Genomic DNA, 72,089 nt, shown 5'->3' with positions numbered 1-72,089 from the left:
TGTAAGGCCATATCAACAAAGGAGTAGCAGATTCATATCTATCACATAAAGGTGATTAGTACTTCAAAGAATCTCTATCAAAAAATCAGTTGTAAGTTAGAGATCTATTATTTCATTTTAACAGGTGAACTAGTCCAAATCCTCTAACAAGATAGAGTTAACAGTCTTTTGTCAAATCTCTTTACCAAGTGCATACTTCATTATATGTTTGTAAAACCTCTAACAAGGTGGACCTAGCAGTCGTAATTGCTCCTAATAGGGTAGATCATTAGAAGTGATCATTGTAAGCCTTAATAGGCCAACTTTATGTTGCAGTATTGAAGTTTTGTGGGTATCATCCCCACCCCAGTTTTACTTTCTATTTGGAAGGTTTTTGGGTCACCAAATTATTGTGTTCATGTGCCATGAATGTTTATGTTTTCAATTTCTCATGCATACAGTTAGATCTAATTTAATGAATTAAATGGTTATTTGATTATTACAGTTAGATGTGAATTTGATAAAGTTTTTGAGGTTACTGATTCACCCCTCCCCTCTTAGTAACCTAGCATAGTCTTGAATATTCCCAACAATACATAATTGGAAAAAAAGTTTTTTAAAGTGCAAAAATTACTTTACTTTCTAACAATTAGTATCAGAGCATAGTTACTCAAAAGGAGCCTAACATCTTGAGGGAGATCACTATGGATTTAGAAGATTTGCAAAAGAACCTTGAAGAAACTCTTGAGGGATTAGATCAAACTAATGATGAAATAAACAAATAAGAAATTAAGCTTATATATGCACAACATTATATTCAAAAGTTGAAAGATTAAATTGAAAATTCAAGATTCAAAAAAAGGAATCACCTAAGAAGATCAAGGATTGTGAGTCAACTACAAAACTAAAGAAGAATGAAATCCTAAAACATGTGCTTGAAATGACACCATTAAAAATGAGCATGATTGCAGATGATAAAATGATACAAATAGATTTGAAGAATGAGAATGTGGATTTGAGATCACAACTTACCAAGATAACATCAAGACTTGAAGAATCTAAATCAAAGTATGTGGAACTTGAGAAGTATAATAATATTATGAAAGTAGAGAAAATACAAACTAGGCAACATCTTGAGAAATTGTACACAAGAATAGAGAAAATTGATGGAGTAACCATGAAACAAAGACTTGTAGGAGATATGATATGAATTGGCTGTATTGAAGGTGAATCATGATGCAAAATTATGGAAGAATAACAAGTTGTACAACAACCTAGTTAGTAAGTAGATCAGAATAATCAAGCACCTAACCATTCTAAAAAATCTAAAGAATTGATGAGATAATTTAATAGAAGATGCTTTCAATGCAACCAATCTCAACACATAAAAAAATATTGCATAGGTAAGTATTCTAAACCTTTTTCTAGTTATTGTTTTAATTACTCTATTTATGAATGTACATCTAGTGAATGTTGAAAACCTAATAAAAAATCAAAGGTAATAATGCATGAAAGGACTAACAATGTAACTAGTAGACATTTGGGAATGAATAACATATTTACCAATGGATTTATGTGTTATAAGTGAAAATAATTTTGACATATTGTAAGAGATTGTAGACTTTAGATTAATCAATTTGGACTAAGATATGGAAATATAGTTATGGCATGTCACATTTCTAACAATTTAGGTCACAAAAAAAGATTTTATAGATTTAATGGTTTTAGTAGAAACATAAGAACACCTAACATGAGAGCATCAACTTTGAGGACTCCTAATACAAGACACAACATGAACAATGTGAGAAAATATTTCAATGTGAATATGAAGAAAATACAAAGAATTGATAGAACATTTTTGAAAGAAGGAACTCTAGAAAATACTAAAGTGTGGGTAGAAAAGTCAAAAGAATCATTTGAGAACAAGATGGAAATAATTCCTAGTACTAAACCCCATGCATCAAGATGAATTATTTCTTCATAAGAATAAATAAGGGATATTTCACCTAGAAATCTATCAAACCTGTGAATTGTAGAATCAAATTATGCACAATTTATAATAGCATGGAATGATAATATGGAATATATATCTAAGTCTAAAGAATTTAATATGCATATATTAGAGAGCATTGAAAACTTGAAGAGTACAGGTATTGTAAACAATTTTTTGAGAAATATCTTGTACACATTAATTCTAGATCTGATTTTGTCAAGAATTAAGGGTTATAAATTGATTGATTTTCATCACCATTAGAACATTGAAGAAGAGCAAAGTGGTAGTAGAATGAACTGGAAGCAAAATCAAAGAGTTTGAAGTGAATATAATTGGAATGCCTAACCACAAATGAAAATACATTTATCTAATATGCAAGTTCATGTTAAGATTTGCATTTGAACTTAATTTGAAGCTATGGAAACTCTAGTAGTGTGTGATATAAGGGAGAGACCAAGGTATAAATTTTAAGAATCATCCCTTCATATATTTGGAGATGATCTGGTAGGAGCTTTGTCATAAATTCCTGATAGATTATGGAACATAAAGGGTATTTGTGCCTATATGCATTGAAAGTTTGTAACTTTAGGGGATATAGACATCTTCTTAGACCTAGATAAGGTATACAACAATGATAAGACATATAAGAAAATGTTTAAGCACTTAGATCAGTTGAACATTACACAATATATGTTTTATGAAGAGTTTGAGAATGAATAATGGACTAGAATCTTTCTTAGTAGATTTCATGAAAACATGTTTTGGATTGAAGATCAACTAGTAATGATTACACATGACCTTATTCATAAATTAAATTGTTTGAGAAACACAAGAACTATCCCTATTATAGAGAAGTGGGTAAAAGGATATAGATCTATGTCACCATTTGTGATACCAAAACCTGTTTTGGTCAAATCTCATTTCTTTATCAAAACTCAATTTTTTTCAAAAACTAAAAATACCCTTTTATAGATCTCAGATTCAATATCATCATTATATAAATTTTTGAGTGTTTTGATTAGTTATAATATGTTATAATCTCAAAGTATTATAAGTCGATATTTCAACATTTCAGAAGATGCTCCCTCAAAAAAGGGAAAAAAATATTAAATCATATTAAAAAAATTAAAAAATTAAGTTTATCTCTAGAGGAGAGAATCCTATTTATGAATATGTAGTTTTCTTTCAAGAAGGTATAGATTTGATAGGAAAGTTTTGACGGGAGGAAAAAACTGTTGGAATCTGATAAGGTTGAACTTGAATACTTATAACAAAGAAAATATACATAAAAAATAATTATTTCTTTTTTTGTGCTCTAGCTATACATGTCATCTATAAGATATTTTCAAATTAGAACAAAAAAAAGATGATTTGCATATACTTGTTTGACGAGAACTGCACCCTATATTTTTTATAGTTAAAAAAGGGACTTCAAAATAAAATAAAATGAATAAATTCCTACTCAAAAAAATTATAAAAATTATAGGCATAAAATTAATCCAATTCTACACATTTCATCAGTTTACATCATCTTCATATTTTAAACACAAATACCATTTTTTTTGTCACTAATATTGAACTGTCACATTTTGATATCATGTTTCTTTATTAAAGGTGACACAGGTTTGTGCTTTTACCCAAGTAGGTTAAGAAATGGGTTGAGATAAACCAAGGAGCAATTAGGAATAAAAGAGGAATGAAGGTTGATGTAATTAGGAAAATGAATGTTAGATTAATTGGTAAGCTTATAGGCTATAAAATGAATTATTTCTCTAGGCCAAACTTAATATGAACTAGATTCATCTATGTTGCATACAAGATGATAGAAGGTAAAGAGTAAGTCAACATGTGTGAAATTATGAGATTAAAATTGATTGATAATGTGAAAAGAATTAAATTTACATAAGTACCCTTTTCTTGTTTGAGTCACTACTCATTCACTTATTCTTTCAAGTAATTATTATATTCTAAAATATGCCAAACTATGTGTGGAATACTAGAATATGTACTGTTGGTGTTTTAAAACTACGAAGCAACAAAATTCTCAATACCAAGATGACATTACACACACAACCTAAAGAATAGCCAATTCTTACTAACAATTGTATGTGCAAACCATTTCGGCCCAACTTCAACAAAACCAAGGGTGGTTTTCTACTCTTTTGGCTCTGCAAAACCAAGGTGGGTATACCCAGGGATGATTCAAGACTAGGAGACACTGTATGAGGATTATTTTAGTTTCATTTTGATTCTCATCTCAAATCCTCAAATATATGTACAATTATTGATAATTTGATAAACACATCCCATATAACAGATATGGCCAAAAATCTTCTATAGGTCTGCAGATGTTCTCAGCAATAGTGGCTAACTGAAGCTAAAACATTTCATGCATACAAGTACAGGCCAAATTTGAAAATCTTCAAGAAATAAAAGTAAAATTGATTATAATTCTACATTTTTGATAACCATTTGTGACACATTTCTCTTTCAGCTGGATCAAATCTGATCAGTGCCTAATCCATTGGGGTTCAGAGTCTACAACAAATTCTTAGATCTAATTTGTTGCCTTACAACAAAGTTTATCAGCAATTCTTATCAGAATTCATCATTCAAAATCCTTTCCACTACAACAGCAACCTTATCACATTCATCAAAGCTTTTAATTAATCCATTGAATTAATAGCAGTGATAAACAGATATACAACCTAATTGGATTGCATTCAATTGCACAAGCCTTTACTTATACAACATACAGATAACCAAGTAATCAAAAGAAGACAAAGTTTAGAAAGAACTGATATGGGGAAAATTCATAATTTGTATTTATTTTTGTTTGAAAATTGTATGCAATTTACAATAGACGCAGAATGACCTTCAGAAGAAACATAGATCATTCTATATTAATGTATTCTCAAGATTTGACAGAGAAAATACATCACAAACTTGCTTAAAATGATGGACCAAAAATAGACTAAGTATCACTAAGAAAAATAGAATTTGGACCCTTTCTCTAGCCCTAGAATCTCACTTGTATAGTGTGAGATGCAACAAGCTTCAGGCTAAAAGAAAAAGACAGGTGTCTCTTACAAGGAATATTTACATACACCTATCACAAAATGACAAAAATGTGGGTAACAGAAGATATCCAAATCAAAACATTCTTTTTGGTGGGTCAACTTTTGTCACATGTTCTAATGCTACTAAGTTGGCTACTATTCTGATCCTCCTTTGTATGCAACAACCAAATTAGCCAATAATGAAGTTGGTTCTGATGATGGCACATTAACCTCCACCTGTGGGTCTTCATCGCCTTTATCCTGTATGGTGGAAGTGACTTCTACCTTTTTCTCTTCTTCAATCATATCAACATCTTATGGGCCCGAGCCTGCAACTAAAGGTGACTATTTTTTTATTATTCTTCTTCTAGTTGGGCTTGTGTAGTGACAGTGTCAATGATTTGGACTTCTTCACCTTGCACCTCATCACTGCCAGTTTCATCTTCATTAAATTGTTCACCAGGATCCATTTCTGCCATCCACTTGTCAAATAATGTATCATCTGGCCAATTGAATTGCAAAATATCCCTCTATCTTTCTAGCACATATTCAACTTCATTATTAATGGCAACGAATTCTTGTTTTAAAGAATCAAAGAATATTTGGGCCTTCACCATTTCTTCTATTGTGGTAGTCCATCATGCATGCCCTGTTTCATTAATGACTTGATTCATTCTTAAACATAATAAATCATCAAGTTAATTTGCCCATTCATCTTTGATTTTCAAATTATTCTTTTTATCTAGGGCACGAGGAAACAAATTGAATTTCTAGCTCTTGTACTTGTTCAAGTAGCCTGCTACTATTTTTTGTAAATGAATCCTTTTATTATAAAATTAGCAAGATCAAAAACAATATCAAATGTTTTTTCAATTCGATCAAAAGAATCATCTATAATAGAGAAACACAAAAATTTTATTTCTTTCTCCCTTCTTACCCATTTATTCACAATAGGCATAAGAGCCTCATCATTAGCTTTCAAATCCTCCCTGATATTGATCACCCTGGCCAGTTGATCATAAATTAGCGACCATTCAACTTTGTCCCCCAAATATGTGAGAGCTTTTCTTAGTTTATCTTCATATTTGGATTCCAATTCTACATGTAAGGCCCACAATTTACCTTTTTCTTCTTCAAAATCCTCAGCAGTGTAGTATTGTGGCCTTTGAGGTGTATCTGGTATTTTTATGAGGGGGGTGGATTTGAAGGGTTCAACTGGGGGGTGAGGATATGTTATTCTTGACCTAGTGGATTTTCCCAATAGCTTGTTCTCAAGCTCAATTCTCTTTTTTACCTCTTTATTGTAGGCATCCACCACTATTTCATACTTGCTCTATAGCTCAGTAATTTCCTTTTCTTCCCTTTCTACAGTAGCCAAGGAAAATTGAGAATAATCCACATTCATGTGGGCTGCTTGTACATGTGAAGTATTAGCAACTTTCCTCACAATGATACTCCCTGTTAGTCCTGAATCATCAGGCTATGATGGAGTAGCCCTGGATCCTCTTCTTAATGACCACATAACAAGAGCAGCTTGGTTATTACTGAATGCAATTCCCAAGAACTTCCTTCTATCTGGATCTTGCAATCCCAAATTATTTGACATAGAATTAAAAATCAAGGCATCAACAATGTCCCAATTGGGCAATAATAAAATATTTGTAGCCTTTACCATCTATCTCCCCTCAGGGGTTATAATCTTAGAACTCTTGTATCATTTTTTCCTTTATTTGATCTTGAATGGAGGCTTCATCCATTTTTGGATGCTTTGCTTTCATATTTTTACATCTTTCCTCAAAATTGTGCATGTTTTCCCTACAAGAAAACTGATGGAAAGCCCTAGACCTTACAAAACTATCATCAGACAAAAATTGATGACTGGTTTGTGTTTCCATTTTTGCCTCCCCACCAAATTCAAATTTGAATATCTAGCCCATCTAACGGCTACCCACCAAATTTAATGATATTTTAATGCCCAGGGTAATTTTAATATTTTACCCTGGCGGCCCATAACTTTCCCCTCCGTAAGATCCTACTAGATCTATAGTGAGTGCTTCCCTACAAGATATAGATGCAAGTGTTTTAAGTATTGCAGGAAAGCCCCTTTTGCGCTGCATGGCAAGTGGGTCTATCTTCCTTTGGCCAGCCATAGAGATGCAATTTTTTTTACCTGCTGACTAGATCTTGCTAGATCTATGATCATCATAGGCCTACAGGATGAAGATTTAGGGGAGTTAAATCATGTGGGAATGCCCCTTTCTGACATGTGGATAGCATGATGTCACACAAGGTCTTTGTCAAGTTTCAACGTGCAAGTTACGAGCACTGCCAGATCTCCCTAGATCAAGGGATGTCACTTTCTTGCTTGATGGAGATGCAAGGGCTTTAATTATTGTGAGTATGCACCCTGTTGATACTTGTCCCAAATGACATCATGGGCCTGCTCTTCTCACAAGGTAATGCTTGAAGGATTCTCGTTGTTCGATGCAAGCAGATCTATGATCGAGGCTTTCCCACAATGTCAAGATGTAGGGAAGATAGATAATGTGGGGAAGTGCTTTGCCACCACATGTCTCTATAGGACTAGTTTCTCCGTGGGTCACCAGTTGGATGCCATCTGTTGCCAGGTGTGGTACAGATAATGCTAGATGTGTGCCAAGTGTTATGGGCTCGGGGCAAGAACAAAGTGTAGTACATGAAGGATTTTCTCGATCGTTGATCTCATGGAGATCAATGATCAACGCTTTCCCATAAGATGAAGTTACAGAGGAGTTAAGTAATACGGGAAGGTGGGTAGAGGACACATGTCCCGGTGGCTCAAGTAACATTGATAGTTAATGACAACAATTAAAATAATTGCCACGGTTAGGGTTTTAGCAAGGCTGCCATTGTCAAGATTAAGGTGATATGGTTAGTCCATAAGGCATGGTCAAATTCAAGAGGACCCACAGGGTAGAAAAACAAAATAAGCTCGTTGGTCCATGTGGCTCATCTTGCTTGCATTTTTAGTTTGACTCATTGACTTGCCGATTCACAAGCCAAAATGATGGAAAACTAGGGTTATCTTACGAATTTGATCTTTGTAATCAATCCCAACCAACCCAAAATGAATGCAGAACAAGAGGGACACTCCACTACCCATTTTTTGATCCATCTACCTAGTCAGAATGGCTTAATGGCATTATTTATGCCCTCTCAAGGCATTATTTGACATAGAAGATCAAATATCATTGCATCTAGATCTGTATCCAGATTAGATTTTCTCCATGATTTTTCTCTACAGGACTTAATGGTAGGTTGTTGTGAAGTAATTACAGTTGGAGGACATCTTAGTTGTGCCTGAACTATAAAGGCAAATTTTGTAGATTTTGTAAGGGTCAACCTTTCTCTATTTTTTGTCTACTGTTGCTCTACAATTTTAGTGTGAAATTCCCTTTGCCTCTGAATTGAACGATATTCTCCCTTATCTCCTTCAGCCATTGATGTGAAAGGGCAAGAACTCTTTGCCTCCATTAGTGTTTTGTGGAAATCAATAATCTACATGACTGTATCTCCTATTGGCCAATGAATGATAATATAAGTAAATCTCTCCTTCCTTGTGTCATTCATTTTGGTCTTCTGATCTGCATGTGATTATTAGATTAAAGAAAGTCTGAATGTGTATATCCTTAGTTTCATTTTGACTCAATAGTGCATATATGGGCAAAGATTGGTTTGAACACTCTATTTTGCTGCATCACCTCCCTAGATTAGAATAGGTAGATTTTCTTTCTTGCATCGCCTTCTCCATTTTCCCTTCCAAGAGTAGTTAGGTGCATCTGGATAGTAAGAGGAAGCCGACCTTCTCTGGAGACTCAACCTCATAGTTCAAGTCCCATAGCTTGGAGGTTGTTTCCATGTTTCACTAGGTTGTCCTTATGCATAGGCTTTGGAAAAGGGTGCAAACCTTAGTGACAACAATATTTGGCATGCCTGGTGGGACCAATATTAGAATATTTTAAGTCTACTAGTGTTAGAAGGAAGATTTCAAGATTAAAACTAAAGAGATAGTACTAGCTTTGGTGTTTAGGCCTTCAAGAAGTTCATTCTTCAAGTACTTGGTGACTCTGAGCCTCAAGCACATTTGGTTCCAGACCAAAGCTATAGTAATTTATGCCCAAAGCTAAAACAAGGGCATCTTCTAGAGGTAAATTTCGGTACCAAGAACTTTCACTTTTGAACCCTAGAAGAAGAAGGACTATAGTATCTTTATCACCAGTTGGGAGTGTAATAGTAACAAGTACACCTTCAAGATCTATCTCTACTCCTCCTACCGTTAGATCTTAGCCTAGATTTCCATTAGCACATATCAATAGATCACTTGTTTACATGGCGTTGCCTAGAGTTCATGCTTTTGCCACCTTTAATGGTGGCAGTCCTCTTTTATTGGCCTAAAGACATGACATACCAATAGCTGCACTTAAAAGTATACCAGAGTTTACTGGTGAAACCTCCATTTCCCCCTTAGAACACATTCAAGAGGTTGCAAATTTTTGTAATATCCATGGTATTATAGAAGATGATGTTGCAGTTAGGCTTCTAGCCTCATCTCTAAAATGAAAAGCACTAAAATGGTATAGAGGTTTGGCTCATGGTTCTATAACAGATTGGGATGGATTAGGAGCAGGACTATGTAAACATTTTGAGGACAAAAGTGACCATTTGTCACTTTTAGAGTAGTTGACTACCATAAAAAGAGCCCCCCATGAATGTATGACTGATTTCAACTATAGATTTCAAAAGACATGGGATAGAATACCAATTTCAGTAAAGCCTACCCCTAGTAATGCCTTCTTGCATTACCTTAGAGCCTTTAATAGTGACATTGCTACTACAATCCAAACCATGGGAGGGGATACTTTACCTAACACTTATGAAATAGAAATAAGGGCAAAAAATATATTGATACAAGGAGGTAAGTTAGCTCCAAGGCCTTGTATGCCCCTTTTCCCTGATGTCCCAAACCATCAACCAGCAATGGCTCCTCTTTCCACAACTTCCACATCACAATCCCTTACCCCAGTCCCTCAATCCTCCACATCTTCAAATGGAATAGATGAGATTAAGGAGATGATGCAATCTATGATGCTGAATATGGATAAGAGATTTTAGGGCCAAGAGAAGAAGCTAGAGGATAGCTTCTCTGTGATGCAAAAAATGAGCAATAAGGTGGTGACTTTAGAATGACAAGCTCAAGGTAATAAAGCTCATTAGTTGCAAGGCCAAACTCCAAATAGTGGTAGGCCTCCAAATCAAAATTATGGGAACAATTCTTTTGATCAAAATAGACAAAATAGTCATGCTTCAACTTCAAATGCAAGTGAAAGTAGGGTCATAGTCCCTCAAAACAACATGGTTCAAGATCAAGATTTTTGTCCCTCCTACAATTACTCCTATGCTTGTTGCATGTGTCAAAAGGTTGAATCTTATTTGGATTTGACCATCCAGGAGCCTACAATACAACCATCATACCAAGAAGGACAATTTAAGGACACCTCATATGTGTAAGGGCAAGGTGATTATTCTTTTATGAACCATCAGATGGAGGAACATTGCAATGTAAACAAAGATTTTGTTGCTCACAACACCAGGAACAAGAGAAGAGCTATTGAAGATGCTACCCCTCCTCCTAATCAAGCCTCAACTTTGAGTGCAGTACCTCATGAACAAGTAGCCAATAAGAAATCAAATGTTTCTTGGTAGCAAAAGAAAAATAATGCAAGTGATCCTCTAGTTGTTTCACCTCAACCTCCTACAAGGATAGCTCCCAAGGCTTCTACCAAAGTGCCCACTACACCATTTAGTGTGGTAGAGAAAATGAAGAAGACAAATGTGAATATCTCTATGTGGGATGCTATTGCTACTATACCCATGCAAAAGAGGTTGCTACATCAAGAATTGGAAAGTATTGAACCAAAGGATCAGTCACCAAACATGGAGAGTGCCACAAGTCTAGTGCAACCATTAGATAAGGTAGAAGAAAAATAAAAAGGTTAGGCCCCCCCATTTTATGTTTCTCTAATTATAGGGGATAAACTAGTCCACAATTGCATGATTGATTCAGGAGCTAGTAGTTCAGTGATGCCTAGGTGTGTTGCTGATGCTCTGGAGATGAAATATGAGCCCATTGTTAAGGATGTATTATAGTTGGATGGTCATACTGTCAAGACTATAGGGATCCTTAAGAATGTAGAAATAGCCCTACATACATGCCCTAGTTTTACTATAAATCAAGATATATCAGTGGCTGAAGTCAAGTCGCATTTTGCCATTTTTTGTCAAGGGACTTCATTGCCCAAATAGGTGGTTACATATCTTCTGATTGGCCATATATGTTTTTTAGAACAAGATATGGAGCCAAAGCTTCAATTAGAGTAGAGCCTCTAGCTCTCCATCATACCAAGCCCTACACCCCAAACCTCATCAGCATAAATTGCACTATCCTAGAAGTGGATGAGAATGACATCGTAAGTGAGCCTACCATACCACTAACAAAGATACCTAATTTTCTCTTAGATGAATGGGTTGATGCATATCAATTTGATTCTACATCAGAAACTCTTGAGATAGGCCTCAGTAGATATTGTATATTAGAGAATAATTCTTTAGTTCCCAATCTTGTGGCGACTGAAGAAGATGTAAGTGGGTTATGGAGTATGTACTTTGATGGATCAAGAAATAAGAATGGATCAGGGGCTAGTGTGATGTTGATTTCTCCTACACATATAAGGTACTACTTCTCCTTTAGGCTCCAATTTAGTTGCACTAATAATGTGATCGAGTATGAATCCTTGATTCAAGGTCTCCTACTTGCTCAAAAAAGAGGAATCAGAGCTTTAAGTGTATATGGAACTAGTGAGTTGGTGGTGAATCAAGTGAGAAATCAGAATATCACTAAAAATAGTTTGCTCAAATCTTATAAACATAGGGTATTCGATTTGCTTGAAGATTTCAATGCATTTAACATCCAAAGCATCCCTAGAAAAGAAAATAGACATGTTGATAGACTCACAAAAATAGGTGCATCTTATGATGTGCTAGAGAATCTTGAAGAGAAGAAAGAGCAACAAATCAGAGTGGTAGTACGACCTGCCATCCCTAACAATACCACTCATTGGCAAGTGTTTGAATTTGACAAGAAAATTGTAAGCTTCTTGCATAATTAAGTAGAATTTTCAAAGAAAAATCAATCAAGACTGCAGAATCAGTATGATGACCAAATCATTAATCTCAGCTCCAACAAGCTGCGTAAAGGTTTCATTATTCTAGAGAGTGTTTTTAATCCTCATGATCAAGCAAGAGGCAGAGTCATGAACCTAGCTACTGATGAAGATGACTACACTCTAGTCATGGTTGCTGATGGAAAGTCCTTAAACATGGGTAAGTTATGTTCTAAAATTGAACAAGAAAATTTTATTCATCTATGTCAAGAATTTAATGATATATTTGCTTGTGACATATGATGATTTAAAGGGTTTTGACCCAAGCTTGTTTTAGCATACCATAGATTTAATTAATGATGTAAAAATAGTAAGAAAAAAATAGAAACTAGTGAATCCTAAAATTGAACCCTTAATGAGAAAGGAGCTATCCAAATTGATTGAAGCCCACATAATTTTCCCTATCAAGCACTCATCATGGGTAGCAAACCTTGTCCCTATTAGGAAAAAGAATGGGGAAATTAGATTGCGTGTGGACTTTAGGGACCTTAACCAAGCTTCCCTTAAAGATCACCACCCTCTTCCTTCCATGGAGTAGATTTTATCCAAGGTCAGTGGTTCAGAGAGATTTTCATTTCTTGATGGGTTCTCTGGTTATAATCAAGTGCTGGTCAAAGAGTCTGATAGATACAAGACTACATTCACTACCAAGTGGGGTACCTATTCTTATTGTAAAATTCCATTTGGACTAACTAATGCAGGTGCTACATTTTAGAAGGCAATGGAGATGGCCTTCAAGAATATGATTGAAAGGGTTGTGTTGGTTTACCTTGATGATATCATAGTGTATTCAAAGAATGTAGATGATCACTTTGATCATCTCAAGTAGGTATTCTTTAGGTGTAGAGAGTTTGGGGTATCTCTTAACCCAAGAAAGTGTGTCTTTGCTACCAACCAAGTAAAATTATTAGGACACATTGTATCTAAGGATGGTTTAACCATTGATCTAGAGAGAACAAAAGAAATACTTTCTCTTCCTCTTCCTAAACACAAGAAAGGGCTGCAAAGTTTCCTTGGTAGGATAAATTTTGTGAGAAGATTTATCCCTAATCTTTCTACCATGGTGAAACCCCTTACAACTATGCTCAAGAAAAGTATGGTCTTTGTATGGACCAAGGAAGGGAAGGAAAGTTTTGAAGAGATTAAAGTAGCCATAGCCTCAGCCCCTACTCTCATCAACCCAAACTTTGAGAAGGATTTCATTCTCTATACCCTAGGTGGTGAGTCAAGTATTTTTACTGTCTTGACTCAAACAAATGCTAAAAATGAGGAGCAACCCATAGCCTTCTTTAGTGAAGGGCTCAAGGAGTATGAAGACAAGTACAACTACATACAGAAGCAAGCCCTTGCAGTCATCAGAGCTTTGAAAAAATTTAGACACCTCCTATCCCATAATAAGATTCATTTGTTAATACCTCATGCCAGTGCGAAGGATTTCCTTTTGAGCAAAGATGTCAGTGAGAAAAGAGCTGGTTGGATTACAAGGGTAATAGAATATGATGTTGACATCTAGGTCACCAAGTTGGTGAGAGGGAAAGGATTGTGTAAAAAAATGTTATCATCTCAAGAATCAGATGAGGAAGTTTCCATGGTATTAACAGAAGAACAAGAAGCAAGAAATGAGGTCCCAAGGAATTGGGTGGATGAGATGAAGAATTTCTTGCTAGGAAATGGATACGCTCAAGGAATAGATAAAGCTAAAAGGAGATAGTATAGATTGCATTCAGTCCCTTATGTTATAGTTGATGGTATCCTTTTTAGGAGAGATTTTAATGGAGCCTTATTGAGATGTATTGATATAGATCAAGCTGAAAGAATAATCAAAGAGCTTCATGATGGTCCTGATGGTGGTCACTTCTTAGCTAGAACAACTGCAATGAAGATCATGAGGGCTGGTTATTATTGGCCATCCTTGTTCCATGATTGTCATAGGTATGTAAGGAAGTGTGAAGAATGTGCCTTTTTCTCTAGCAAGCAAAGGCTTGCAGCTCTTCCCCTTCATCCTATCCAGGTGGATCAACCTTTTTCTTAGTGGGGATTGGATTTCATAGGCCCTATCAATCCTCCTTCTAGTTCTAGTCACAAGTGGATTTTAGCTGCTACAGATTACTTCACTAGATGGATAGAGGTAGTTGCATCGAAGGATGCCACATAATCTTTAGTTGTTGAGTTATTTGATGGAATTGTGCCCAGGTTTGGTGCCTCTTCAACTATTATTTTAGATAATGCAAAGTCTTTTGTAGGAGCTTAGATTTGTGCATGGGCAGTTGACCACAACATTTACTTGAGCACATCATAAAACTACTACCCTTAGGGTAATGGACTTGCAAAGTCATCCAAGAAGAACCTAATCAGGATCATTAAAAGGACAATAGAGGATAACTAGAGGTGTTGGCATAAAAAGTTAAGGACAACTTTGTGGGCTGATAAGATAACACCTAAGAGATCAATAGGGAATTCTCCACTTGTATTAGTATATGGTAGAGAGGCAAGGCTTTCAATTTCATTGGAGGTCCTAGCCCTAGAGTTAGCTCATCAGTTGGAACTAATTGAAGATGATGCCATGATAGTGAGAATGGTAGAACTGATGGAGCTGGAAGAGAAAAGAAATCAAGCCATGTAGACCGTAGAGACACATCAACGAAAGGTGAAGAGGAGTTTTGACAAAAAGGCTAGGGTCAAGACTTTCAGAGAAGGTGATTTAGTTTTGAAATGGGATGCAGATAGGGTGAAACTAGGGAGGGATTCAAAATTTGACATACTGTGGAGTGGTCCTTATTTGATTGGAAGCCGTAAACAGGCAAATGCCTTCTAGGTAAGCAAGCCTGATGGTGAGATTCTGCCTATCGCAGTCAATGGGATCTATCTTAAGCCATGTTTTTGAGGGTTTGAGATTTCATGTACATAGTTAACTTATTTTCATTCCTAGCTTGTTCCCTGCTTTTCCAAGAAGTGCACGAGCACATGATTGTCTCCATGAGATAGCAAGTTTTGAAATTTTAAAGGTTGCAAAAGAAGTTTTGGTCCCTAGTTCTGGTTGCAAAGGTAGAGATGTCCAGTTTTTTATGCCTTTAGAGGAAGGCTTAGGGTTTTATGGCATAGTGATTCACATTTTCCATGACTTTGTAGCCCAATGGATGTGTAGGGCCACTGATCAGATGCGTAGCAAGCTCACACCCCCTATGAGTCCCCAGATTATTGCCATTTTTGCCTCTCTGCCAAATTAAAATTTGAATATCCAGCCCATCTAATGGCTACCCACCAAATTTAATGATATTTTAATGTCTAGGGTATTTTTAATATTTTGCCCCACCAGCCCACAACTTTCCCCTCCATCAGATCCTACTAGATCTATAGCAAGTGCTTCCCCACAAGGTACAGATGCAAGTGTTTTAAGTATTACGGGCAAGCCCCTTTTGTGTTGTGTGGTAGGTGGGTCCATCTTCCTTTGGCCAGTTGCAGAGATGTAATTTTTTTTACCTACCGACTAGATCTTGCTAGATCTACTATCATTGCATGCCTGTAGGATGAAGATGTAGGGGAGTTAAATCATGCTAGAATGCCCCTTTCTGACACATGGACATCATGACATCACATGGGGTCTTCGTCAAGTTTCAACGTGCAAGTTACGGGCACCACCGGATCTCCCTAGATCAAGGGCTAGTGCTTTCCTACTTGATGGAGATGCAAGGGCTTTAATTATTGAGGGCATGCACCCTGTCGACACCTATCCCAAATGACATCATGGGCCCACTCTTCTCATAGGGTGATGCTTGAAGAATTCTCACCATTCGATATGAGTAGATCTATGGCTGAGGGTTTCCTGCAATGTCAAGATGCAAGCAAGATAGATAATGCGGGGAAGCACTTTGCCGCCACGTGTCTCTAAAGGACTAGTTTCTCTATGGGTCACCAGTTAGATGCCATGTGTTACCAGGCATGGTATGGATAATGCTAGATGTGTGCCAAGTGTTATGGGCCCAAGGTAAGAACAAAGTGCAGTACATGAAGGATTTTCTCGATCATTGATCTCGTGGAGATCAACGATCAGCGCTTTCCCACAAGATGAAGTTGCGGAGGAGTTAAGTAATGTGGGAAGGTGGGTGGAGGACACATGTCCTGGTGGCTCAAGTAATGTTGATAGTTAGTGACAATGGTTAAAACAATTTCCATGGTCAAGGTTTTATCAAGGCCGCTATAGTCAGGGTTAAGGTGGCACAGTTAGTCCATAAGGCATGGTCAAATTCAAGAGGACCCATGGGGTGGAAAAAAAAAATAAGCTCGTTGGTCCATGTGGCTTGTCCTACTTGTGTTTTTAGTTTGACTCATTGACTTGCTGATTCACAAGCCAAAATGATGGAAAACCAAGGTTATCTTGTGAATCTAATCTCTGTAATCAATCCCAACCAACCTAGAATGAATGCAGAAAGAGATGGACACTCCACTACCCATTTTTTGATAGATCTACCTAGTCATAATAGCTTAATGGAACTGTTTCTATCCTCTCAAGGCATTATTTGACATAGAAGAACAGATATAATTGCATCTGGATTCGTATCCAGATCAAATTTTCTCCATGATTATTCTCTACAAGACTTAATGGTAGGTTGTTATGAAGTAATTAGAGTTGGAGGACATCTCAGTTATGCCTGAACTATAAAGGAAAATTTTGTAGATTTTGTAAGGGTCGACCTTTCTCTATTTTTTCTCTACTGTTGCTCTACAATTTCAGTGTGAAATTCCCTTTGCTTCTGAACTGAATGATATTCTACCTTATCTCCTTTAGCCATTGATGTGAAAGGGCAAGAACTCTTTGTCTCCATTAGTGTTTTGTGGAAATCTATAATTTGCATGACTATATCTCCTATTGGCCAATGAATGATAATATAAGTGAATCTCTCCTTCCTTGTGTCATTCATTTTGGTCTTCTGATCTGCATGTGATTATTAGATTAAAGAAAGTCTAAATGTGTATATCCTTAGTTTCATTCTAACTTAATAGTACATATATGGGTAGAGATTGGTCTGAACACTCTATTTTAGTACATCACCTCCCTAGATTAGAATAGGTAGATTTTCTTTCTTGCATCTCCTTCTCCCTTTTCCCTTCCAAGAGTAGTTAGGTGCATCCGAATAGTAAGAGGAAGCTGGCCTTCTCCGGAGACTCAACCTCATAGTTCAAGTCCCAGAGCTTGCAGGTTGTTTCCATTTTTCACTAGGTTGTCCTCATGCATAGGCTTTGGACAAGGGTGCAAACCTCAGTGACAAAAACTTGTTCTAAAATAGGGTCTAATTCCCTTCCCCTAAAATTTTCTATAGTTAACTCAAAACTTGGCATAGGAGGCTCCTAGGGGTTCCCTTCATCAATCTCTGCCTGGGTAACAAAGACTCCCCCTTGTGATCCAATTTGTTCAATTTTCTCATCAGTGAGATGATCCTCCCCAATTCTCATAGGGGTTTGGGAAGGTGAATAACTTTCGTCATGTGATTTCTCTTCCCTTATTATCCTTCTCTTAGGAGAGGGTTCAGGTGGCCTTTCTTAAAAAACAACACTAGTAGATTCAATTATCTATTTTCCTTTATTCACAATGGGCCTTTGATCTCGAATGATAGTATATTCTAACCTCCTTTTCACAATTAATGAGCCTGCCCCTATATTGGGAGTGAAACCCAATCTTCTCATCATTTCCCAAGCTTTATCTGGAAAAGAATCAATGAAATGTTGCTTCTTCTCATTCATTACCTCCATTTTTTTGGGGAATGTACTCATAAGCTTATTTATTCTATTTGCAGTAGTCACAACATTACTAAAAGGGTTGTAATCTTTATCAAAACAATTAATGAAATCAAATTTTTTTGAATAGAGTCTCCATTTTTCTTTCTTTGTTTCTTGCTCTTGCAGAGAGTACTCATTCCTTATTACATCTTCAGGGAAATAAAATTCATGCTAAACTGTACGAAGCTTGATTCTATGCCTAAGAGCAAAATTAAAGAAATCTTTTGCATCACAAACATGAGAGTGAGATACTACCATTTTATACTAATCAAAAAATTTGTAGAGGAAGACCCACCCTTCCTTGGTTATTACAAACAAGTGGGCTACTGTGCAAGTGGGAAAAAATGATCTTGTTCCCCTTTTGTGCAAAAAGGCTTCTTCCACTCCTCCCAACTACCACAAAATATCAGCCACTCCTACCTTTAAGGGCACTTGGTAAGGTAATACATGGGGTGTCCCTTTGAATCTATAAACTTTGATGACAGTTGAAACTAAATATGGGATGATATCTCCCCAATTATGTGAAACTTTTAGACTATGGGGTTTGTCCATAGGCCTAACAAGGTGCATTAGTGCCTTAGGAATTCTGGGATTGTCACTCAATATGAGGCATCTTAGTTTGGAGGCAAAGTGCCTGTCAAATCTAACAAAACTAGCATTTTTTGCCTCCTCGGTCATATTTGCACTCCATAATTTAACTGGCAGTGCTTCTCCCTCTTGTTCTCTATTCAAAACCATTTCTTTACCAAAGTATGTAACACCCTTAAATAGAAACATATGCATTAACAGGGAGTATTGGCCCCAAACCTTCTCCACCTTGCCCTTTGCAATCTCCACCAATCCATTATGAATCTCATTAGCCAGGTAGGAAGCAAAATCAAAAATTATTTCTACACTGAATGAAGAGATTTGAGTGATCATATACATAAAACTCATAGGGATAAAGTCTTCTTCATCCTCTCCAAAAACTCTGTACAGGGTCCTATATTTTTCTACTACCTTAGCATTGAAGCATGATTTCTTGAAAGGTTCTCTAGAGGATGATGTTATTGCTGGTAAGGTTCCATTTTTGCCAATGTGGGCCTTCAATGCAGCTTGTCTAACTACATCCTTCTTTGACATATTTTCTTTTTCTAATTCTATCAAATCAATGGCCACATGATACCTAGTGAGAGGTCCCAAATGGAAAACTTCCCTAATCTCTTCTAGACTGATGGTGATTAAAACTTCATCGTCTACTCTTCTCACTACCCTAGTCGCTTGATCATAACTCTTTGCCATGGCTTGAAGGAGATCATAATCCATAAACACACTGGGAACAACTAGCTTTCCAAGGTTGAAATTCCATATATTGGCATGTGGGGCATACAATTTCCTTTCTGCAAACCACTTCTTGAACAAATTTAAACTAGTTTGCGAGGTTTGAGCATCCTGGACCCAATTACCCTTTTCATACAATCCATCAGCTATTCTCAACTTAGGGTTTAATGAGGTCAACCTTTTAACTTGCACTATTTCTATAGTAGACTCAGGCATCAACTCAAGCAAGTCATCATGTACATTTCTATCCAAATAATTTACTTGACCTGAAAATTCCTTCTTTGGAGGCATCTTTGATTATGCTTTATAGAACTGAAACACCTACAGAGATTACAGAAAATTTACTTACTTGAAATCCATCCTCATTTTCCTCTGTATTCTTGCAAATTTTTTTCGCAAACAAACCGCTTCATAAGCTTTCCAAATTTCAGCACAAATTTCTTCAATAATTGCTTCTGCTTAGGAATAGCTCAAAATATTTTCTCGTGTAAGGTGAAACTAATGAAATCTTCTGTATTATACTCTATTTTTTCCTCACATGTGAAGCTTTCATGTCTAATTAATACACAAAGTGGTACCATATTTTGCATTTAAATCTGCACCATCGATCTTTAAAAATCCTATGATCATGGGATATGGAGAAAGACAACTAGGCATTGCACTTGACAAGTTGATCAATTGATCCAATGAAAATTACCCACATACACAACTCTTTCCTTGATGGCACTTCTATTTAGATCCATTGGCGAATAAGGACATGTGTCAGTAGGTCACTACTTTTCTATACATAAAGAACGAGCACCTTTCCATAACAAAGCAGTGATAGCCATCAATCTGATCTTGATCTTGCAGATGATATGTTACTATACTGCTTAGAAAGATAGTGGTGGGCCCTCATTTACTACCTCGCTATACATATCATTCAAGCAACTCTTTATGTTGAGATAGTGACAACCATTGATCTGAGATCAAATCAAAGGTGGAGAAACTGTACGAAGTTTCCTAAAAGGTGGTGGGCCCCATACTCACTATGTCGCATAGCTTAAACAACTTGTAACTTTCCAAAGTGAGATAGCGAGGATTGTTGATTTCACTTTGTTCTAATGATTATGATCTCCTGTACACTTGATCAATGGGGCATGGGTCCAGAGTATTGATGAAATAGGAGATTCTGCACTGCTGACACCCAAAAAGACTTTACTTTAGTCCTAGTCATCATCCACATTACTAGAGGTCCCACCAGCTATTGATTTTACGGTGCCTCGCTACTTCGCTAACAATGAGATGCTAGAATTTTTTGATAGCAAGGTAGCAAGCTCTGGAAACTTTAATAAATCTCAGTGTCATGAAATACAAGGACCCATAAAATCATTATTGCTCCTACCAACTGCTTCTGACAATGGACAAATCATGGTTACCAATAAATTTTAAGGCCACTGTGTCTTGTATTTTACGATGCCTCACTACTTTGCTAATGGTGAGATGACCAAATTTTTTGATAGCGAGGTAGCAAGACATTGAAAGAATCATTCATTCTAGCATCAATTTTTTACTGCTTTCATTGGGTCCCTTTTTCCATTCTGACAATACTTGCCAGGTGTCTGTGACTAAATAATCAACTAGAAAACAAATCTCCAATTGCTGTGTCTCCATTTCACAGTCATATTTTATAACTTTCTAGCACTCACTACCTCGCTATACATAAAGAGTGCCCATGTTTTCATAGTGAGGAAATGACTATGGCTGATCTACTTAGATCGAACGACTGGGGAATTTGAGAGGAAAAGTAGCTCGGGGGTGCGGAGGATAAAAAGACAATAGAATATTTGCCCTATTTGAAATTCAAATATTTCACGCCTGACCACTTAAGAATGGAGTGAAACATAGGGTTCTCACAAAAAATTTCAAAGGCTAACAAAAGGATGACTTAGCTAGAAACCCTATTATCCGTTTATCGACACAATCTAAAATTTCTACTCCTGGACAAAGGACTTTTATCATATGAAAATTCAGACCAACATGTACTATGAATCTGATTACTAAATATTATATGAAATAGCCTAAAAAAAGAAGCACAAATGATTTATCAAAGATGATTAAGTCTTTTCAAACTAAAATGAAACAAATAATTAAAATCTCTAAATTTGTTGTTGAGAAATATAAGGATGACATTTGCTTCATGATAGAAACTAATTTTACATGCATGGAAGTTTTTGAACCAAGATAAACATTTATTGATCTTATGGGATATGAAGCTACTAAAGGTGATGCAAGCGCATCTTGCATCACAAAATAAAATGGGGCATAATTAAAAATAAAAATAAAAATAAAAATGATGGAGGAGAGAGAAAGTAACAAAAATTAGAGGAAAACAATGGAGAAAAAAGGGAAAGAGGTATTTTGTTTACCAAGGTGCATAGGTGGCATTTTAGAAGTTAGTGAAATGTTTCTTATTTCATGTATATAATGTTTGCTACCAAAATGACTTGTGGCTTGAAGGTGTATTTAATGAGAGTGTTTATTTAATGTCTTTTATTCTAGGCTGACTTGTGGCTTGGATTAGTATAAGTAGAGGGTCTTTTGGAGTCCAGAGTCATTATTTAGTTCAACATGGAGTAGCTATGGCATGGGAAATAAGAAGGTTTCATGGTGGCTTTAAAACACAAGTTTAGATTCTTCTTGGGGTTTTTCGTCAAATTGTGGATCTTGACTAGCTAGGATTCTTGTTAGATCTTGAGGGATCTTGTAGAACTATTACTATCTTTATATTTGACCATAACCAAGAAGGCCTTACAGTCCACTACATTGCATGTGATCAGTTTTTTTATGAATAAATAATCGTGTTTGGTATCATTTCTTGTATCTTGTATTGTGTTTGCACTATGGTTATTTGTTGGGGGCTAGGACATATCCTTTGGGGATTCTCTTTCCTTTCCCTACATCAAGTTGTAGTAGAGAAAAGAGCTTAATCTTGTGATGGATTATTCCTTATAAAGTCCTAAATATCTTTTTTGTGAGGTGGTAGATCATGGTTCTCACTCACAATTGTAGATAATGTTGGATAATGTTGTCCTTAATGTCACACAAATGTCATATCAGTTATTAGCTCAGTCAACCGAGCCCACTCGGTCATCAAAGAAAATGAAGTAGTCAGTATCAACTGAGCTCACTCAGTCATCGAAGAAAATAAGGCAGATAGTGTCAACCGAGCCCACTCGATCATCGAAGAAAATGAATCAGTTAGTATTAACTGAGCTTACTCGGTCATCAAAGAAAATAAGGCAAACAAGTGTTAATTGAGCTTACTCGGTCATCAAAGAAAATAAGGTAGACAAGTGTTAATCGAGCTCACTCGGTTATCGAAGAAAATGAGGCAGACAATGTTAACTGAGATCACTCGGTCAACAAAGGAATTTGGCAAAGACAGTTTCCACTGAGCTCACTCGGTCATCAATGGAAACTCAGTACTTACCGAGTTCTCCCGGCAATTAAAGGGTTGTCACAGAGTTTGCTATATTAATCGAGCTCAGTCTGTTAAGACAAGAATTATTTTCTGAACAGGATTAACCGAGCAAGGTCGGCCAGTAAAGGGATTTGTTAGTTTGTAATTTTAATTATTTCTAGCCAACTATTGTATTTGTTTGATTATTGGTTAGTGATTTGAGCCGACTAAGATAATCTGAAAGGTATATATGGTCACTCAAGTTGTAAATCAATGGTGAAGTTAGATAAAGTTATGAAGGTACATTATAGTGTTAAATGAAAAGGCAAATGTTGAGAAAAGTCTAATGAAGGATCAGATGCGTTGAAGGAGCTGAAAAGTTGTATTTGATCAGTAAGGATTCAATCAAGAATAACAGAGATCTGTAATCAGCAAAGATAAGTTGCATATTGTTTTAGATCACTTCATTGTTGCTTTCTAACCATTGTAACAATGAATTCAAAATCTCTTAATAGAGTTGGTTTAATAGCCATTCTATAAATCCTCTAACAAGGTGATAGTTTAGTTGAATTGTTCTAAAGACCTCTAGCAAGGCCACTCCTAATAGGGTGATTAAATCCTCTAACAGGGTCACACCTAACAGTGTGTTTTGTAACCTTTAATAGGGTTGGCTCCTAACAAGGCTCACTTCATAAGAGTGAAAAACAGAAACTAGTTACATTGGTGGTTTTTCCCATATTGGGTTTCCACATTAAATCTGGTGTCTCTAGTCTTCATGATTGCTGAATTGTTTTTGGTTATCAGTTCTTAATAATAATAATTATTTGCTGCATTATCAAGTTTCAGTAATTTGTAACTAAGATCAAGCTTTTAGACATCTAAGGGACTGTGAAATGTTTTTGTGGTAACTAATTCACCCCCTCCACCTCTCAGTTACTCCATTGTCATTTCCAACAATTGGTATCAGAGCTTTTGGTGCTTGCAAGAAAAGATTTCAAGGATCTAAGCCAAAGATCAAGATGTCTTACAAAAGAGAAATTTCAAAACTCAACAGAGATAACTTCTTAGCATGGCAAGGATTGATGAAACTTCATCTGACTACTGTTGGTGATACTGGAATGAAATACCTTGAAGAAGAATATGAAGAACCTTTTGAAACATTGTCAGTTAATGATATTGCTAAAAAGAAGACTCACAACAATATGATAATAGACATAGCATCTGCTCTCATCTATGAAGAATTTGATGACATTAAGGACTACAAAACTGCCTTTGACATGTGGAACAAGCTAAAAGAGATCTATGGAGGGGATGATAATGTGAGAAGAGCAAAAGCAGAAAGTCTAAGAGGACAATTTGATCAAATGAGGATGAGAGAGGATGAAAACATTGCAAAGTATGTTGAAAGAGTTAAAGCATGTGTAAGTGAAATCAGGGCAGCTAGAGGTGACATCAAAGGAGAAACAGTTATAAGAAAAGTTCTCAGAACCTTGCTTCCCATTTATGCAATCAGAGTCTCTGCAATACAGGAAAGAAGGTGTGAAGCAAATCATAAGATAAATCTTGAGGCCATAGTTGGAAGACTAACTGCATTTGAACTAGATAACTTTGACAACTATGTTCCAGCCTCCAAAAAAATTGAATTAGCATTTCAAGCCAAGCTCTCACTCAAAGAGAAAAGGTAAAATAAGATAGAATCACAGTCAGAAAGTGAAAATGAATCAAGCCAAAGTTCAGACAGTGATCTCGAAGTGATTGAAGCTCTACTAGCCAGGAAATATTTTAGAGGCAGAGGAAAATACAAAGGTAAAGTTTCTCTAATCTATTTTTCTTGTGATGAAATTGGTCATATTGCAGCAAGGTGCCCAAACAAGAAAAACAATGATGAAAAGAAAGATCAAAAATGGAATGGCAAGAAAGACTTTAAATCATCCAAGAACAAAGGTAAGAAATCATGTTTCATGGCTAAAAATTCTAAGGTTTCTGATAATAGTGAGGATGAAATTGTTTATATTGTTGTTAAAGATGACTCTGACAGTGATGAAAAAGATAAAATGGCTCTTATCTCTCATGTAAGTAAGAATGATACATGGATTATAGACAGCAGTTGCTCACATCATATGATTGGTGATAAAACTAAGTTTGATAAGTTTGAAGACTATGATGGTGGCAGTGTAAGGTTTGGTAATAATGAACCTCATTTCATAAAAGGAAGAGGAAGAATCTGTCTATCCAATGAACTTATATGTAATAATGCTTACTGGGTTGAAGGTCTCAAACATAATTTGCTAAGTGTTGCACAGTTACTAAATATTGGATTCAAGGTGGAATTCATGCATGGAAAGGCGAGACTGTTGAATGAGCAAGGAAAATTGATAGGATCTGGCACCCAAACTAAAGGTAACTTGTTCTATCTAGAACTTGGTGAATGTTCATGTTTTATTGCTCAAATTGAAGAGAGTTGGTTATGGCATAAAAGGTTGTGTCATGTCAATTTTGATAATTTGGTAAAAATAAGCAAATTCAAGAAAGTAAGAGGCATTCCTAACATTAAGAAACCTAAGGTGGGTCTATGCAAGAATTGTCAGATTGGTAAAATGGGAAAAAATAGTTTTAAAGGTAAAAACTATAAATCTGAAGATATATTAGAAATTGTGCATACTGATTTATGTGGACCCATTGGAATAGAAAGCTATACTGGAGAAAAGTTTTTCATTCTTTTTGTTGATGACTATTCAAGAATGATGATTGTCATGTATCTAAGGAATAAATTAGAAGCATTTGAGAAATTCAAATGGTTTTTGGCAATAGTGGAAAAAGAAACAGGAAAAAAGCTAAAATGTTTAAGGTCAGACAGAGGTGGTGAATTCATTTCACATGAATTCAATAACTTTTGCATTGAAAGAGGTATTAAAAGATAGGTTTCAGCACCAGGAACTCCAGAACAAAATGGAATAGCTGAAAGAAGAAACATATCCATTATGGATTGTGCAAGAACCCTGATGATAGAAAAAAACATTGCTATCAAATACTGGAAGGAAGCCATCAGCATTGCAGTTCATACCTTAAATCGAGTACAGTTGAAGAAGGACTCATTCCAGACTCCCTATGAATTATGGTATGGCTACAAACCCAATATAAGTTATCTGAAAGTATTTGGAAGAAAATGTTATATTTTGAAAGAATCTAGAAAAGGAAAATTTGATGTTAAAGGTGATGAAGGAATATTTTTGGAATATTCTTGCAAAAGCAAAGCATATAGATGTTTAAATCTATCCACTTACAAAGTCATAGAAAGTGCACATGTGAAAGTTGATGAATTTGCAGACAAATTAGAAGAAGAAAGCAAAAAGATACTTGAAGACTACAAGAGATTTGTTTACATTGAACCTAATACTATACCAAGTATACCATTCACTCAAAAATCCTCAAATCCTAAGTCTTCAGTAACCAAGTTGCAAATAGATCAAACCGAGCCACAACAACATTCAGACACTACCGAGCAAGTCTCTACCGAGTCTGAAGCAACCAAGCCAGAACAACCTGAATATGAAATTGAAGCACAAACAAATATCAATGGAACTCATTCAAGAGGTAAAGAACCTATATTAGTTAAATATGTTAGAAGACATCATACACTAGATCAGATCATTGGAGACAAATATGAAGGAACCTTGACAAGAAGTAAGTTGAAAAATACTTGTTTACTTGCTGATTTTGAACCTAGAAGTATTAAAGACGCATTGGCAAATGATAGTTGGATTGAGGCAATGAATGAGGAAATAGAATAGATAGAGAAGAACAAGACATGGACTCTTGTACCCAGGCCTAAAGATAAGAATATAATTGGAACCAAGTGGGTATTCAGAAATAAGTTGACTGAAGATGGTAAGGTATCCAGAAACAAAGCTAGATTGGTATGCAAAGGATACTCTCAAGAAGAAAGCATAGATTATGGGGCAACTTTTTCTCTTGTTGCAAGATTGGAAAGAGTCAGAACCTTACTTGCATATGCTACTCACAAAGGATTCAAAGTTTATCAGATGGATGTCAAGTCAGCATTCCTCAATGGAATACTAGATGAAGAGGTTTACATTGAACAACCTAAAGGTTTTGTTGATCCAGATAAAAGGAACATGGTCTACAAATTACACAAGGCACTGTATGGTCTGAAACAAGCCCCTAGAGCACAGTATGAAAGATTGCATAACTATCTTATTCAGATTGGTTTTCAAAGAACTAATGATAATAGTAGCTTGTATATAGAGGAAGGACCAGATAATAAGATTGTCTTGGCAGAAATATTTGTAGATGATACTGTTTTCATAGGGAATGATGATCTTTGCAAAGAATTTTCAGAACAAATGAGCAAGGAATTTGAAATGTCTATGTTTGGTGAAATAAAATTCTTTGTTGGTCTTCAAATTCAACAAAATAAGAATGGCATCTTCATTACTCAATCAAAATACATCAAGGAGATATTGAAAAAGTTTGGTATGGAGGACTGCAAACCTGTTGGAACTCCTATGTGTAATGGATTGAAACTTACCAAAGATGATGAATCCAAAGAAGTAGATCAAACATTGTATAGATCTATGATTGGAAAGTTGCAGTATGTAGTTCATACCAGGTCAGATATTGCTCTTGCAGTTGGTATTGTTGCAAGATTTTCAGCAAAACCAAGAGAAACTCACCTAATGGCAATCAAAAGAATAATGAGATATTTGAAAGGAACTAAAGATTATGGACTATGGTACAAATTTGGAGGTAATTTGGATTTGAAAGTTTTTACTGATGTTGATTGGGCAGGGAATCTTGATGACAAAAAAAGCACAAGTGGAGGAGCATTCTTTCTTGGACAAGCAAAAAGAAAAATTGTACATCCCATTCTACAGTAGAGGCAGAGTATGTTGCTGCAGCAGTAAACTGTTCCAACATTGTTTGGTTTAAGCAGTTATTACAAGGAATGAAGATGGAAATCAAAGAACCAGTTGTTATGTTCTATGACAATACTAGTGCAATCAACATATCCAAGAATCCAGTGATGCATTCCAAGACCAAGCATATTGCAATCAAATTTTATTTTGTCAGAGAATTGGTGCAAGATAAGGAGATCAGATTGGAATATGTTCACACAAAGGAAAAAATTGCTGATATATTCACAAAGCCCTTATCTAAGGATGCATTTTTGAATCTTAGAAGTAAGTTAGGGGTCATTCCCCTATCTGAAGTTCACTAAAATAAGTTTTAGTGATGCATCAATGCATATAAGATTGAAGATCTATCTGTTGATGCAGTTTAATCAAAAATCATTGCATATGAATAAGTACTAAAGGTACATTGCAATTCACTTTACCTCTGTTATCTTTGGAATGTGTTGTCAAAGAGGGAGAGATCTACTGTCATATCCTTCTGAACATTGTGAAATTTGAAAAATTTTCTATAAAGTTCCTTAAAAGAGTGAGACTATTAAAAGAGGGAGAAGTCTGGACTTATTTCAAAATTTCATTCTGTTATGACATGTTGTATTGCCATCAATGCCAAAGAGGGAGATTGTTGGATAATGTTGTCCTTAATATCACAAAAATTTCATATCAGTTATTAGTCTCAGTCAACCGAGCCCACTCGGTCATTAATGAAAATGAAGCAGTCAGTATCAACCGAGCTCACTCGATCATCGAAGAAAATAAGGCAAATAGTGTCAACCGAGCCCACTCGGTCATCAAAGAAAATGAAGCAGTCAATATTAACCGAGCTTACTCGATCATCAAAGAAAATAAGGTAGACAAGTGTTAACCGAGCTTACTTGGTCATCAAATAAAATAAGGCAAACAAGTGTTAACTAAGCTCACTCGGTTATCGAAGAAAATGAGGCAAACAATGTTAACCGAGATCACTTGGTCAATAAAGGAATTTGGCAAAGACAGTTTCCACCGAGCTCACTGTTAGATTGTGGTGACTGATCAAGAAAGTACTGTACATGTTATAACCCTAAAGCGGTTTAATACTTGTATAAAAGGGCTTAGGGTTGGGTATTTTTCATAATGTTGTGATACGAAATTGGTTCTTGCGGCGGTATTGAGCTGTAAGGGATTATAGATTGTAATTAGGTTGTAATCACTGGATTGTAATAAGATTGGACTTGCTATTTGGTGGACGTAGCCCAGGGATTGGGTGAACCACGTTAAATATTGGTGCCTTGTGTTCATTTCTATGTGTTCTATTATTTTTTGTTATTGGTTATATTTGCATGTAGTTTTTTATTTTTGTCCATGGTTTATCCTAACAATTGGTATCAGAGCTAGGTTGTCTTTCAGTTATCCTCTGCAGGAACATCTCACGATTAAGTGGGAGTCTCACAACTGAGTGGGAGTGATGGCAGATGAGGGTAAGTTGAGGGCTGGCAGGTTTAATGGGTAGAACTTCCAGTTATGGTAGATGAAAATGGAAGAATATTTATATCAGAAGGATTTATGGAAGCCGTTGGAAGGAAAAGCCAAGAATCAAGGAACTATGTCAGAGAATGGGATCTTTTGGATAGAAAGGCACTTGGAAGCATTCGGTTATGCTTGGCACCATCAGTGGCATTTAATATTACAAAAGCAAAGGTGATAAAAGATTTGATGAAAACCCTAGCGACACTGTATGAAAAGCCCTCCGCTTCAAATAAGGTATTTCTCATGAAGCATTTATTTAATATGAAAATGGAAAAAGGTGGATCTTTTGCAGATCATTTAAATGAGTTTAATACTATTACTAGTCAATTATCTTTTGTGGGTATCAATTTTGATGAAGAAATTAGGGCTCTCTTGATTTTGTATTCTTTACCTGAAAGCTAGAATGGTTGGTAATGGCGGTGAGTAATTCTGTTCCTGGATCTAGTACCCTAAAATATGATGATGTGATCGGTCTTATTTTAAGTGAGGAAACTCGTAGAAAATCCTCAGGTGGATCTACATTAGGAAGTGCTTTAAATGCACAAAGTAGGGGCAGAACAACTGAAAGAGGAACTAACTCTAGAAATCATGGAAAATCAAGAGGAAAGTCAAAGGGGAGGAGGTCTCAATCGAGAGGACCAAATGATTGCCGGTACTATGGAAAACCAGGGCACAAAAATAAAGATTGCTGGAATCGAAAGAAAAATGAAGGAGATAAATTAGATGGAGACAAGGAGGAAAATGTGGTAAGTAACAAATCTGAAGAGGATGCTTTGCTTCTATCTTTAGAGAGTGTTGATGATTCATGGGTTTTAGATTTTGGTGCTTCATTTCATGCTACACCTCATAGAGGTTATTTCATTGATTATGTCCAAGGGGATTTTGGGCTTGTTTATTTGGGGGATAATGAACCCTATCAGATTGTTGGAAAGAGAAAAATTAAGATTAAGTTGCAGAATGGGAATCATTGGCTACTACATGAGGTAAGACATGTTCCACAACTAAGTAGGAATTTAATTTCAGCAGGGCAACTCGGTGATGAGGGTTGTGTAGTTACTTTTAATGATAAAAATTGGAAGGTTTCAAAAGGTTCCCTTGTAGTAGCAAAAGGTGTGAAACTAGGCACCTTATATCTTTGTACGGGTCATATTATTCCTTCTACTTTGATTGTTTCAGAGAAAAATGAATATTCAGGAACAATTACTACAATTGAGCAGTGAGAACAAATAGCTGCTGTAGATTCTGATACAACACTGTGGCATAATAGACTTGGGCACATGAGTGAGAAAGGTATGAAAGTACTTCATTTAAGGAAAGTTTTACCAGGTCTAAAATGTGTGAATATGGATTTCTGTGAAGTTGTGTGTATGGAAAACAAAAGAGAGTGAGTTTTGTAAAGACAGGGAAGGAAAACAAAATGGAGAAATTAGAGCTTGTGCATACAGATGTATGGGGACCAGCTCAGGTATCTTCCCTTGGTGGCTCTCATTATTATGTTACATTTATTGATGATGCAACTAGAAAAGTATGGGTTTATTTCCTTAGGCAAAAATTTGATGTATTTCAAACTTTTAAGAAATGGAAATGCTTGGTTGAAAATGAGACTAGTAAGAAATTAAAATGTCTCAGATCTGATAATGGTGGTGAGTATTGCAGTCATGAATTTGAAGATTATTGCTCCACTAATGGTATTCATAGAAAAAAAACTATTCCAAGGACTCCATAGGAAAATGGAGTGGCTGAACGCATGAACAGGACTATAATGGAGCGCGCAAGGAGCATGCGGTTGCATGTTGGGTTGCCCTTACACATGTGGGCAGAGGCTGTCAATAATGCAGTATATTTGATTAATAGAGGTCCCTCTACTCCTTTGGGATGTGGTTTTCTAGAGGAAGCATGGACTGGTAAGAAGGTGAGTTATTCTTTTCTCAAGACCTTCGGTTGTGAAGCTTTTGCTCATATAGACTCTTAAAATAGAACCAAGCTAGAAGCTAAATCAAAGAAATGTGTCTTTGTTGGATATGGCATTAATGAATTTGGTTATAGGCTTTGGGATTTTGAAAATCTTAAAATTATTAGAAGTCGAGATGTCATATTCAATGAGAAAGTGTTGTACAAAGATCTGTTGCAGCAACATGAGAAGAAAGAAGATGATTATGTAGTGCTGGATGATACTCCAAAAGCTGATGTTCTAGCCATTCCTCATGATGTGCAACAACTGCAACAGCAAATACCACACACACCAGTGAATGTTAGATGGTCAACAAGGCAAATTAGACCTCCACAAAGGTCTTCTCCCTCTTTGTATTCTATTTTACTTACTAATGTTGGTGAACCTAAAAGTTATGATGAAGCTGTGCAGGTGGATACTAAGATTCAGTGGGAGTCTGCAATGAAAGATGAAATGGACTCTTTGCTGAAAAATAAGACATGGGATTTGTGCAAGTTGCCTGCAGGTAAAAAGGCTTTATAGAATAAATGGGTTTACAGGTTGAAAGAAGAGGAAGGAGGTAAGAAAAGATTTAAGGCCAGGTTAGTTGTAAAAGGATTTGCACAAAAAAAGGGAATTGATTTTGATGAGATATTTTCTCTTGTTGTTAAAATGACTTCTATTCATACTGTTTTAAGTCTTGTGGCTACTGAAGATTTGCATTTAGAGCAGATGGATGTTAAAACAAACTTTCTTCATGGTGATTTGGATGAAGAAATATATATGGCTCAGCCATAGGGTTTTGAGGTCAAAGGTAAGGAGAACTTAGTGTGCAAATTGAAGAAAAGTTTATATGGCTTGAAGCAAGCACCTCGGCAATGGTATCTGAAATTTGACAGTTTTATGCATGAGCATGGATATAATAGGTTTCATTCAGATTACTGTGTTTATTTTAAGAGGTTGGATGATGATAGCTACATTATTTAATGTTTATATGTTGATGATATGCTTGTAGCTGGGTCTAACATGGATCATATTAAGGGGCTAAAATGCCAATTAGCACATGCATTTGCTATGAAGGATTTGGGGGCAGAAAAAAAAAATCCTTGGTATGAAGATTTGCAGAGATAGGAAGAATAGAACATTGATGCTATCTCAAGCTGATTATGTTGAGAAGGTGTTGCAACGTTTCTCTATGGAGAATGCTAAAGCTGTCAGCACACCTTTACCTGGTAATCTAAAATTGACTAAGGAGATGTCTCCCAAGACACATGAAGAGGAGGATAAGATGTCCATGGTACCCTATGCTTCAGCTGTAGAAAGTTTGATGTATGCTATAGTATGGACTAGGCCAGATATTGCACATGCAGTGGGAGTCGTTAGCAGGTATATGAGTCATCCAGGATTTCAGCATTGGAATGCTGTCAAGTGGATTCTCAGATATTTGAGAGGAACATCCAATAAGTGTTTACACTTTGGGGGCTCTACTACTGATTTACAAGGCTATGTTGACTCAGATTTGGCTGGGGATATTGATACCAGGCGAAATACTACAGGTTATGTCTTTACTGTTGGTGGGGCAGCTGTGAGCTGGGTTTCTAGGTTACAAAAGATTAATGCTTTATCCACTACAGAGGCAGAGTATGTTGCTGCTACAGAGGTAGCCAAAGAGATGATATGGCTTTATTTCTTCTTGGAAGAATTGGGACAGCCTCAGAAGGATAATTATTTGTTCACAGATAGTCAGAGTGCCATTCATCTTGCTAAGAATTCAGCTCTGCATTCTAAGACCAAACACATACAGTTGCGGTACCATTTCATTTGGTCAGTTTTGGAGGATGGACAGTTAAAGCTGGAGAAGATACATACCAATGAAAATCCAGCAGATATGTTGACAAAGGTTGTAACAAGGGAGAATCTGAACTTCTCTTCAGCTTCAGTTGGTCTTTTAGACTGAACATGAATAAAAGAATAGTAGAGTCCAAGATGGTTTGATCCAGTGGGAGCCCCATGTGGTAGTGGTATTGCTACAGGATCAATCTCCAAGTGGGAGATTGTTGTTTAGTGTGGAGCCTGATCAATCCCCAAGTGGGAATTGTTAGATTGTGGTGACTGATCAGGAAAGTACTGTACATACTTCATAAATTTTTTTTGGGCAGTAGCTAACATGGTAGCCGACATATTATAGGCGACATATGGATGACATGTTATAACCCTAAAGCGGTTTAATATTTGTATAAAAGGGCTTAGGGTTGGGTATTTTTCATAATGTTGTGATACAAAATTGGTTCTTGCGGTGGTATTGAGCTGTAAGGGATTACAGATTGTAATTAGGTTGTAATCACTGGATTGTAATAAGATTGGACTTGCTGTTTGGTGGACATAGCCTAGGGATTGGGTGAACCATGTTAAATATTGGTGCCTTGTGTTCATTTCTGTGTGTTATATTATTTTCTGTTATTGGTTATATTTGCATGTAGTTTTTTATTTCTGTCCGTGGTTTATCCTAACACTCATTCAGTCATCAATGGAAACTCAATTTTTACCGAGTTCTCCCAACGATTTAAGGGTTGTCACGGAGTTCACTATATTAACCGAGCTCAGTCGGTTAAGACAGGAATTATTTTTTGAACAGGATTAATTGAGCAGGGTCGGCTAGTAAAGGGATTTGTTGGTTTGTAATTTTCATTATTTTTAGCCGACTATTGTATTTGTTTGATTATTGGTCAGTGATTTGAGCTGACTAAGATAATTTGAAAGGTATATATGGTCACTCAAGTTGTAAATCAATGGTGAAGTGTGATAAAGTTATGAAGGTACATTATAGTGTGAAATGAAAAGGCAAATGTTGAGAAAAGTTTGATGAAGGATCAGATGTGTTGAAGGAGCTAAAAAGTTGTACTTGATCATTAAGGATTCGATCAAGAATAATAGAGATTTGTAATCAACAAAGATAAGTTGCATATTGTTTTAGATCACTTCATTGTTTCTTTCTAACCATTGTAACAATGAATTCAAAATCTCTTAATAGAGTCTTCGAGAAAATTAGACCCTAGAATGATTAGAAGTCTTCGAGATGTGGTGGAGAAGAAGATTTTAGAGATGTCTACTTGGTTAATCGAGTTTAGGAAGGGATTATTAAGTTTCACAGACATTTATGGAGCTAGAGTCTACTAATCCAAAAGAGAGTGGTCTAGCTAATTAAGAAGATTGTGCAAAGGAGAATATACTTTGCTATTCAGGAAGAGGTAAAGGATGACTTCACTAAAGATAAAGAGGATATTTATTTTCATGATCAATTAGATGACATGAAAATTGTAGTGCATTTTATTGTGGATGATGAGATTTTTGATTTTGAGAATTCACATATGGATGTTTCTACCAATGTGGAGTTTACTGATGTGGTTGAGGATCTACATGATATTGTGGATCTGTGTGTTCTTGATTTTTGTATGGTTCACATGACTGAGGATACATGTTGCTCTTTTTGTAGATTTGATCTTACATGTTGCTGAGTTGTCTTTGGATGTTTCTAACATGAATTTCATGTCTGTAAATATTGTTGTTGGTGGTCAAGATTAGTTACAATTTTTTTTGGTGAAGCAGTATGTTTAGTTTGTTCCTAGGAGTAAGCTTGTTTATTGGGTTGCTAAGATTCATTCGATTATGATGTTTAAGTAGATGAATAATAGATGGCTGATTTTTAGATTTTTTATTATGTTAGGGATGGATTGGAAACCTTTGGCGAAGATGATGTTGTGTATAGATATTTCTTTTGGCATCAAAGTATGGGATATACTTTTTCTATCTACCTGGGGAGTTTGATGCAGGAGCATATTGCATCACAAAATAAAATGGGGCATAATTTAAATTTAAATTATTTTTTTGTGGAGGAGAGAGAAAGTGACGAAAATTAGAGACAAATTATTTTTAAAAAAAAAAATGGAGAAAAAAGGGAAAGAAGCATTTTATTTTTTACCAAGGTGCATAGGTGGCATTTTTAGAAGTTAGTGGAAAGTTCTTTATATCATGTATTTAATATTTTCTACCAAGTCGATTTGTGCCTTGAAGGTGTATTTAATGAGAGTATTTATTTAATATCTTTTATGCTAGATCAACATGTGGCTTCATTTAGTATAAGTAGAGGTTCTTGTGGTTTCTAGATTCATTATGGGACTAGCTGAGAGGGGCAAAGTTTATGAACATAGCTAGTAGTTGTGGCTTGTGAAACAACAAGGTTACATGGTGGCTTGGGAGCACATGTTTAGATTTTTTCTTGGGGTTTTCTATTAGATTTTAGATCTACGCTAGCTAGGGTTTGGGTTAGATCTTGAGGGATCTTGCATAACTATTACTTACTTTACATTTGGCCATAACTGGGAAGACCTTATAGCCTGAAACATTGCATGTGATCAGTTGTTTTATGAATAAAGAATTGAGTTTGGTATAAGATGTTGTATCTTGTGTCGTGTTTCCATTATGGTTATTTTTTGGGGGATAGTACATCTCCTTTACAGATTCTCCTGTCTTGCACTTCCTCAAGTGATATTAAAGTAAAGCTCAATCTTGTGGTGGATTATTCCTTCTAAAGTCCTAGATATCTTTTTTGTGAGGTGCAAGATCATGGTTCTAACTTAAAATTGGAGAGGGCTCATAGATGGATCATGACATGAAGTGATGGTTGTGAAGATGGAAGGTTGATCTTGTTGAGTGAAGGTTGGATATGGTTGAAGATTTTTTGTAGAGGGTCCAACAAGATTAGACTCTAGGATGAGCGTAGATCTCTGTGATGTGGTGGAGAAGAAGATTTTAGAGATGTCTACTCGATTCAAAGCTAGTTTGACAAATCAAGTTAAGGAAGGGATAATTGAGTTTCACAAAGATTTTTGGAGTTGGAGTCTACTGATCTGAAAGAGAGTGCTCTAGCCAATTAAGAATATTGCGTAGAGGAGAAGATATTTTACTATTAAGAAAGAGGTAAAGGACAAATTCACTAAAGATAAAGAGGATGTTTATTTTCATGAGTAGTTAGATGACATTAAAATTTTTAGAGCATCTTATTGTGGATAAAGAGATTGCTAATCATGAGAATTCACATATGGATATTTCTACCGATGTGGAGTTAGATGTTGCTAGTGTGGATTCGTGAGTTGCTGATGTGGTTGAGGATCTACATGATATTGTGGATCTCTGTGTTCTTGATTTTATAGTGGTTGACATGGCTGAAGATTTACATGTTTCTTTTATTGTGGATTTGAGATTACATGTTGCTGAGTTGGTTTTGGATGTTGCTGACATGGATTTCATGTTTGAGGATATTGTTGTTAGTGGTTGTGATCAGTTGTAGAGATTGTTGGTGAAGTATTATATTTAGTTTGTTCCTCGGAGTAAGCTTGTCAAGATTCGATTATTGAGATTCATTCAATTATGATGTTTGAGTGGATAAAGCATAAATGGTTTATTTTCAAATTTGTTCTTTTATCTGGGATGAAATGGAAAACTTTGGTGAAGATGATGTTATGTACATATATTTCTTTTGGCATCAAAGTACGGGACATACTTTTCTATCTACATGGGGAGTTTGATGAACGAAAATCTTGCATTAAAAAATAAAATGGGTCATAATTAAAATTTAAAAAAAAAATGTGGAGGAGAGAGAAAGTGATGAAAAATTAGTGAAAATAAAAAAATTTAAAAAATGGAGAAAAAAGGGAAAGAGGCATTTCATTTATAGAGGTGCATAGGTGGAATTTTAGAAGTTAGTGGAAAGTTCCTTCTTTCATGTATTCAGTGTTTGCTACCAAGCCAACTTGTGGGTTGAAAGTGTATTTAATGAGAGTGTTTATTTAATATCTTTTATGCTAGGCCAACTTTTGGCTTGCTTTATTATAAGTAGAGGGTCTTGTGGAGTCCAGAGTCATTATTGAGTTTAGTATGGAGTAGTTGACAGGAGTGAAGTTTATGAACAAAGCTAGTACTTGTGGCTTGGGAACAATAAGGTTGTCTGGTAGCTTGTGAGCACAATTTTAGATTCTTCTTGGGTTTTTCAATCATATTGTGGATCTGGGCTATCTAGGGTTTAGGTTGTATCTTGAGGGATCTTGCAAAACTATTAGTTGCTATGTACTTGGTCGTAATTGGGAAGGCCTTACATTTCAACACATTTCATGTGATTAGTTATTTCATGAATAAAGAATTGAGTTTGGTATCAGAACTTGTATCTTGTGTTGTGTTTCCACTATGGTTATTTGTTTGGGGCTAGGAAATCTCCTTTCAGGATTCTCCTTCCTTGCCCTACATTAGAAGGAATATTGGAAGTCTATGCCAAGGCTATTAGAATCAAAGAGAGATGAAGAATATCCTAGATGGAGTACCTATGAAGATAAAATTGGTGAAGTTAGAGATAAATTATATATCAGAGTAGTGAAGAAGAAATTTGCTAAGAAGATAGAGTAGATGATTATAGATTCAGGAATGAAAAAATAAAAGTGGAAGAGAGCAATGTATATTACCATAGAAATGCATAGTAGTTGAAAATCTAGTGTGCTTATGGTTAAGAAACTTTAAGGCTACAACAATTTCATTAGCAATAGAAACAACATCAATAGTAGTAGAGGAAGCATCAAGAGATAAAGAATTTGAAATCATTCATGTTCAAGAAACTTCACCACCTATATCTATAGGGAGATCATCAAAGACTTCTCTTGTAGCGAAAGAGAGTAAACTTAAAGTAGTTAAAATAGAGACTATGGAAGAGAATAAGAAGGAAAATCCTAAGAGAATTAAAATGCCAAAGGAAATGGCACAAGGCCTTGGACCTAAAAAGGAAAATATTATAGCTAAGAGAAAAGGAAAGAAGAGTGAGGAAAAAGAAGAAAGTGTAACAAAAGAAATAGAAGAACATACTATAGTTTAGTAAGATGAAGGAAGACAACTTGGTGATTAGCATTTGGGAAGAAGTAGTGAAACCTAGATGTTGGCAAGCTAAACATCAAAATATTAAAAGAAGGTAACTTGGATCAGTTAAACAAATTCAATGATAAATATTATATGAATCAACAAAGGCACTTAGAAATCACTATGGCAAGATATCTTTTGAAATTTAAAAGATTAGTTCTTGAATTAAAAGGTATCATACCTTATGACCTTTACATGAAATTAGAGGAGAGAATGCTAAGGGTAGTAGCAAAAGACAAGAAGATAAGTGAAGATACTATAAGCAATATTTGTCCAATAATTAGTCAAGAACATCTAAAGACTTTCCTAAAGAATATGGAGTCACCATTGAGGAGAAAATAAAGGACAATTCAAATCATGGTAGGTGCGTACATTGAAGTCATTGAGGAAATAGAAAAAGTAGCACACCAAGTCCTAAAGGACCCTAAATTAATGTAGATTAAACTATATAGAATCCATATTAGTGGGTGTACCATTTTGAAAAATGATGATAAGGGCATTCAATGATTTGTGAGAACTATGAATCAAATTGATGTATTCATAGGAGGAATGCACATTTCATTAGACACATTAGTTGAAGACCCCATGAAAGATCAAATTTTTTTTTGGCAATTTGGATACTAAGGTAATAATAAATGATGATATAAGTAATGATGAGGATTAGGAAGAATGGGATACATATTAGATAGATGTGCATGACCAAGTTAGCCAGAGGTAACATATGAGCAAGGAAAAGATGACCAATCTATTCTGTAAGGTGAGGCTATAGTTAAGGATACACTATTAACTATATATAATGTTGATCCAACCATGTTAAAATCAACATTTGACTCCTCTAAACAAGTAATGATAGAACATAAGGTAGAAGTAGAGATAAAATAAACAATAGAGCAAAGGCTTGATGAAGACAAAAGGTTAGAGGAAGTAAGACAAGAGACTCAAACTAAGGTAATCTAAAAACCTACTGAATTAGTTATTAAAGGAAAATAAATTTCAAGAACTTAAGTACCTTCTTTATAAACTTAATTTGAAGGAGACATTTAAAATTTGATGAAAAGAGAAATGGATTCTAAAAGATACATGCAATTGAAATTTTTTATATTTTTTAAAGTTGTTGAGGAATCATAAACGAAGGCAGAGATCACACAAAAAGTATTCCACCTTGCACTTGAAAGACTTCAAAACACTTTAACATTTCAGACTCAATTTGTAAAGTAAGATAAGGAGAGAAAATTAGAGAATATTGTTGAAGATTTTGATGCACATCTCACCACTTTAGAGGAGACAGAAAAGGTAAAAGTTCAAATAGACCATGAGGCTAAGTTATTTAATCAAATATTTGAAAATCTAAAGAATGATTTAATTATTTTTGATACTTGCATTAAAGAATTTAGGAAGTGTATTTCAAAAGGAAAGTGTAAGAATTTTCCTTAGGGAAAAATTTACCCAAGAACTAAGACTTCAAACACAAGCACAACTATAGACCAAAAAAGAATATGATCAAAATAAAAATGTATTCAATTCAATATGCCCATAAGAGTACACTAGGAGTGCTTGTATATAAAGGCCTTTGAGATGAATCTAGAATGCCTAAGAATGAACTACATGATAAGTCATACAACTAGGCACATGTCCACCAGATATGGGTTATCCTCCATTAAGAACAAAAGTAAGTGTGATAATGAGAGGATAAGCCTACAAGGCTGTAACATATAAATCAATGTTGTAGACAACATGCGCTAAAAAGGGAGTGCAAATAACTATGTTGTCTACATGATAACTTAGTGAATGATGCAAACTCCAGTGTTGTAGACACCATGTGCTGAAATGGAGTTGCATAGTTCTATATTGTCAACATGAAAACTCAAAAAGGTACACAAACTCCTAATTGTCTCACAAAATGAAATAATAAAATAATGCATTAACCTAAGTAAACTTAAGTAAGTGTAAATAATATATACATATTTACACCAACACCCCCCCTTAAGTGCAACTTAGGGGAATGCCCTTAAGCTTACGAAAACTAGGATGCAAATGCAAGATGGGTCTCAACTACTAGGCCATGTTAGGTACCTGTGTACATAATGAAATGCAAGCTCTCATAAAGTGGAGAAAAAGGGAAAACCTCTTGGGAAACCCCCTCACCCCCCCCAAAAAGAGAGATGAAAAGGGATGCATGGATGGATGGAGTAATCAAGATCCCCCCCCCCCCCACCAATAGAACATACATCCAGTATATACATAAGTGAAGAATGAGAAGAACAAGACCTCATAAGAGGAAAAAGTCACCCCCATAAGAAATAAGAGGAAGAGAGACAAGGTAGTCCCCTCCCCCACACCCGAATGAAGAATGTCAACTAGTGATTGCTACTCCAAGGAAGAAGTTGGTCCATAAGTGCAGAATGATGTTCCTCCCCTTTGGAAGAAATAATGGCAAAGGTACAATCTTGAAGATGTATGGTGGCCCTGAAACCTGCTCAAGTATCCCTATGTCGATGTTGATGTTTTCCCCTTCCAACACTACTAAATGAAATGAATGTAGATCTGGCAAGGATTTCTATTGAACTTGTCCCGATGAGCCAAATGTCTCCTCAATTGATAAAGAGACCTCCAAAAATTGATGTTCATAAGGATACACAATCATACCAACCTATTAAAATTGATCGTGTAGAGAATGGACATGAGGGGAAGAGTGAGCCCTCACAACAATTGTAGAAGGATCATCTTTATCAAAGAGAAGATGTAAATCATCAAGGCTATCTTCCAAATCTATAGTGTGTGACTCCACAAACAAACCTAAAATGTCTATCATGTAGTCATCAACTAAAGCTGGAGCTAGAAGATAACATGTACCCTATTGTGCTAGACCTTTCATTGTGGCAATATAAGCATGTAGATTGGACTAGTGTTGTGACCTCTCACTACAACTATGGATAGAACCCCATGTATTTGAATATGTTGAAGTACTATTGCTGGTGTTACTATTAGTTTCCACAATGTATGAAGTGCAGAGAGGATTAGAGGGTAAGTTGGGAAAATTTTCCTCAAAGTGTACATCCTTCTCCACAAAAATCTCATGAGTCTCGAGATCCATAAATTTTTAAGCCTTAACACTGTCTTCATAACTGATGAAAGTACAAGGCCTAGGTTTTGGTGGCTTGCATTCCCTAGAAAATAGGTTTGCCCATGTTGGACAACTAAAGACTTTAAAATGACTCACAACTAGTTTTCTACTGCACCATGCCTCAAAAGGAGTGTTTCCAGCTAAGGCATTATTAGGAGACTTGTTAAGTATGTGAGTAGCACTGCTAATGGCTCCAACTTTAAGTGTTGGATCAAGAAACTTGGCATTTATCATACAACTTGCCATGGATTTGAGAGTCCTAATCCTCAGTGCTGCAACATCTATCTTGTGTGGATTGAATGTTTGTGGATTTTGAAGATCAATTCCCTCAAGTTTGCAAAAGTCTTTAAGTCTTCTATCCACATATTTTTTCTCATTGTCCACCCATAGAACCTTGATGACTTTCCTTGAGGTGTGTTCAACATGAGTCTTAAAGGCTTGAAGCTTATGAACCACTTCACTCTTATGATGAAGGAAGTAGACCCATGTGAATCGTGAAAAGTCATCAACAAAAGTAAGGATGTAGTGACCTTGGCTAACTGATGTCATTGCAAAAGGTCCTACTAAAACTATATGAACCAACTAGAGAACAACTAGAGCTCTTGAAGACTTCCATTTTTCATGCTTCTCCTCAAGATGTATATCCATTAAACATGATGAAGACTCTCCATTAGAAAATTTGATTTTAGGTAGACTTTTGACCATGTGTTTGAAGAAAAGTTGCTAAAGATAGTGGAAGTCAAGATGACCAAACCACTCATGCCAAAGTTTGTTTTGTGAATTAGAGTGAGTCAAAAAGGTTGAGAAGGAGGCTTAGGCACAAAGTGGGAGAAGGAATAAAGCCTTTTTTTCAGGATTGATTTTTCCCACTACAACCAATAAATCATCTTTTAGACTTCATACCATCATTGAATCTAGAAGGAACTAAACTTTGTGTCATCTTCGAGGTGAGTGATTTGGTAAACTAAGAGGAGATTGGGGGTAAGATTTGGAATGTAGAGAAAATCTTTGAATTCCCCATTTTCCATTTCCACATGTCCTTTCCCTTCAACTTCCATTTTAGTATCATCTCCCATGAAGATGTGTGGTACCTTTGATTGCTTCAATGAAGAAAAGTCCCCCTTTGAAGAATCCATATGATAAGAGGTACCTGATTCAAGTATTCATTCTAAAGAACTTGTATTTTCCATAAGTGCTTTCCCTTTTCCCTTTGAAGAGGTTAGAGTTGAATCCTTGGAAGTACCTGGCACTTGAATTTTTTTCTTCTTGAGTAGGTTTTCCAACTCATCAATTCTTTAACTCTTGCAATGATGCTCGTCATGACTTGGCTTTTTGCAGTATACACAAAAAAATTTGTCCTCCTTTTCATTACTTCCCTTCTTGTTAGAAGAAGAATTGCCTTACTATGAGGAGGATTGTTGTGTCTTAGATTGTGATTTTTTCTTCCACTTCTTGTTGTTGTTGTTGTTTTTCCCTCCTTGACTTGATTGGTTCTCATCACTAGCCACCAAGGCTTTGGTCTTTGATGTCGTGAGAAGTCTCAAATCCATCAAATGAGATTATTCAACAATCACCATCTTTGCAAAAGCATCAAATGTAGGCTTTTGGAAAGTAGTTCCCATGGTTACCTTGTGAAAATTATAACTCAAAAAAAATGAAGCATACTCTGAAGGTAGCCTCTTTAGGATGTGATGAATCAACTTGTCATCCTTCATGGGATTTTCACAATCTTTAAGTAGTGCCCTATACTCATTGGCTTTATTGATGTAATCTTGAATCATGTCAAAGTTCTTTGGATCCAAGAGAAGTAGATCATCCTTAATCTAAAATACCTTTTCCTCATCCACCTTACCATACAATGCTACAAGTTTATCCCAAGCTAGTTTGGATTCCATACAACTAACAATGTCAAAGAAGAAATCTCTATGTACACAATTCCTAATAGCTCCTACAGCCTATTTTTCTTGTTGTTTCCAATTAATGAGTTATTTAGCATCAGTGGGTTTAGGTATTATACCATCAACATAAAGATTGTAACCTTTCTCTATTAATCCACTCCATGCAATATCTTTACATAAAGTTAGATGTGGACATTTAGGTGAATCCATGATGCATAAAAGTAAAAGAGCACAAAAGAGAGATTTTTAAAAGTGAGATTTTTGTCCACATAACAATGTAGAAAAAGCCTTAATTTTGAAAGTAAAATTTTTGTCCACATAACCCTAGAATCTAATTGTAGATCTAGAAAGTAGATGAAAAATAATGCACTTTCAAAAAAATGAAACCTGAAAAAGTGACCAAATGTGCCCATATGGAGCATTTGAAATTGCAAAATGTAGGATTAAATAAGTACAATCGCCAAAAAATGTAATTTTTGAAAAATCTTTGCACTAAAGAACACCACCACTAGAAATTTTAGGAAATTCTACCAAAAAAAAAAATTGCACCTAAATTGGAGTCTAGATGTCTGAGTTATGGGCTCGCAAAGTCAGGCTACCAAATCAAAAAGCAATCTAGAGAGGGGTCTAGAAGGAAAACTACTATCTTAAGTTTAATGATCAAGTGCCTATCAATTTTAATCTCAAGAAATGATGATGTTAGCATGATATAATGATGACATCAATAAGGTACAAAGTTTTATGACCATACTATACAGACTATATGGACAAATAGAAAAAAAAATGGCATGTCTAGGTGACTACTAGTATGGATCCACATTAGCACTAACATGTCACCAATTGTCATGGCTGGACAAATAAAATAATATCGTGTGGGTAGGTCAGCCCTGCTATTCTTGTTGATTGTGTTGTTTTGTTGGATGTTGACATGTCATAGGTAGGTAGCTGAGTCAGATAATGTACTACTAGTTTTATCTATAGAGGGTTCTCCATGCGGCAACTTGTCATAGGCTACTGGGTCAGTAGAGCAGAGGTTACTATCACAACTACCAGAAAAGTTTGGCAGTGGGCCAGAGAAAAAAAACATTGCCAAAATCTTTGCACAGGCTGTTGGAGAAGGTATTCCAACTCAAAAACCTATTGCGATGGTTGGAAATGTATAAACATGGGCTAAAAACTTTATGCAGGCACCAAAAAGATGTGTACTAATATCAGGGCTGGATTAGCACAAAAAATCCTGGAGTGCAAGAAGATGGTCATCAGATGGTGCGGTGTAGTAGCCACTGGTGGGGATTATTTATCCCACATCATTGATGAATACACCCTGCACAATGTTTAAAAGTGCAAGTTTGCAGACTCTAACCCAAAGCCAAGTTGGTCTGACGGATGTTGTGTTCGTTGGTAGGAGGGACTCAGCCAGTTGGAGAGCTCACTAGTATAATTGATGGCAAATTTTCTTGCTGCCTAGTGCTTGAATTACCACTAAATTTAATATGAAGTGTCAATGAATATGCCATGCTGTAGAGCCGAGGTGTGATTGCCCAGTTTTGCAAAAAAAAAATCTCTACTAGCTTGACTGGGCTAAATTTTTTTATTTAGATTATAGATCCAAAAATTAATCAAATAGATATTCAAATGACCATATCCGAGTTGCATTAACCTAAGTAAACTTAAGTAACTGTAAATAGTAAATTGGTATTTACACCAATAGAAAACAAGTATATGTTGAATGTGTTAGGGTACATATTCACACTTCTAAGATCACTAAGGCAATTAAGAATAAGGAGACTAAGATAGAAAAGATAGCAGGACAAATTAAGTCTAAGGATGTAAATATTGCTGAATTTGATCAGAGATTAAGAAAGGCTTATGATGAGTTGAAACTTTTGGAACATGACAGAGATAAGATAATGGGGAAATTTAGTCTATTAAGAGACCATTTATCTCCAAGAATTGACTTATTGCAAAAATAATTGGACAGTCTCCTAGAAGCAAATAAATCTGATGAGAAATTTTCTTTCATGGGCCTCAATGAAGTAGAAATTGAATCTTATGGACTGCATGTAGCAAAAAATATTAGAGAAATTATCCAATCTACTTGGGACATGGAGTTTACATATTTGAAGATTAGTTTTTTAGGTCGTATAATACTTTTAGATAATAATCAAGCTTGACCAAGAAGGATCAGAACACCATTTTGACGTGTACATATTAGTTTTGCCTCACTTTATGTTTGATTTCAAAGGGGGAGAGGGTAAGGAAAAATTATTAAATTAAGATATGCATATATAACAAAGGGAGAGATAAATATGAAAGGTATGTACAAATTACTAAGTATATAGTAAAGTGGAGCATTTACATAAATAGTGAGCATAATCATAGGGGGTATAGTAGATAAAAGAATGATTATAATAATGATTCACAAATTTTTTTTAAAAAATTGGCTATAATTTTTGAAGTTTTTGGAGAAGTACATTCTACTTAGCCAATTTTTCCCAAGTTACAATCAATGCCAAAGGGGGATATTGTTTGCAAATTTGGCTAAGGTAGTGTATTTAGAGTTTTCATTAGTGGGAACATAATATATTATTAAGATAGAAAAACTTAAAGATTAAGTTTGGTATAAGGATACTTAGAGAATTGTCTAAGGCATAATTGTAGTGTACAAAGATGTAGTTTCATTTATAGAGCTTTATTGAGAAAAGTTATGGTTTAGTGAGATTGAAAAAAGATAGTATGGACATCATAGAAAACATGCGTAAGGCTGCTAAAGGTTTTTGCTATGTTTTGCATATGTTTTGGTAATTTTTCTAGTAATAGGTGAGTATGTGCAGGATTATGGTCAACCAAACTATGCCCTTAAGTGGCAGTGAAAAACCAACAAATCAGGGTTATGTCAACTTGACATGTAATTTTAAAGTAATTATGGACTTTATCTCAAAAATTTGTAAGAAAATAATCTATAGGGAATTGAATATAGTTTCCAAACTACTAGGCCTTATCTAAAGAAAAATAAAATTTTTGGTCAAAATTTTGGATTTTAATGCAATAGTACAAAAGTTTCAAGACAAAAATAAGAAGTAGGTGTATGTCTAACCACAATAATCAAAATCAAATGATAATATTGTTAATAAGATTCTAGATATCAAAAGTACACTCATGCCCATATGTGACACATATTTTTGGGTATTTTTATTCCAAATACTAATTAATTATAAATTTTCTACTATAGCATTTTTAGAATAAAAAACTTTGTGTTTGACCACCTTAATTAATTCAAAATTATTGTTTTCTTGTTTTTCCCTTATAGTAGTCGAAGTGTAGAATGTGATACATCTTTTGGATTTCAAAAATCTTATATGGTTTAAAAGTTATAGCTATTTTATAATCAGTGTGCCAATCAACACTTTGTAGCTAACTCCATGAGAAAATAAGTAATAATTACTTACTGAACTCATAATTTACTAAACATTATATTGATGGAAAGATGAGAACATTATTAAGAAACCCTTTTTGTTTCATCAAATTTGGATGCAAAAAATGTCGTCAGCTACATGGTCGAAGTAAAACACACACAATAATAGCCCAAAAACATGTTTTTGGTGTTGACCATGGAGGGTTGCCATCTAAAGCAAAACCAAGCCTAATTAGGTACCTGTTTCCAAATTAGATACCTGTTCTCAAATCGAATACCCAATTCTCCCCAATTTTTTATTTTAAAAAAAATATTTTCAATTTTTAAAAATAATAGTATGACTCCTTTTTAAGATCCTTATTATGTTTTTTAAAGGCTCTAGGATCCTTAACCATACATATAATGGTTCCAAAAAATCAAAAGGGATCACAGGGTACCCTTCAACGCATTCAATCACAATATGTGTCCTTATGGGTGCTAGGATGCCTACCCCTAACCACATAAATAATGTGATCTAATGGCTCAAATGGGATCCTAGAATACCCTATGACCCCTTTTGACCCATTCAATGGCATGAAGTATCTTTAGGGGTCATAGGTTACTCTATTACCCCTATCAACTCATTTGAACACATGTTATATGTTTGTAGGACCACTAAGAATGTATTTTCTTGTTTAATAAGTCAAAAGGGGTCATAGGGAACTTTGTGACCCCATCGAATCCATTCAAACACATAATGTATGTCCCTAGGGGTCTTAGGACCTCTAAAAACATATTTTATCATATAATGCATTGAAAGGGGTCATAAGGTACTCTATGATCCCTTTCAACTCATTAAAACACTCATTCAAACACATGAAATATCTTCCTAGGGGGAACATATGTTCTTATTTAATGGATCAAAAGGGGTCATAGGGTTCAACCCATTAAAACACATGATGTATCTTCCTAGGAGTCCTAGGACCCCTAGGAAGATACATCATGTGTTTTAATGGGTCGAATGGGGTCATAGGACCCCTAGGAAGATACATCATGTGTTTTAATGGGTCAAATGGGGTCATAGGGTTCCCTATGACCCCCTCTTGACCCATTAAATGAAAAATATGTTGTCATATAATGGGTCGAGATGGGTCAAGGCATACCATATGACCCCTTTGGATCCATTCCAACACATTATGTATGTCCCTAGGGGTCCTAGTACCCCTAGGAACATGTGTTTCATATAATGGGTCGAAAGGGGTCCTAGGGTACTTTATGACCCTCAACTCATTTGAACACATGATATGTATTCCTACAGATCCTAGGACCCCTAGAAATATATGTTCTAATTTAATGGGTCAAAAGGGATCATAGGGCACCCTATAACCCAATTCAACTCATTCAAACACATGATGTATGTACCTAGAGGTCTTAGGAGCCCTAAGAACATATGTTGTCATATAATTAGTCAAAACAAGTTATAGGATACTCTTTGACCCCTTTTGACTCATTCAAACACATGATATCTGTTCCAAGGGGTCTTAGGACCCTTAGGAACATATGTTCTCATTTAATAGTCCAAAGGGGTCATAGGGCACCCTATGACACAATTTGACTCATTCAAACACATGATGTATGTCCCTAATAATCCTAGTATCCCTAGGAACATATGCTGTCATACAATGGGGTGAAAGGGCTTCTAGAGTACTCTATGACCCCTTTTAACTAATTTGTATACATGATATATGTTCCTAGGAATATATGTTTTCATTTAATGGGTCAAAAGGGGTTGTAGAGTACTTTATGACCCCTTTTGACTCATATGAATAATTATAATGTTCCTAGGGGTCCTAGGATCTCTAAGGTTATATGTTATCATGAAATGTGGTCAAAGAGGTCATAGGTTATCTTATGACCCCTTTTGACCCATTGGAACAAATAAAATAGGCCCTTAGGACCCCTAGAGACATATGTTGTCATGAAATGTGTCGAAAAAAGTTATAGGTTATCATATGTCCCCACTTTGTCCATTCAAACAAATAAATTAGGTCCTAAGCAGTCCTAGGACCCTTAGGGACATATTTTGTCATGAAAAATATCAGATGACAGGATAATTTAGAGCCCTTTTGACCCATTCGAACAAATGAAATAGGTTCTTAGAGGTTGTAAGACCCCTAGGGACATATGTTGTCATGAAATTCATCAAAGGGGGTCATAGGTTATCGTATAACGCCTTTTGACCCATATGAACAATTATAATATGTCCCTAGGGGTTCTAGAGTCCTAGGTTATCATGGAATGTGTTGAAAAGGGTTGTAGGTTATCCTATGACCTCTTTTGACCTATTGAAACAAATAAAATAGGTCCTTAGGGGTCTATATGCTATCATAAAATTTGTCAAAAGGGATCATAGGTTATCCTATGAACCCTTTCAACCCACATAAACAGTTACAATATGTCCCTAACAGTTGTAGGAACCCTGGGGATATATGTTGTAATGAAATTTGTTGAATGTGGTTATAGATTATTGTATGGCCCCTTTCAACCCATTTGAAGAAATGAAATAGGTCCCTAGCAATCATAGGACTCATAGGGACATATGTTGTCATGAAATTTGTCAACTCTTTTGACCCATATAAATGATTATAATATGTCCCTAAGGGTCCTAGGACCCCTTGAGACATATGTTGTCATGAAATGTGTTGAACAGGTTATAAGTTATCTTATGACCCCTTTTGACACATTTAAAAATATGAATTAGGTCCCTAGAGGTCCTAGGACCCCTAGGGACATATGTTGTCATGATATGTGTCAAAAGAAATCATAGGTTATCCTATGACCTTTTTAACCCATTTGAACAAATTTAATAGGTTGTTAGTGAACCTAGGACCCTTAGGGACATATGTTGTAATGAAATGCATCAAAAGGGGTCATAGCTTATCCTATGGACCCTTTTGACCTATTTTAACAAATGAAATATGTCCCTAGGGGTCCTAGGACCCCCAAGGACATATGTTATCATGAAATGCATCAAAATGGTTCATAGGTTATCCTATGACCCCTTTCAACCCATTCAAACAAATAAAGTAGGTCCCTAAGAGTCCTAGGATCCCTAAAGACATATGTTGTCATGAAATATATCAAAAGGGGTCATAGGATACTTTATGATTCCTTTCAACTCATTTGAATACATGATATATGTTCCTAGGGGTCCTAGTATCCCTAAGAAAATATATAGGACCTTAGGAACATATGTTATCATTTAATGGGTCAAAAGATGTCATACATTATCCTATTACCCCTTTCAACCCATTCAAATATATGATTAATTTTGCTATGGGTCCTAGGAACCCTAGGAACATATGTTGTCATATAATGTGTTGAAAGAGGTCATGGGGTACTCTATGACCCCTTTCGACTCATTTGAACATGTGATATATTTTCCTAGGGATCCTAGAACCTGTATGTGTTAGGGTTTGACAGATCTAGAACAATATAAGAATAAATAGTTATACATAGAAAGAATAGAAGAAAACATAAAGAATATAAATAACACACTGATTTAACATGGTTCACCCAAAACCTAGGCTATGTCCACCTAGAAAACCTTAAACCTTTCTATTATCTAGAAAAAATATTTACCAACATTACAATGCATTATGCATCTCAACTGCTTATAACAACATTTTAGGGAAACCTCTAAAATTGACCCCCACTACTTTATTAGTCACCACAATATCAACAATCTCCCACTTGGAGGCTGATCAGGCTCCACATCAAACAATCACCCACTTTGAGTCTAAAACCAAACAATAATGTAGTACATGCAACTCCCAGTGGATAAAAGACTTTGATGTGTAGAACCTCCAAAATCATTAGTCTAGAAGCCCAATAGAAGTTGAACAAGAAATTGACTTCTCCTTGGGGACTACCTTCATGAACATGTTTGCACTTGAGATTTTCACTTGTGTGAATCTTTTCAAGATGCACTTGGCCATCTTCCAAAATAGACCTTATAAAATGGTACCTAAGCTATATGTACTTTGTCCTTGAATGAAAAGCATAATTCTTTGCAAGATGAATGACACTCTGGCTATTAGTGTACAATGGTTGATCTTCTAGCTGCTGACCAATTCCTCCAAAAAAACATTGTAACCAAATCATCTCCCTGCTAGCTTTCATAGCTGCTACATACGCAGCTTCACTGGTTGAAAGGGCATTAAACTTATACAATATATAAATCCAACTGACTACAATACCCCCTACAGTGAAAATATACCCTATAATACTCCTGCTTGTATCAATATCTCCTACTAGATCATATTTAAAAAATCCACTTAGAGATGAATTGGATCATGTGAAACATAATTCGTTTGTAGTAGTACCTTTGAAATATCAAAGAATCCATTTGACAACATTCCAATGTTCCATACCCAGATTGTTCATATACTTGTTGACAACTCCCACTACATGAGAAATATCTAGCCATGTGCATACCATTGCATACATTATACTACTAACTGTTGATGAAAAAGGATGTTAGACATTTCATCTACCTCTTCCTATGCTTTTGGGGACATTTCCTTAGTCAATTTGAAATGACTAGCCAAAGGTGTAATGATTGCTTTTGCATCATGCATATTTAATCAATTCAACACCTTCTTTATATACTCACTTTGGGACAAATTCAAGGTTCTATCTTTCCTATCCCATGTAATCCTCATACAAAGGATTTTCTTACCAGAACTTAAATCCTTCATAGAAATTGACCTTGCTAATTTCTGTTTAAATTCATTTAATTATTTCATATTAGACCCAACAACAAGCATGTCATCAACATAGAGTAACAAGATAATGTAACTCCCATTATCCAATCTCTTAAATTATAAAAAGTGATTAGAATGACATCTATGGTACCCTTGTTCAGTCATGAAACTATAAAATTTTAAATACCATTTTCAAGGTGCTTGCTTTAGGCCATACAAACTTTTCCTAACCTACACACCAAATTATCCTTACCCTTGACCTCATATCCCTCTGGTTGATACATGTAAAGTTCTTCCTCAAAATCTCCATGGAGAAACGTTTTCTTGACATCTAGTTGTTCAAGATGAAAGTCATCTATAGCTACAAGAATTATTATGGTTCTAATTGAAATGATTTTAATAAAAGGGGATAATATTTAATCAAAATCTATACCCCTTTTTTTGTGCAAAACCCTTTACCACAAGTCTAGCCTTATACCTTTTCTTTCCTCCATCTTTCTCCTTTAGCCCATAAACCCATTTGTTAGACAATACTCTTTTTCCTTTGGGTAGAAGGACTAAGTCCCAATTCTTATTTTTTGACAAGGAGTCCATCTCCTCTTTCATGCCCAGCTTCAACTGTTGTTTGGCATCCACCTGCATTGCTTCTTCATATTCTTTTGGTTCACCATAATCAATCAATAAAATGGAATACAAAGAAGGAGAAAACCTTTTAGGAGGTCTACTTGACCTTGTAGAACATCTAATACTTATAGGAGTTTATGGGATAACCTATTCTTGCTGAACACTAGGTACTAGTGGATTTTCAAAATCTTATAAGTGATAACCATAGTCATCTACTCCATATCCAATGAAGGTACATTTTAGAGATTTAGCATCAATCTTGGTTCTATTTTCTTTATCAATGTGGAAAAAAGCTTCACAACCAAAAGTTTTCAGAAATGAATAATTTACCTTTTTTCTAGTCCATGATTCCTTTGGAATACCACCATTGAAAGGGGTTGAAGGTCCTCTGTTTATCAAATAAACAACAATGTTTATAGTATCTACCTAGAAATGAAGAGGTAGACCAACATGCAATCTCGTGCTCCTTACACGTTGCATGATTATCCTATTCATTCTTTCTGACATCCCATTTTCTTGTGGGGTTCTTGGAACTATCTTCTACCTTAAAATCCCATTAATAGAATAGTAATCTTCAAATGTTGTACTATAATACTCACATCCATTATCAATCTGAAGCACTTCAACTTCTTTCTTGTCTCATTCTCAACCAAAGCTTTCCATTTCTTAAATATTTGAAAAAAATAGATTTATGTTTCAAGAAATACACTCATGTTTTCCTAGTTGAATCATCTATAAAAATAGAATAATTATGAAAGCCACCAAAAGATGATACCTGAGCTGCTCCCCATACATCTAAATGCAGTAGCTCTAACTTCCCACTCTTCTTTTCTTTCCCAACTTTGAAAAAATGATTCTTTTTTGTTTGCCATAAACACAATTTTCATAGAACTCTAAATCAATATTTTTAGTCCTAGCATACATTTTTAGAGTGAAAAAATTTCATTGCTTTCTCACTCATGGGCCCAAGCCTATGGTGCCACATTTTTGAATCTATTCTTGCAACATCCATAGTAGATTTTCCTGCATTAACATTATCAATAGCAACTAAAGTAGATTAAGTGTTACTAATACACATATACAATGTGCCTACCTTCATACCTTTAGCTACTACTAATGAACCTTTAGTGACCTTACAAATATTGTCTGAAAACATGACTATGCATCCTTCACTACCCAGTTGTCCAACAAAAATTAAATTTCTTCTTAAACTAGGGACATGCCTTACCTCCTGTAGTATCTGGTCATTTTTGTTTGGAAACTTGATCTTTATTTTTGCTTTTCCAAAAATGGGATAGGGCTCATCATCACCCAAATATACCTATCCAAAATCACCTTGAACATAATCTTGAAAATATTTTGTATAGGGTGTAGCATGGAATGAAGCCCTAGAATCTATTACCTAGGAATCATTAACATTATCCAAACATAAGATTAAAGCATCTTGTAAAGTATTACTTGCAACATTAGCTTCCTTACTATCATTTTCAACTTCATCTCCTTGTTTATTATTTTGAGACCAACATTCTTTCTTTAGGTGACCAAACTTTCCATAGTACCAACAATCTTTCTTTCCTTTAGATTGAGAATGTCCTTTCTTTGACTTCCCTCATGACTTGGCCCTTTTCCTTTTTCCCCTGTTCTTCCTCTGTTTTCCATGTTTAAAGAGGAAGCTGATGAGGTCAAAGTTTCACCTATTCTTTTTTGATACATTTCCTCATTTAGGATAACACCAAAAACTTCATCAAAATTTTAAGTATTTGAATTAGAGACAGAGTTACTTATAGCCATAACCAAGCTATTCTAGCTTTCTAGCAAAGAACATAAGATTAAGAGAGCCCTAAACTCTTCATCAAATGAAATTTGTATGGATGAAAATTGACTAGTAACTGTGTTAAATTTATTTAAATGATTTTCTATAGATCCTCCCTCACCCATTTTCATATTAAAAATAATGCTTCATTAGAAATACCTTATTCGAAGTTGAGGGTTTCTCATATAAGGTAGCCAATGTCTCCATCAGCTCTACTTTCATTTTTTTCTTTGATATGTTGAATGTTATAGATGGTGCAAGGTATAGTCAAATAGATCCCAGTGCCTTCCTATCCAAGATCTCCTAATCTTCGTCTATGATGTTTCCCTATTTCTTTTCTTTTGCTTCAAATGGCTTCCACAGATCGTTTTGATACAAGTAATCTTCCATCTTCATTTTCCATAAATGGAAATTTAGGCCATTTAATTTTTCAATCTTGAATTTGGAATCCTCCATTGCTCCCACTCAAATCTAAAAGTCCTATCAATCTATAGCAACAAACCTTCTTTTGATACCAATTTTTAGGGTTTGATAGATCTAGAACAATATAAGAATAAAGAGTTATATGCATAAATAATAGAAGAAAACACAAAGAACACATATTTAATGTGGTTCACCAAAAACCTCGGCTATGTCCACCTAAACAACCTTCAACCTTTCTATTGTCCAACAAAAATGTTTATCAACATTATAATGCATTATGCATCTCAGTTGCTTGTAACAAAATTTTAGGGAAACCACTAAAATTGATCCCCACTACTTGATTAGTCACTATAATATCAACACTATGAACATGTGTTATCATTTAATGGGTCAAAAGGGGTCATAAGGAACCCTATGACCCCTTTCGACCCATTCAAACACATGATGCATGTCCCTAGGGTCCTAAGACTCCTAAGGACATACATATGTGTTGTAATGGGTTAGAATGGGTGATAGGATACTCTATAACCCCTTTTGACCCATTATAAGATAACATATGTTCCTAGGGAAATACCTATTATGTTGGAATTGGTAGAAAGGAGTCATAGGGCATGCCATGACACATTTCACCCATTACATAACCAAATATGTTCATAGGGTTCCTAGGACCCCTATGGACATACATGTTGTGTTCCAATGGGTTGAATGGGGTTAAATGATACCCTATAACCTCTTTTGACCCATTACATGACAAAATATGATCTTTTGGGTCCTAAGACCCCTAGGGACAAATATGTTGTGTTCAAATGGGTTGAAAGGGGTCATAGGATAACTTATGACCTATTTCAATCAAATACATGACAACTTATGTTCCTAGGGGTCCTAGGGTCCCTAGGGACATACATGTTTTGTTCCAATGGGTAGAAACCCCTTTGGACCCATTACATGAAAACATATGTTCCTATGGTTCCTAGGACCCCTAGGGACATACTTCTTATATTCCAAAGGGTAGAAAGGGGTCATAGGGTATTCTATGAAACCTTTTGACCTATTACATGAGAACATATATTCCTAGGGGTTCTAGGACCCTTATCATAATGTGTATTGTGTTGCAATGGGTTAAAATCCTATGACCCCTTTTAACCCATTACATGATAACATATGTTGCTAGGGGTCCTAAGACCACTAGGGCCATACATGTTGTATTCCAATGGGTCAAAAGGGGTCATCATATACCCTATGACCCCTTTCATCCCATTACATGACAACTTATGTTCCTAGGAATGTTCGTTGTCATGTAAAGGGTCAAAAGGGTCATATGATACTCTATGACCCATTTCAACTCATTGGAACATAACATGTATGTCTATAGGTGTCCTAGGACCCATAGGAACATATACTATCATATAATATGTTGAAAAGGGTCATAAGATACTCTATAACCCCTTTCTACCCATTGAAACACAAGATGTATGTCCTTAGGCAACCTATGATCCCTAGGAACATACATCGTCATACAGTTTATTAACTTAGTTTACTAATATATATAATATTTAATTATAATATATATGGTATATAATAATATAATAATATATAATAAGTACTAACTATGTAAAAAATAATTATATAGTAAATAATAATTATAATTATTTAATACTATATAATAATTTTAGTAACTATATATAATAATTGGTCCACCCTGAATTATGCTATAACTATATTATACTAGGACAATATAACTTAAAAATTGGTCCCCACTCCCTTTACATTTGAATTTGGCACCACTATTTCGGTTCATAGATGGGGTACCAATTATAAAATTGGGTACCCATTTTCAAATTGGATACCTGTTCTCAAATTGGGTACTTGATAAGGCAAGGTATTACATTTTTGGTTTGGTATCAAGATGGGTGGGAAAAAAGTCAAAGTGGATTTTGAAATGCATTTAGACATTTCAAAACTACATATTTTTCACATCACCACTTTTTGGCATACCATGATCCTACACATACCTAGGTATAACATCACAAATATAGGGCAACTAGAAAAGTATTGGCTTTTTGGTCAAGGAATTATTTTGACTTGTCAAAATAATATATTGACAAGGTCAATATGACATCCTAGACGTTAACTCTTATATGAAAAATGTAATATTAAGTTTTGGAAATAGGTGTGGGAGATCAAGGCTGATAGACTAAAGAATTTGATATAAAGGAAGATCTTTTGGTTTAGCAAACTTGCTAATTGTATCTTAATGATATGATTTCTATATGCACACTTTGATGATATTATATAGATGGGAAATTTATTATCAACGTAGAGTATACTATTTTCTGAATTTTTTTATCTAAGAGACTATAAGGACTAATCAAATATTCAATATATCAACATAATCAACATTAGTGTCATTTGATTTCCACAATCAACATTTTTTTATCTATTCATCTAACTTTTAAAGTTGTATATGCATGTTTGGGAAGTGGGCTCAACTTGTATTTTGTCTTGTTATTACAAATCCTAATAGGTTTGAGTTTTCTAATGAATCCTAGTCCTCTCATAAGGACATATACATTATATGTGTGTAATCAACTCTATGTGTGTAATAAACTCTTAAGAGGGTTAATCTTTCAAAACATACTTTTGATTAGTGGATCATTTTGTGAGTACCATTCATATTGGGCCAAACTTTTCCCTTGGCCATGGCTTTTGTAGTTAAAAAAATATGGTGTTATGGGTTACTTGATGTTGTCTATGGTCCTACTTTTTAGTTTACTCATATAAGCAAGTTTAAGATTTGTAAATGTTATCCATAGTGTGATAGAAAGTTTTTTAAACTGCATAATTGATTCATTCCCCAATTATATCAATGTACTTTACTTTACAACATCCTTATCATTGATAGAGGGATTTAATTAGTCTATTGAATCATCATTTGGGTTCCTCTCTAGGTAACTAATCTTTCCAGAATGTACCCTAGCTTTTGGAATCTTTAGAAACTAGTACTTTTCCTATTAAATAAGAAATTAGGTATTTTCAACTAAAAATCTTTGAATTAATCTATGAAACCGTCCTAATTTCTCAAAATTCTTTCACAATTCACCTCACCCTAATTGGAAGATTAAATTCTACATAAGAACTAGTAGTAAACATCTAAGAAGACACTAAAAGAATCTTTAGAGAATATAGACAACTTACGACTTTTCTATGGACCTTGTAACTCATTTTTTTGCAAAAATACTCTTCAAATAATACACCAGTCACAAAGAGTATTAGAATAAAATTTAGAATTGAAGAAAACTAAAATCATTCATTTGGTGTCCTTTTAACCTCATTAGCTACAATAATTTATGCCATTAATTGCATATGACTAGTAGATGGTGAAAAGGAATAATTTTGCAAATTTAAATTATGATTGTTGATCTTTATCTACCATGCTTCATTAGATAGTGGTGAAAAGTCCACCTTCATCTAACTTATTATATATCATTAGGGTCCATCATTTACCCAATAGGAAATAATTATTCCAACACAAATAACCTTGTTTTCTCATAGTTAGAGACATCTGTGTGCATCGTGTGATCCCATAATGAATAGCTATAAAGAAATTTGATTTATAGGATCATGAGAGTTATCAATCTTGTGAAAAAGATAAAAGGAACATTAAAATGTGAGAAAAAATTTCCTTAGTTAAAAAATCCCCATCAAAATATTTTGCATGCTTAAAGATCATCTTATTAGTTGATCACTGTTTACCTCCTATACCATCTGGCTTGAGAATTGCTGATGTTAATTTAATTGCTTCAACCAGTTAGAAAGTTTGACATTTGTACACTACGTAGTTCCCACTTTGTAAGCATCTATTGGTGCTAGACACGTAGAATCATATTTTCTTGGGCTAAATAAAATTTGTGTATATTTGATCATAGGAACACAAATACCATTGATTTTACCTGACCACTAATCCATCAAAAATACTTAAGGAAAATAAATAGCATGCACCTTTCTCTAAAATCTTAATTAATATCCATTTTTTCATAACTCATGACACAAATTGGCTTCCATTAACATAAAATACACCACCCACAACACCTAGAAAAGATATATCTCCATCTATCAATATCATTGGCCAATCTAGGAACTTACATTTATCATTGAGCTAGATGCAGAGCTAGCCCCACCATTTATCTTCTATTATCATTAGACACATGGAAAAATCATGAGTTCTTGTGATGAATAAATTTTGAGTATCTTTGAGTATGAGAACACAAACACTATTGATCTTTATCTACCTTTAACTCATCAACAGTGCCTATGATCGATAGCAAATTTGCAAATTTTTTGACACATTGTAGGTGTAAGAATTTGGTATTGCTCTGATACCATGTAAGAATATGCCTAAGGCAAGAATGAAATTCCAAGATCTAGAAGCTCAAGAGATAGAACAAGAGAGACAAGATATGATCAAATGCAAATGGATATGAGATGAATACACACTAGAAGTGCCTTGTATATAAAGGCAGTTAGAATGACTAGGAGTCAACAAAGAGATAAACATCACAACTAAGAACATGTCCACCAAAAGTAGATTATCCTCCATTGAGCATAGGAGTTTGCATGATTATGAGAGGATAAGTTTACATAGGTGTATCTCATAAAGAGATGTTGTAGACACCATGTGTTCATATAAGTTGATAACTCCTGTGTTGTCAATAAGACAACTCATATGTCTATGAATATTCCTAAGTGTCTACATGATAACTAATATAAAAATGAATTATCCTAAGTAAAATTAAGTAAAGTGTAATAATAATTAATTATTTACACTAACACCCCCACTAAGTACAACTTAGGGGAATGCACTTAAACTCACAAAATTAAATGCAAGATGTGATGTGGGTCCCGACTACTAGGCCATGTTAGGTACCCATGTACAATATGCAAGTGCAAAAGATAGATGCAATGCAATCTCTCATAAAGCAAAGAAAGAGGGAAAACCACTTTAGAAAACCTCCCTCCAAAAAGAGAGATAAGTAAAGTAAAAGAAAATGAGAGAGAACAAGACCTCATGTGAGGAAAAGATCCCCCCATAAGAGAGAAAAAGAGGAAGATAGACCAAGTAAGCCCCCTCAATGTAGAATGTACACCTATGGTAGATGCACAAGGCTCAATGTAGAAACTCCTCCATGAATCTAGAACAAAATTCCTTCCCTTAGGAAGAAAAAGAACCAAAGGTGTACCAATGAAGCCTCTCTCATTTGTAGGAAGAAACCTCAAAATGTATGAAATCTTTGAAACCTGCTCAAGTGTCTCCATGTCAATACTGAAAGGTGTCTCTTGCAAATTATGTTTACTATTCCACTCTACTAAAAAAGACAAATCAATCTCAACTGAGGATGATTGTAGAACATGTACCAAAGACTCAAATATCTCCTCTAAAAATAAAGTGACCTCCTCCAACTATTGTATCAAAGGATCTACCATCATGTCAAACTTGAAAGAATGATCAAGTAGAGAATGACGATGAGGGTCAACATGCTCCCTTGCAACAACTGAAGAAGGATCATCTTCACCAAAGAGAAGATGAATGCCATCAATAGTGTCTCCCAAATCTACAATGAAGGACTCTACAAACAAATTGGAAATGTCTATCAAGTAGTCATCCCATGGAATTGAGTTTGGAAGACAATAAATATCTTGTTGTACTGAAACACTTGAATCCATGGCTATGTAAATACAACTATCATTAGGAACAAAAATAGATACAATATCAATAGGAGGAGAAAGCAATGACTCAAGAATTTAATCACATGTGAGAATACCCAAGTTCAAGTAGCCAAAGTTCTCCTCAAAATTTGTTGAAAAATCACTATCATCATCATGACCAAAATCTAAAAAGTAGTATAGTTGAGATGCATGATCAACCACCCCTATACCAATGATCTCTCTAGTCTCCAAGTCTCTGATAAAAATTGAATTAGGTGTGAATTCCATAGTCCTTCCTCTATCTCCATGAGTGAACTGATAGATGGAAAGAAGATTATGACTTAGGTGAGGTACATACAACATATATTTGAAGTATCCCTCCCCCTTAACAATAGTTCCTTTCCCAATCACATTCATGTACATATGATCGACCATCAAGATAGGTGGAGTATGACAAGGATAAAATGATGAAAACATAGACTATGAAGATGCTATATGTTGAGAAGCCCCTAAATCTATAAGCATCTCCTTGAATATTGACTTGAAGTAGCTACTAAGGCTTGAATTTTTTCCATGTGATCCTTTCCTTTATCAAAATTTGAATGTGAAGAAGAGAATGAAGTAGTCATTGTTGATGGTAGACCAATTTGATTCTTCTTGAGAAGATTCTTGAGTTCATCAAGTTCCTTCTTGTAACAATGATATTCTTCATGTCCATTCTTTTTGCAATATACACAAGTAAGAAACTCCTTCTTGGATGATTTTCCCTTATTGTTGGAGTTATCTTGTGGTGAGAAGGTTGAGTGTTATTTCCCTTGTTGTGAATTTTGTTGCCCTAATTTTTTCTTCTTGTTAGACCCTTTTCCTTGATTCCCTTTACTAGCCACCAATGCTTTGGACTTTGAAGAGTTTAGAATCCCCATGCTCATCAAATTTGATTATTCTACTATCGACATCTCTATGAAGGAATCAAATGAAGGCATGGTGTAGGAAGAACCTAAGGTCAACTTATGAGTATTGAAGCTCAAAAAAAATGATACATACTCTGGAGGAAGTTTTCTCATCAAATTATAGATCAAATTTTCATCCTCTATGGTAATTCCAAAATCCTTACCATTGACCTTAGCTCATGTGCCTTGGTGATATAGTCTTAGATTGTGTCAAACTCTTTGGATCTCATGACATGAGATTTTTATCAAGTTCAAAACCCCTAGCTTTATCTACTTTTTCATACAAGCTAGCAAACTTATCCCATGCTTCCTTTACTGTTTTACAACTATCAATTTGGAAGATAAGATTTTCATGTACATACTTCTTCAAAGTAACAATAGCAAACTTATTGATATGATTCCATTCATTTAGTTTATTAGGATCAAATATTGCAACCATGGTTCCATCAACATAATCAATTAAAACTTTTTCCATCATTTTACTCCATACTCTAATTTTCTATGTAGCATAATTATGTAGAGTTAAAAGTGGAAACCTAGGAGAACCCATGATGAAAAATAAAAGAACACAAGAGAAAGAGAAGTGCAAACACTCAAGACACACCGCCACCCCCCCCAAATTACTTAATCAAAGAATTTGCCAAAATGGATGATTTTAACACTTTATACTTAGTGTACGTACAATTGCCACTTGTCAAAATGAACCAAAGTGGACTTCTAATTTTGATGGTTACAACAACAAATATATTTAGCTATATATGACTCAACAAAATAAGACACAAGACCTCTCAAGAATCTAATTAATTACAAGTGCCAAAATAGGAATGCTAAAAGTACTATGTCTAGTCAGAATTACTCCAAACTAATACCAAATATGAAAAGAAGAAAAAAAAATCATGCACTTTCAAAAAAAAAAAAAACACCTAAATATGTGTTCAAATGAGCTCAAACTAAGCCTTCAAAGTTGAAAAAAATAGGATTCATTATTTTTAGAAAAAAATTAGGATTAGGGATTACAAACAACTTGCAACAATGTGTAGATCATGAAATTCTACCCCAAAACAAAAATAATTGCTCGAAAAAGGAGTCTGTGTGAGGGAGATATCATTGTTTGAAAATCACCTCTGTAATTATTTTTCCTGAATCATCGTTGCCACACCTCCAAAAATCAAATTACTCTAGATTTCACCTCATATGTCCAATTTTGATGAAACAAAAGTAAATTTGGGGGGTTTTTTGACCTTTTGAATGTGATACCAACATCTGATTTGCACTAATAAGCTCCAATCTTGGCCTACAAAAAAATCTCTCCAATTGCTATGCAATGAAACTCCTATGGCTCTAATACCATGTAAGAATATGCCTAAGGAAAGAATGAAATGAAAAGATCTAGAAGCTCAAGAGATAATGCAAGAGAGAGAAGATATGCGAAAATAAGAATGTATATTAGATGATTGGATATGAGATGAATACTCACTAGAAGTGCCTTGTATATAAAGGAAACTAGAATGAGTAGGAGCAGCAAAGAGATAAATGTTACAACAAAGCACATGTCCACCAAGAGTGGATTATCCTTCATTGAGCATAGGAGTTTGTGTGATGATGAGAGGATAAGTTTACATAGGTGTATCTCATAAATAGATGTTGTTGACACCATGTGCTCAAATAAGTTGCTAACTCCTATGTTTTCAACAAGACAACTCATATGTCTATGAATATTCCTAAGTGTCTACATGAAAACTAATATAAAAATGAATTATCCTAAGTAAACTTAAGTAAAGTGTAATAATAATTAATTATTTACACTAGTAACAGGATTAGCATCAATTAGTAACATGTGCTTAAAGATGGGGCTTTAGTAGCACAATGCATAACTAGTACAATTATATTAGATAAAATAATATAGAACTTAGACCCATCGAGGAGGATAGATGGAAATTTTTTTTGTTCTTGTAGTCAACAGAGGATGCAAGTTGATGTGATCACATGTATATCAAAAATTGACATGTAGCTTGTGAATGAAAGAAATAATGAACTTCTACTTTAATAAACATAAAGGGTTGGAAACCTAGGGAAAAAACAAGGGGACTTAGGTGAAAATTCTAGATCAATTCACAAAAATGCCTCTACCAATGAATAAAGAGAATTCAATGAAACCAACAAACTCAAATATGAAATATAGATAAGAAGCCTTCTTTACCAAAACCAAATACACGACTTAGAAATAAACTCATTCTAAGAACATATCTTTTTTCATAAACAAAAGGAATGAACAACTCATCATTAAGGTGTTAGTCTCAACTACAAGTCATTATACTAAGTGGGGGTGGGGTGCAGGGGGGGCAGGGGGGGATGAATTAGCATACTCACTACATTCAACATTTTACTTTAAATTACATTCTTCACCTATCTTTGGGTTAGTGTAGGCTATGACTTAATCAATCAAGTTAAAAATAAATACATTACATCAAAATACCAACACATAACACAATATTTATCTCATGGAAACTTGAGTAGGGTTAAAACCACAGTGTGTGAGTCAATCCTCACAAATTTGCACTCTTCTAAAGTGTGTTTGGTCAAGAGATTATCCATATTATAAGGTTACAATGATAATGTGAAGTGTCATCCTATAGGGGGATTTTAATGAGACCTATTAAGATCATTCCCTGTAAGAATAATCCTAGTTAGAGGACTTTGGAATACACACTAATATGTCACGTAGTTAAGGGATTTATAAAAATAACATGTTAGGGTCCTTGCTCAATGGGATTTTCTATTGTAAAGGTATGTAAACAACAAAAAACTTATCTAATAATTTTTCTATTGAACTTAGTTTGATGTAGATCCCTTTTCAACTCTCTTTGACCAGTTTGGAGTTCTATTCTACCCTCTCTCAACTCTAACACTTCATTTACAGAAGGAGTGTCTGATCACTCTTCTTTACTCTTTGAGATTACACCTTAGCTTGACTTTCTTGGCTCTTTGGTTAGTTATTTATAAATATAACCCTTATTCTTGCCATTATATCTACTTTTATACTATTTTGAAAGCTTCTCTTAGAAGCCTCAAACTATAAATTCAAATTTTCTATTCTCACCCATACTACTAGCATGGTTTCCCTTTATAGTAGTGAGCTACTCTTCTCAGATGCACCATGTTTTTATGAGAGTCATGGATGTCATGTGTGCTCGATGATTTTCTCTTGACTAAGAAGAATTCAAATTCAAATTCTTCTAGTTGTTCCTCAATCTATTCGCCCATCACATTAAATGTGATGTTGAGTGCACTTGTTACCCTTTGCATAACTAGATAGTCACAATTTTGTCACTTACTGCACATCTTTCCAACCTAACCTCTCTATCTCATTGATATTTCTTCATTTCCTTCCACTTTTCCTTCTTTTGCTAAAGTGGATTGCACTTAGCTTTCTTTTTGTGTAAGTAGACAACCTTTTTAATCACCCATGTTGGGCATACTCAACTTATCTTTTCTAATCATCCTTATTGATAGGTGTACACATTATAATATGCTTTTTTGGTTGTCCCATTCTATTGATCTTTTGTTAGTGTTGACATCAATGAGAATACCCTTGATCACTAAGTCTACTAGTCTAGTTTATTAGTCAAGCTTCAAGCTACTTGTGCCAAAAATGTCCCCCTTTGCATTAGTACCTTATTATACTTGTTACATAGTCCCCTGCTAAGATAGTGCATTTTCATGCATTGATTATTTTGCAACTTATTTTCATTTTCATGCATTGATTATTTTATAGCTTATTTATCTCAACTTTTCCTCCTTTGACAAAATTTCCAAAGGCAACCATTCTTTCTTACCTATTTATCTTGACTCCTCCCCCTATGGAGTAGTCCCTTATTCACATCAATCCACTTTGATTTTCTTTATTCCTTAATCATGGATTGATGTCTTCTTGGATTGGCTTATCTTACACTAGTTGGGGTAAGACCTCTAACCGTACTCTTAGATACTCAAATGTATCCTTCTGAAGAGGCTTTGTGAAAATATCAATCAATTTATCCTTAGTTGGTATATGTTCCAACCCAGTCTCTTTTTCTTGCACCTATTCCCTTAGAAAATGGTACTTAACAGATATGTTCTTCATCTTTAAATGGATAACTAGATTTTTGGATATATTGATAACACTGGTGTTATCATAGTTGATAACTACTAGTTCCTCCATTTTTTCCTAAATTCCTTCAAAAAACTATTTGATCCCAAAAAATTGAGTGCATTTTATAGCTACAACAACATATTCTGCTTCAGTGGTTGACTATGATATACAATTTTATTTCTTGTTGGTCTAGGTAACTAGTCTTCCTCCAAGAAAGAATGCACCTTTAGTTGTGCTCTTTTTGTCATCTATGTTTCCTTCCGAATTAGCATTTGTAAAGAGATTAAGTTCAAATTTACCCTTGCAAGGATACCATAGACCATATTCTTCAGTACTCTTTAGATACCTGAAGAGTTTCTTCACTTCTACCATGTGTGATTCCTTTTGGGTGGCTAAGAAACTAGCCACTAACCCAACTACTTGTGCTATGTTTGGTATGTTCTGCACTACATATTGTAATTTGCCAATCATGGACCAATATAGTGTCTCATTCACTTTAGGACTATCACCTTCTTTTGACACCTTGCAGTTGGTTTCCATTGTAGTACCTACCAATTTTGCATCCTCCATTCCATATGTTATATGTATTTCTCTAACATACTTAGTCTTTCCTATTAGGATACCTCCCCCTAGTTGGGACACTTATAGTCCAATGAAGAAATTGATTTCTTCAATCATAAAATTTTTGAACTCCTTCTTCGTGGCTTTTACAAAATAAGAACTTAGCTTATCATCTCCACCAAAAATGACATCATCTACAAGGATTTCCACAATCAGTAAGTTTTTTTCTCTCTCTTGCTTCATATATAGATTGCAGTTGTCACTAGTTCTTGTGAACCTGGTCTTTATCAACCATTCTTAATAGTTTTTCTTCCTTAGATTTTGGTTTATACCTTGACTCTTAATATGCCCAAAGTGAAGGAAGACAAACATAGTTAACGAAAAAATGGGTCTATGTAGTAATCTATTAGAGACCCCTAAATTGAAAGGTACAACTCCCTTATTTTCATGTCCCCTTTTAAAATAATTAAAAATAATAATCTTTTTCTAAGGCAGGCAGGCCCAAAAAGGTGAAGTTTCGAAAAAAGGGATGATCTTTGGAAGCTAACGGACTAATAAATAAAAATTATTGTTAAAATATGTTTTATTAACCCCTCTTGGACGTGAGTTAGGGTTATGCCCTCATTTAAGGAGTTTGGAGGCATTTTGGGCTCATTCCAGAACTTGATTTTGCTCATTTCTTTGTTATTCTTCAGAGGCTACCAAACCTGTGGAGAAGGAGACCCAAGAACGGGAGTTTGCAGGTTTCCAGGGAGACCCAAGAATGGGAGTTTGCAAGTTTTTAGGAAGGCTAATGATGGGAATTTGAATCCATTCCATGTGCATGCTCATATAGAGTTTGCCTTTGTGCTGAACAGTGTAGATTTGTGGGTTTTCGGGTGTATTTTTTGGTATGAGTTTGGTGTTTTTAGTTGAGTATTTCATATCAGTTTGGGTTGCTGCTGTATTTCAGACTTTAAGATGTTAAAATAGAGCTGAATATATGTATTGGGACGTGATTAAACTTCTGATATAGATTATTAGTGGTTTTGTGCTGTTTCCGAGCATTTTTGTGTTAATTTCAAGAGCCCGATGAGCATAGTTTTTGTCCTACATTTGTGAGCTTTTGTGTAAAGGCTATACAGATCTAGAAATGTCATTTTGTAGGCCATTATTCTGCTGAAATTTCTGTAAAAATGTCCATTTTAAGATTTAGTAATAATTTGTGAAGTTGTGAAGTTTTTTGGCACTATTTCAGACATACTCGATTTGGGGTTTCTTGAGAAATTCGTGGATCTTTGAAAGATTGGTTGTTTGATCTTAAAGATCTGATTAGAGGCTTGAAATATCACATTAAAATCAATAAAGGGACATTTCACTTATGGTGCAAATATTTTCAAAGAATTTTTTTTTAGTAGATCAACTAATTTGGGGTATGTTATTATCTAGAGAGCTGAAGAGGTATAACTAAGTTACCTAACACTTCAAGCAATCTAGGCCAATTTTAGATTGTAACTCACAACCTCCATAGATATGAATATATGTAAGGCATTTTTAAGCTCATATAACATATAAAATTAAATGTATTCTAACCTTTGAATGTAGGATGTAACAATGCAAAACTATCTACCTTTCACACTACATAAGAAGAGAAAATATGGTCAACTAGACAACACCTAGATTACCCCAGTTACTAAAATTTGACAATACTCAAATTATTTCTCATTTAGTCCCTTTCATTAACCAAAATCTAAACTTATCATACAACAATGAAATGCATATGAACTAACTTGCACATAATAGAGGAATTGAGATAATGCTATAAATGAGGAATGTAAAGCTTACAATCACTAAAACGAAGGAAACAAAACCTAGTTTATTTGCAATCTTATAGTTTTCATTAACAACATATTTCATTCCAAGCATAATAAAAGACTTAAATGAACAACAAGATTAAAATGCAGATGTTTTTGGAATGTTCAAATGGGAAGAGTACTTCTAAGAGGGGGGGTGAATTAGAAGTACCTAGTTTTTATGCTTTTAAACCCTCATTAACACATAACTGAAAGTAAAGTACATGCATGTAAACATATAAGCAAACATGAAATGAAAGCATGCATCAACACATGGCACAAGAGATTTGGTAACCCAAAAACCCTCCAGGAATAAGAAGGTAAAATTGGGGTGGGGATGACACCCACAAAAATTACTACAACAACATGTTCAACCACTTCTGATGGTTTGCCCTGTTAAAGGCCTGCCTTGTTAAAGGCTTTACACTGTGTCAATAGTGACCTGGTTGGAGAATTTACAAACACTTACATAAAGTGTCACCCTGTTAAAGGATGTACAATAGGTTGTGAAACCCACCTAATACATAGGATTTTCATCACCTTCTCCTAAGGTTTTCCCACCTAGTTGTTAAGCTAACCTATCAACATAGGATTTTCATCATCTAATACAATGGTAATAGAGTATTAGAAAATTTGACTTGATAGAGTGCAATCTTCAATTATTGGGTTTAGGCACTAGATCTACTCTTCTATTTATGATCCATGCTTGATCTGATCTTTTTATGTGTCCCCTGTTTTGTTCTGATCAACTATATATGTAATTGTTGCTCCTTTTACGATGTCCTTGACTTGTTCACATTGAATTTCACTATAGTCTCCCCATACATTGTTCTCATCCACATACCTAATGGATTTTTTGACCTCTTTTTAAAGATTGTGAAAACTTAGGGTTAGGTATGAATCTACGATCCATATTGAATCTCAAATTCCCACTCATTCCTTGCATTTTTCTTATTGGTTTCATGCCTTCTCCATTTTTTTGATTGGCTGCATGTAGATCACATAGGGAATGTAAATAATTTGTCCTTATCTTTTTCCTTTTCAAAATCTCTCTATGTCAGCTCCAAAAATGGTTTACATCTAAAGTTGTGAGAGTACAAACTAATATGCTAATTCTATGTTACTCAACACATACTATATTTCTAATGCTTGACACATACTATCCTGAATTGCTTGGAATATGTTACATTTATGGATTGTTCAACACTTATTACACTCTATGTTTCTTAGCACATGAATATTCTTGAATCACTCTGCACATACTATGCTATGCCTTGCTCGGCACCTGAATACTACTCGACATCTATTACTTGCTCGGTACCTATTAAGATTCTGACTTAGCAACTACTATAACTCAGTCAACATACATAGTGTACTCAACATATATGGTGGAATTGGTTAAGTGTGTTGACACTCAAATGTCAAGACCATTCTAAGACCAACAATCTCCCCCTTTGACATGAGTGTCAAAAACACTTAACTATGCATTAATGAACTGATCTGATTGAGTACAATCTTTATTCCTTCTAAGCATACATGCAAAATTTCAAAAAAATTTCAAAATTTTTGTGAGAAACAATATACCTTATGACTCCCCCAAAATTGATTATGCCTAGTCCACTCTTGAAATCAAATTGTGTGCTGATGTGCATGATTCTATCTGTTCTTTGTCCTGTTCCTATTCCTTGTGCCTATATACTGTATTTGATCTGTTTGAATTCCCTATTTTAGATCTGTTCTCCACATGCTTGTCAAAATTTTGCATCTCCCCCTCACTTTATCTTATTTCTTATCCCTTTTTGGCTACCTATAAACTTTCCAATTTATTCTCAAAATGAATGAAAGAATTTAATCAAAATTATCAAAATTTGGCATTCTCCATATATCTTCATATATCTCCCCATATATACATATTTCCATATATCTTCATATATCTCCCCCTTTTTGACATTGATGTCAAAGGGTTCTAAGGATTAATACCATACTTAGCCAAAAATGTACTATTTACCTCCAGGAGTATCTTCAGAGCTACATCCCAATTCTCCAATGCAATGTCCAGTGACTTATGTTGGATAACAGTCTCTATAGCAAGATGTACAAGTCCATCTGGGGTAGAAAGATTTGGATCTTTCTTTAGGACTATTTCTGCATATGCTTGCTCCTTGTAGAGGACCTCTAAGTGTGGGGTTATGGAGGATTGGATTTGCATCAATTTTTCCTTTTATGTTTGCCTCCTCTATTGTTAATACAACTAATTCCCATTGTGTGTGAAGTGTCTATGCAAAATGCTTCTCACTCTAAGCTAGATTTGTTGGAAGTTGCATGCTAGAAATATTGAGATTTCTTTCCAAGCTCATTATTCTTTGGCTAGTCTCTTCAATGAAGTTGGAAAAATCACACAGTTTTTTGTACAATGAGAAAGTGTTCCCAAGTGCAATTTTCACTCTTTCTAGTTTCTTAGCCAATTCAACTTGTGCTAATGCTATATCATTTGATATTTTCTCATTTACTTTGCCCTTTAATTTTCTTTCTAACCATTCCATTAATTTTTCATTTGTATCATGGTTTGCATTAGTCAGCTAGTCAACTATATCTAAAAGTTGTTCTATTATAGGCCTTGTTTCATCTAGTGACTGCAAGCTAAAGGCATCCATGAAGATGTCCTTTATCTCATTCAATGCTTGCCTATACTTGTATTCTCTTCTCAATACTTCTTGTCTCTTTCTCCTATCCAATGCACCTTGTATTTCATTTATCTTTTCTATGGTGAGGGTGTTGGATTCATAGCAAGGAATGATGATCTCTTCATCAAGTTTGAGATCTCCATAGTGAATTATCCTAGTTACCTTTCTAGAGCTCGAACCTAGTGTTTGAACTTGCATTAATATCATATTAGTGCTTGGCTTCCGAAGACTCTAAGTGGGAGTACTAGATTTTGGTAATTCAACCAATGTTTGTATTGTAGCTTGATCCTCATCTCTTGTTTCCTCCTTCTTTTCTTCTAATTTCCCTTTATCATTGATTGTTACTGGGGGTGAACCTATTGACTATTCTTTTTTTCGTGTATCTTCCCCTATCGTTGCACTTGGCATCTAAAGTGCATCACTTACTATTTTTGGTGGAGATGGTGGTGGAAGTAGTAGGAGTTTAGTAGTAGTGTATGTAAAAGGTTGTTCCTTTGGCTTCATCTTTTCCCTTTGAGGTGCTATTATTGCTCTTTTTAGTTCATCTACACTCACCAATATAGGGCTTTTACACAACTATGCCTGTAGAGTAGATTGGTGAAGGATCTTTGAGAGATCCTCTTTAGTTAAAGGATTGATGTTTTGACAAGAAGATAACATCCTTTATTTTTATGATCTCTAAAGGTGTGATAGTGGCATGAGGAGGGCTAGGAAGTGGCATTTGTGTGTCTTGCACACTTTGTCCTTCCTATTCATCTAATTCCTTTTCCTCTCCTTCAGCTGTATTCTCTTCTTCTTCCTCCTTATTTACTTCCTCTTCTATTCTTCCTTCCTCATCTTTCTTCTCCTTTTCACATTTTGTCTCTTCCTCACTTCTCTTCTCCTCTTTCTTTCCTATTTCTTTTTCTTCTCTTCTCTTTGAGCTAGAGTCTGACTTATATTCCTCGTCAAATAAATCATCAATTAACTTGTATATTGACTTCCACAATTTTGTGGGTTTATTTACAACATCCTCTATCTTATTTTGGAGGATGCAAAATGCTCTATTTTTAGGAGAAAATTTTCTATTCCTTTTATTTGCCTTAGCTATTTGACATTTAGTCAAGTCTGGTAGTATTCTAGCTAGGTTTGATTCTCTTATCTCCTTTTCCATTTGAAAAAAAAAATGCCACTTATCTACAACTATCTTGTATAGCTCCTTGGGCATTGTACTATCTAACTCTAGAGGTGTGTGTTTGTATTCGGCCATCATTACATTGTGTTTGCAACTATCTTCTTTATTGAGCTTATTAAAGTCTATAGTCTTTAAACCATTCAAGTTTTCTTTTCTAATATTTACACATAACTTGTCAATGGTAGACTTGGAGGGATGAATTACCACTCTAAACTAACTATTGTCATTTGACTCTATTCTTTCTTCATCTGAGTCTAGCTGGGCAACATATTTCCTTCTCTTCCTTGGTTCTTCACTAGTTTTCTTTGTGGTTTTCTTCTTCTCTTGGCTCCATCTTTTGCCTTTTAAGCTGTAGCTCTAGTGGTAGCCCTTATAGGAGGCTTCTTTGTTTTGACTGCAATGGGCTTTTTCACCTTCTTTGCCTTGGGCTAGGCTGAGTTTTGGCTTTCCTTTTAATGGCTTTGGCTTTGGTGGGTGTTTCCTTGACTTCTTCTTCCTCAGCACCTTCTTCTTTGTCATCTTTTAGGCCTTGTGTCAATTCCAATGGCTCTTGTCTTGGTTTGTCTTCTTCTTGTTCATTCTACTCTTCATCTTCATCTACTTCTTCTTTTGATATCATGCTTGCTATTGGTTTTTGGTGACTGATCATGAAAGTACTATACATACTTCATAAATTCTTTAGGGTTCGGGGCTATGGCCGATGTTGTGGCTGACATATGGCTGATATGTTGTAACCCTAAAATGACATAAAATACTTGTATAAAAGGGCGTAGGGTTAGGAATTTTTTCATTATCATGTTATGTTGTGATGTGAAATTGGTTCTTGTAGTAGTATTGAGCTATAAGGGATTATAGATTGT

This window comes from Cupressus sempervirens, chromosome 1 (genome assembly GCF_028749045.1).
Source record: "Cupressus sempervirens isolate cs-2001-9-10 chromosome 1, ASM2874904v1, whole genome shotgun sequence".
Taxonomy (NCBI): Eukaryota; Viridiplantae; Streptophyta; class Pinopsida; order Cupressales; family Cupressaceae; genus Cupressus; species Cupressus sempervirens.
The sequence above is the reverse complement of the archived record's forward strand: the minus strand, read 5'-3'. Positions refer to the sequence as shown.